This window comes from Cyprinus carpio, chromosome A17 (assembly GCF_018340385.1).
Source record: "Cyprinus carpio isolate SPL01 chromosome A17, ASM1834038v1, whole genome shotgun sequence".
Classification (NCBI taxonomy): Eukaryota; Metazoa; Chordata; class Actinopteri; order Cypriniformes; family Cyprinidae; genus Cyprinus; species Cyprinus carpio.
Window position 1 is genome coordinate 2,430,401 of NC_056588.1, and position 72,089 is coordinate 2,502,489.

Below are 72,089 nucleotides of genomic sequence, written 5' to 3' on the forward strand. Positions count from 1 at the left end.
TTTTTCTACATGATAGATAAGTAAAATAAAGTTGAAATGCACAATTGTTTATAACAATGAATACAATGGAAACGTTGATGGAAAACGTATCTTTAAATATCAGATTATATCATTGATTTATATAATCAGAGAATTTATCTGGTAAAAAAAATGAGCAAAATGAGTAAAATGAGTAAAATTAACATAATGTATTTTAATAATCATCGTTGTACTTTTTTAACTTAATGTTACTGATTGTTTTCATACCATATAAATGCTCTGGTTATGTAAATAAATTATATAACAGAAATTGTACTGACAAAAGTGTATAGCAATTTAAAAAATATGCACAAAAAAGGCATTTTCACTAGTGCACCCTAATTTTTGGACCACACTGAAAGAAGACATGCTCAAAACCTTTTCTTGATTTAAATATCACTGCTCTTTTCTCTCCACCAGGTACGTCAGATCTCAGTCCGTTCTCGGCCGACCCGCGGCAGTTTGAACGTCAATTTCCCGGTCTGTCCTCCCTCACAGATACCCGCTTCCCCAGTCCCAGAATGCACTATCCCGCAACCTTCACATACACCCCTACGCCGGTCACCTCGGGCATGTCTCTGGGCATGTCCAGCACCACCCACTACCACACCTACCTGCCTCCGCCGTACCCCGGATCCACCCAGAACCAAAGCGGGGCCCTCCAGACCAGCACAGCACGCCGTACCTCCTACTACGAGCCTCATCCGGGGTCGTACCAGTTCTCAATGGTGCCGGGCGGAGATTCGATCCCCCTCCAGGATGCTTGCCGCCTTGCACTAGCGCATCCACCGGCAGCACCCTCATCAACCCCAACCTGCCCAATCAGACGGACGGAGGCGATGCGGACGGCAGCCACAGCAGCTCGCCAACCGTTCTCAACTCCAGCGGCAGGATGGACGAGTCCGTTTGGAGGCCATATTGAGACGGTCTGGTCGAACGAGACCTCAACGCAGCACTGTTAGCCTTAAAGACAGAGTGCGAGAGATAGTTGCATGAAAGAATCATCGGATTTGAAGCACAAACTCATTGGTACTCCTTGGTACTAAGGTACAATATTGAATGGTTGCAGTGTATTTTTATGACTACACTGACGTTTTTTTATTCTATAAAACAGATGACCCTTACAGGGAATGATTTACGGCATTAAGGTGCTTTCACATTAGCAATATTTCAGCGAAATTTCACATAGCAACTGTAAATGTGAACGCACCTTTACTCTAATTCATCTGACATTCCACTTCATCAGTGATATAACATTGAATTCAAAGGAATAGTTCAGCCAGAAATTAAAATATACTCGCGTTCATGTCGTTCCAAACCCGTATGACTTTCTTTCTTCTGCAGAACACATAAGGAGACGTTTAGCACAATGTTGATGCTGCACATTTGAATACAACGAAAGCATACTGTCACTGTCAAGCTCTGAAATCCTCTTTAAGATGGATCCTTAAACCACAAAAAGCACCAAAAAGTGGTCCATATGACTTGTGCGCTAGGTCTTCTTAAGCCATTCAATAGCTTTGTATAATAAACAGACCTATATTTAAGAGTAAATGATGCCAGAAAGTTCATTTTTTTTTGATGTATTATACCTTTTGTTGTTGTTTAGTAATTTTTTTTTGATATGGGTGTGTTTTCACTATTTTGGCGGAGTATTTTTTTATTATATCTGTGTATTTTTTCATTTCTTAACACTGAAAGCAATTGTTTTTTTATTTATGCGTGCTGGAAGTCAGCTATTTTCTGGCTAATTCCCTCTGATTATTTTAATTTATGTATGAAATGGTAGCAAACGGTACTGATTCGAGAAGCAATAGAAGCCATATACACTTTAAATTATGCAATGTGTTTAGAGGGACAAAATTTAAGATGTTTGAATATTATTTTTTGGGACATCTATTAATAACTTAATGAAATATTTACTCATTTTGTAATTTAATTGTTTTGTTATTATTATTGTTATTGTAAAGCAACCAAAAAGAAACTCAAATGATATGTAAGCAATGAAGGAAGGATATTTCATTGTAAGACTATATCCACAATTATGGATTCTTCTCAGAATAAAATCTCAATCTGAAGCATTCAGAAATGAGTAAATCTGAGTAAGTAACATCTTTAACACAAACAATCAATAAAATGTACAAAGATATGTTACGAGAGGTGACGTGCTGCACTCTCCACTTGTTTGACTTTGGTATCCAATGCTTATCTAGTTAATTTATTTTAGATAAATGTTTTATTTAATGTTTTTCGGTGACTACAAGAACGACCAAACTCTTGCAGCAGTGGCCTAAATCTTTGCATCTCCAGATACAGACATAATCAAATCTCACGCATGCACTTGCAATAATAAAACAACCAGTTTCCGTCTCTTGTGCAGATATAAAATCATTATGATCATCAGCCTTCTGTTCGATAACTGGATGGTTAACTGCACTTTGTAGGTTAGTTAAACACTATGCAAACAATCAAACTCAGAAATGTCTCTTTGCTGTGTGCTAATGTTCTTGAGGTACAATATATATTCAAGTACTTTGATATTCCTGGCATGTTAGACAACAGAATATTTGGCAATCTTTGCTGCAAGACATTTTACAAGCAAACATTATACTGAACAGACAATCAAATTGAGCCTAAATTACACAGTGGATGTTTACCAGAAAAGTTCATCATCTCTATTTCTAGAATTTATTTATTGGTCAACAAACCATATTGAGTTGGGATGAAATTATCACTGGCAGGGAACTCCTGCCAAATATTTTGAAACAGTTATATTTGTAATAATGCAATTTTCTTTAAACTTTGTAGTGTGGTCTTTGAAGAATAACGTATATGTTTCTGGATTCAACAACAAGTGGTACTTGACAGAATGTTTGTCCAAATGTAAGTTAATAGGCTGCTGGCAGCGCCCTTCTAAAACAAATGTCACTTGTCTTTTTATTTCTATTTTTGTGTAGAACAAAGCACTTCTTTTTTAAAGGGATGTAAAACAAAAAAGCCTAAATGCCAGATACAAAGTCACCTTTATTTATTCCGGGTTATATTTTACTCAAGAAGTTACATTTGCATGAAGAAAATTAAGAAATTTTGTATTTTAATGCATTAAATGAAATAAATTAGCATCAATTAAATTCAGTCCAATGGCATATAAATACTTTTTAATAAATAAAAATAAGCATTTTTTTTTTATTCCTTACAAAGTGATTAATAATTCTGAAAATGATTGCAATGCAAAAAGTCTTAAACGTGGTTCTAAACTTCATGCAAAATGTGCATGTGATAAGATTTAACCTGAACATGCTCTTTTTTTGGATATTCACCTAAAAACTAGCAATCTGAACTGCATCTTTATTTGTGGTCAAAGTTCATGGCAGATTGTGTTTCATACAGATCTGCAGAAACAACTAAACTGAGTGTTTGTTACCCCTCTAATTTCTTCTGTACAGTATTAAACTCCATTTCTTCGAGTACATAAACAACACTTACACTGCTGTTCTTAACTGCCCCACTATTTGATCTAGCCTTTTCTTTTACCGTGGTGTCTTCTGGTAGTGAGGAGAGCGTTTATGTTTACAGAATGTTTACTAAAAGCTGCAAGCAGGTAACTGCAAATGTAAAGAACCTCTGCACTGTTAACTTTGTATGAATCCGTGTTTAATTGCTTCAATATGCCTGATAACACGAGAACAACATTGGTCTGTCTTAATCAAACATGTCACAGGGCCAAATATTTATATGCTTTTGGGCTTTGGACTGTGTTTTTCATTGACCCTTTTTTATGTAGTACCCTTGCAAGAGTCAGTTTTATGGGTCAGTAGCAGAGATTCTATACATTAAAAAAAAAAAGCATTGAGATTTCATTTGCATACAGTACGTTCTGTCATTATCACAGACATACAGAGAGTTTTGGGCTTCTCCTTGAATATCTATTTGCAAATTTCATTTACATTGCCAGTACGCAAGGTCAAATTAACACATGAAGAAAACCAAATGCTGCGCTCCATTATTGTTGTTTCTGTACTTTTAACTAAAGTGTTTTGTGTTTGAAACCCTGGAAACCCTGGTATAGAAATATGCATCATTTTGATTCATCACAATGCTTGGTTTGTAAACGATGGGAGAATCTCATGTGTCGAGCATTACTTCCTTGCACATACTGTACAGATGTTTCAGTTTCGACAATCTTTCGTCTTGTTTCATCCATAAAGTTTGTGAAACTTAGACCTGTTTGTATGGGACTAACAATCCAGTAAAAATTTGTGAGATTTTTGAGCGTTTCTGATGATTGTATCATTTGTCTTTGAGAATAAAAATGGCTTTTTGTTATAACTCACCGCTTTCCTTTTGTTTGTTTGTTTTTCATTTCATTAATGAGGAAGATATGATGATGAGGTTGTGCGTATATGTCATAATAAGCAGTTTGATAAACACAAATGTGCAGTTTGCTAGAGAAACTTAATGCATGAATTTAGAAGGAATAGAACAAATTAGTTTTGATTATTTTCTTAAAAACAATCAGAACTGTGTAAAAAAGTTTTATAAAAACATGAATTTGTCCTATTCTAGAAACATTATGCATAAAAGTGTTAATGATATAAGCCATATATTATACAAGTGTACAAAAGTTATAACTGTAAATTTACTTTCCCTTTTCTACTTTCACTGCTGTTTCACTGAACTCTAGTCTAATTGAAATTAGCTGAATTAAAATGAAGTGAACCAAACTGAATTTACCTGAACATAGCTATTAACATATAAATAAATAAATCAATTTGGACTATATGAATAAATCCATAGCACAAAAAATATCTATCTATCCATCCATCTCTGAGGAATGCTGATTTTCTGAACTGAATTGACACTAAACTGAACTGAACCACGAGACCCCCTTCGAGCAAGGTACATGTTTGTACCTAGAACCTAATAGGAACAAAAGAGTACCTTTTGAAAAGGTACCACCACAGTGACAGCTTTTGTACCTTTATTTCGGAGAGTGTAATAGTTAAATGAACCGTCGGATGAAACGGATGGGTTAATGCTGTGAGCTGTTACTAAACCTGCACTGAGGGTCTTTAAACGGCCCTATCAATAAACACAAACATCCATAAGTTCAGCTTGGATCAAACTGAACTGAACAATGTCATCAGTATTTTAATGAACTGAATTGGCACTAAATTGAACTGAACTGAACTGAGCCGAACTGAAGTAAACTGAGCTGAATTTAACTGAACTGGACCATGCACACAGTATTTTATTGAACTGAATTGACAGTAAAATTAAACGCAACTAAGCCGAACTAAAGTGAACTGAAGTGAATTTAACTGAACAGAACAAAATTGAACTTCACATAGCTGAACTGACTGGAAATGAAAACATGAAACATCTGCTACATTTCAAAATGACATTTGCCAGCAGCTCTGTTAAACTAAATTGATCTAAACTGAACTAAACTGAATTATAATGAACAGAACTAAAGCTGTGCTGCTGCTGTCTGTCTGCCTTTTATGAGTTTGCACTTCTTAATCTTTCAAAAGAATGAAAGATATAGCTGTTCTGCATTTTACATTACACTTCCCCGTCATACACGCTGAAAATAAATAGGGCTTTCTGAGCAGCTCTGATGAAAATCTGAGATAGAGAGCTTTTCAGTGTGGTTTACAATGTGCAACAGTTCTTTAACTTGAAGAGCATAGCGATGTTTAAACTTCCTCGAGTCAGTTTATTGAACGGGCCTTATCTGTGCATATCTTGCCAGAATATGTAGGCTCAAATCTCCATGAGGTTTTATATGATTTCCTGTCACTTTTCCCGACTATATTCTGAATTTCCACCGAAGACTTTCATAACATACACTTCAAGACTGACAAATGCTCCATTATGCAGCATGTGATGATTAATCGCTGTTAATGTGTCAGATGAAACGGATCGGTTAATGCTGTGAGCTGTTCAAACACATTGCCAACTGTTTGTGTCTAAACCTGCACTGAGGGTCTTTTAAACGGTCCTATCAATGAACGCAAACATCCATAAGTTCAGCTTGGATCAATGTTTGGTTTGGCTCACCTCAGCCAGGAAACGACTCAATGGGCTTATTTAGCGCTACTTAGAGCGAGTTCAACACTATTACATTGTTTTAAGACAAAACATGTGTGTTTCCTTTTGAAAATTGTCCTCTTTATCAAGACTAATTGATAAAAGTTCTCAGATTCTGTTTTCATTCGTTGGTCGGCACGTTGCCGGACGGTTTTAAGTGAAAATAAACAAGTACGATGAGAGAGAAGGAACTAATGATGGTCTTTCCGTATCAAACAGAAACACTGAGACGATCTAAGAATTAGGAACATCATCTCTGGCCTTTTTACGACAAAACTCAGAGCGATTACTGATAAATAGATCTTATGATTTCTTGTTGCCGTGCTTGTTTTTTCTGACATGTTGGTGTTTTATCTTTTACTTGGATGTTATAAGTTGGAATGAGTAAATATAGCTGGATAAAACAAAAACTGTGTCTGTCTTCATTTCAGGCTGCAAAGTGACAAAATGTGGTTATTTTAAAGGGTTGATTCTTTTCTATACCCACTGTATTTGATATTTATTTTATGTCATAATTCATTGCATGAATGAAAAAAACTCAATAACTATCTACTTACTTTTTTATATTTACTTAATTTAAAATAGAATAAAATGTAATAACAAAAAAATAAAATAGTTATTTTCTTGATTATTGTTACTTTTTGTTTACTAAAAATCTTATAAATACTACTATTTACTATAAATCTTAAAATAAATCAAAGTCTTTGGCAAAAAAAAAAAAATATGAATGAAAGAATGAATGAATCTGCATTTCAATTTAGGTAGGCGTAAACTTTTAACTTTGTTCATTGAAGACTATAACAAACCTGTTAAAATTAATTTTTATTTTTAATTTGGATAATTTATTTTTTAGTTGGTTTTAATGTTTTTATTTTTTTTATTTAATTTGATTAATTTTTATTTTTTTTTTTTTTTTTTTATTAATTTTGTGAGTGCAAGAGCTGAACAGAAGTCTTTTCTCTGAACACCTCAGTGTGTTTCTTTGAGGGACACTGATTTACGCATCACTTCCTATCGTTGTCTCCGGGTGAAATAGGAGGCTTCTGGTTTCACAGCGTGTTGTGAGGGTCAGTCATTTCTCACACAGTTAAGCCCCTGATTGCTCCAAATCACTTCACAAGCAATCAAATCTGCATAGTGCTGTCCCCAACCCCTTTAACAGGGTGAAACCTGCGGGACATCTGAAAATAGAGACCCTTAGTGTCCCACAGCTGTCTGAAGGTTGCAGACGGGCTTGTCGGTCCTGATGATTTATGCTGGCAGCGCTCGTGAAGTATTTGCTGCTGCTGGGAGGTTTCCGGAAACAAATGATGTGTGAAGCTCACGGGAGTATGGAGGCGGCGGGACGCAATCCTTAAACACCTCCAGCACTCCGGCAGTAAATGGGACACTTTTCAAGAGGGGTGTGGAAGTAATGCATAGAGGTGTTATCTAAAGCTGATCGCACCTGTAAGCTCACAAATCATCCTCTGCTCAAAAAAAAGTGACTAAAGTTGTCAAGAAGGACATGCTCCTGGATCAGCGTTGTTTGTCCTTGTTTAACAATTAACCACATAACTCTAACCCAAAATGATTTTATCAGAGAAAAAATTGAGTAATACATGATGGAGTGTCAGGAGTATATAGCACACATACACTTTCATGCAGTCAAAGGTTTGGAATAATTAAGATTTTCTAATGCTCTTCTGCTCACCAAGGCTGCATTTGTTTGATTGAATTTACAGTAAAACAGTAATATTGTTTAATATTAATATATTACTATCACCATTTAATATTAATAGTAATATTGTTTAATAATAATAATATTGTGATGATTTAAAAGTATTTTTTTTCTAACTTAATATATTTATGAAGTGTAACAACCATGCTAATTTTTTTTAACAGCTAAATATTTTTGTGGAAATTATAATTTTTTTTCAGGATTCAAAAGAACAGAATTAATGTTTTTACTGTCACTTTTGATCAACTTAATGCATCTAATTTTTTGTATTAATTTATTTGCCCAAACTTCATCCTTTTTTTTAAAATCTTACTTTGCCCAAACATTTTGTTAAGGATCAAATCAGCATATTAAAATGATTAAGAAGGATCATGTGACACTGAAGACTGGAGTAATGATGCTGAAAATTCATGAAAAGAAAATAAATTTTATTTTACAATAACAGAAAACAGTTATTTTAAACAGTAATATATTTTCACAATATGACTGATTTTACTGTACTTTTTTCATCAAATAAATGCAGCACAAATATTTTTGAGAGCAGAAGAAAGAAGTATGTGTGTGTGTGTGGAGCAGTGTGTTTTGTAGGTGTGGAAAGTTTGTTGGATCAGGTTTGTAGGATTTTTTTTTTTTTTTTTGAAATTTGGAAAGGCGTGTGTGAATGAATGTAAGACCTCAAATGCATCATCACCTCATTCCCTGTCCTGCTTCAAGGTCAGGTTTGTGCCGAACCCTGGGCAAATTGTAAGAAACACTGCCCTCCTGTGGGCAAACTTTGCAACTACGTCATTAAACCCAAGCTGGTGCTGCAACAAAAACACAAAATAAACATTAATGAATACAAATGAAACCTCCTCTTAGAATCAGTTTCACAGCATGTTGCAGCATTATAATTATGAGCTACTAAAAAAAATTACCTAAAACATGCTTGAACACAATAGGCCTATAGAAGCTTGATAAAACTGGATGTTGATATACATTTGCAAGAAAAAAAAGTGTCTTTTTGTTGGTCACCCCACACTATATGTTGATGGAAACAATGGTTACACCGTGGTAAACTTGGTATTCTTTCTATAGCTAAGGATAAGAAAAAAGTATCTTTTTGTTGGTCACGGAGATATGAGAGCAGGGAGCCAAAGATCAGTCATTCAGTCTCCATTAATACTATTAAGAGTCAGAGACGGTGAGCAGCAGCCTTTAGAAACCATGAAAAAGCGATTTTCTGATGCACAAGCAGAAATCTTAAACTGAGTCTGATTATGAACGTCTCTAATCACAATCACTACGTTGCTTTCTAAGTCAGTGATTTGGAGAATAGAGTCAATTTTTCATGTCACGTGTAGTTTGTTGAGTGTAGAGCATCTAAACAGCCAACTGGGGGGGGTGAAGACACACATTAGATCCAATATCTTAACTATTCCTCTGAAGAAGTCAGCAAAAGACAAAGATCTCAATATGAACTTTGCTTAATTCTGCCAAAAACAAATCTAGCCAATTTATAAAGCAACAGGTTTATGACAAAATTACATTTCCTATCAGAATTTGATGTGTGTGTTTGTTTGTTTGTGTGTCTGTGTGTGTGTTTGTTTGTGTGTTTGTTTGTGTGTGTGTATATATATACACTGCCACTGGTATTGACTAATGTTTGATATCATGACCACACTAAACGTAAGGACATGCATCGACGCTTTCATCATTATTTTGCAGCCCTGTATGACATGCGCTCTAGTTTCAGAAGAAGGACGTGTGAAACAGCAGTGAGGGCAGTTCTGACACCTCGCTGGAAGCCTAAACAAACACACGTGTGTGAGAGTGACACTGTTCCACCCAATCACTCTCACCCTCTCTATCTTCCCAGCATGCAGCGGGGCCTGACACCGCTGGAACCCTGCACACAGAGCAGGACGGCTCATATAACGACCGCAGAAGATTCATTCCACGCTCTGAGAGTGATACGGTGACAGTAGGTAGCAGCTGCTTATATTGACTGAAGATTTGTTTTCACAGATCTTTGGAGATTTGACCATGTCGAGGTGTTAAGATGACATCACAAGCTTTTTGATAAAACATTTGGTTTTACATATAAAATCAGATACATAGTTCAACCATAAAATAATAGTCATCACATAATCACTCACATGTTGATCCAAACCCATGATTTTTTTTTTTTTTTTTTTTTTTTTTTTTTTTTTTTTTTTTTTTTTTTTTTTTTTTACTGCTTTTCCATAAAAAATGAAAGCATATGGTGACTGGAGTTTATCAAGCTCCAAAAAGGACATGAAAAGCATCATGTTTTTATAGTTAATTTAGTTTGTGATTCTACATGGTTTTTTACCTCATGTTTTTGTACTTTTTTTAATGTATAATATTTCATATTCCATTCATTCATTTGAAATATAGCACACAAATGGTATAAACAACTGTTAGCTTTTTTTTTTTTTTTGCCTTTTTGAAGTTTGATAGCCCCTGTTCACTATATGCTTTTAGTTTTAGTGTTAAACAAAAATAACACTATAACAAGTGTTATCTTTGTGTCATTGTGAGTTTTTATTATTTAAAATTAGATTTATATATATATTTCCACTTTTCTCCACTTTCATTTAATTCTACTTAAATTTCGTTGTCATTTTGTTACATTTTTGTCATTTTTTTAAGTTTTTTATTTTTTTAAATATAGTTTTTCATTATTTTGTTTATTTCAATTTTACTTTATTTTAGTACATCAAGATACATTAGATGAAAATTAGAAATGTCGCCATGGCAAAGGAATGTCAGTTTACATATTATTATTAACATACTATATTATTTCAGTTAACATTTTGATTCAAATAACAATTTTTTTTTATGCTTTTAGTTTTTTTTTTTTTTTAAACTATAATAACCCTGATACAGACAATAGAGGCTCTTTTCTTCTCAAAATAATCTCCTTTTGAGTTCCTAGAAAGTCATATGTTTGGCTCGACACGAGGGTGAGTAAATGTTGATGAGTAAATCTGAATTTTAGAGTGAACTATTCCTTTAGGCTTTTCCCTGAAACAAAAGGAAAAACACATTATTTGATATTGTGATGCAGAACGCTAAGATGGACAGATGGGGAACACATGAAAGCCATAACATACATGTACAGCGAGATGGAAATTTTAAGTAGATAATAAAAGAGTGTATCCCGAAATAAAAGGAGGGATTTTGGATGTGGAAAATAAAACATTCCTACCAAAGGAAACAATACCAAATGCCATTTCGTACACTCTCAGCATGAAGACTTTTAATTTTCCAGCATAAAATGTGAAACCTCTTGGATCTCTTCATGAGGTGCAGACAGACAGCACTGAAGTCTAAATCAAGATCTGACTGATGCATACCCACAATTACCCTGGCGTTTGAAACAGGGGCGAACTTCAACATTTGGTATCATTTAGAGCCCAGGCGATGTCACTGATGCACAACCGATCCACAGACACAAATCCAGCAAGATCTCAAAGGATATTACTGCGCAGCAATGCTTGAATCCAACTCTTTGCGTTAACCTATAATTATAAGACTCCAGCAAATGCTTGTTTTGATAAAACGGTCGGAGTGAACTACAGGTTGCCTTGACTTTACTGCCTTGAAATCCTCTGATGTTGGTGATCCGAGCCGAGTTGTGGAGGAATCGCATGCCTTTTGCGTGGTGCTTTGGCAGTGTCCGCGGAGTGGGCTCTGCTTTAGATTACCTTTGGGTTTTGAGCTATGAAAATGCAATTGCTACTTCAGCATAAGTTAAATCAGGTGAAGTCAGAGGCTACCACTGCTTTGACACCCTTCAAGAAAGGTAGAAGCATTCAGGAAAAGACTCATTTTCTCACACGTAATTGCCAGTTTCAAGATATATAATGTGGTTTTTTCCAGTACTGTGATGGTATCATTATTGCTTTCTTCCATCCAAACAGTGTTACCAGTTTCTGTCAAAATAAAAGACACTCTAGTTATTGTAAATAATGTAAAATCATTTTTAAAATGTATTTTTACATTTCCTGAAGAAATTATGAGTGCAAAACTTACCTCTATGATGCCAAAGCATCTGCCAGGGCTTTGCAATGCAGTAGCAATGATGTTCTGAGTGGTTTTCAGCACTTTGCAATGCGGTTGCTTACTGGCCCAAGGCAAAAAAAAAAAAAAAAAAAAACACCTTAGAGTCTCAATGGAGCTATTTCATGCGTTTTTACAAATCAGGCATCTATCTAGACCTGGACCAAGTGTAAATGCCCTCCAAGGTGCAATACAAGATGCAACTCAGTCAAGCTTACTGTTAGTGCATATGGTTGTTTAGGCCACATATGTAAAATGTACTCCTCCCAAATGGAAATACATTAAAATGCAGACATTTGGAAGCCCTGTAATCTACATAAGCGAGCAATTATGAATTAGATATATAGATGAAGCAACTGCAAAACTCCAACATTCATACATAACAGCTACATTTTTTTTTTTTTTCAAAACAGTGCAACACTTTGATCAGTCAGGTCTTGATCATGCACAATGATTAGCATCATCACAGAAGTAATTTTTTATATCTGTATATAGCCAAGTGTAGATGGAATAAGGATACCTCGTTGAATGAAATCCGATCAACTGGGTTACATGAAGTGAATAAGTGAAAATAAATCCATATTCTGATCACTCCATCAATGCACAATGGGAAAACAACACAGATTTTTCAGTAAATTATGCCTGCATGGAGATTCCTCACTGTTTGGAGAAAAAAGAAGAGCGTGCTGGAGAAGGATTTCCATCTGAAGACGGATGACTGTGTGTTTGGTGAGTTGATGTGTGGGGTGTGATTTGTTTTTGGTGAGTTGTATTTCTTTAGGATGGGTGCAAGACTTTCTGAAACAATCAAGGAGCGAGCCAAGTGCTTGTTTGACCGGCCCTTTGCCCCACTGCCCAAATAAAGATTGCAGATATAAATGCAGATGGTTTGAGTTTAGAGTGAAAGAAATGTGTTGGCCGGCTCAGAGATGATGAAAGGGCTTCCTCAGCAGGAAGTAGGGTAATTAAAACCCATGAGGCCGAGCAGCCCTGAGCTACTGGAGGAAAACCTCTCCTGTTTCGGCCTGATCTCCATGCTCGTGTGATACTGAAGCAATATTATTCAGCTGCCAGCTAAACTTGACATACAGACATCACATGTGCTGGAAATCAGAGGGAACGACAGCTTTTTTTCACACAAATTTGACAGTTTGATAGATGGTGACCATTTGTTTTTTTTTTGTGAAATATTATCTTAAGTGTCTCATATTGTATCCAGTTGTTGGTGGTGCTGCAACTCAGCAGATGTTCGGTAATAACCATCCCATACGGGCCAGCCTCTGGGGCAGTCCTGGCCTCCTGGCAGTTGTGTGTTCACGGTGTGTGTGTTCACTTGGACGGGTTAAATGCAGAGCACAAATTCTGAGTATGGGACACCATACTCCATACACCATACATCAGAGCTTTGCTGAGGGATGAGTCGAATGTCTGTGGTAATCGAGATGAGTTTTTTCAGCTTGAAATTTGTCTCGCAGTATGACACGTGATTGAAGACAAAAGAAACATCACAAGCTTTATGAAAAAATATATTTTATTAATAATAGACAATTAATATTGTTGTTCAGTTCAAATATATTAACATTCCAGACAGGGCTTGAGATACCTGAGACCTAAACATGTGCCTATTTTGTGTGATGGCTTAGAAACAATAATTATATCTAAATATTATGTATATATTTTTGTGTCAGTAAACAGTAGTCAACGTTTGAAGTCAAAAAAGTTCATCAAAGTTCATCAAACGCATTTTGGTTTTAGGTTTTAGGACAACTTTGATGAAAGGTTTTGATCCACAATGTATATCAGCTGCAGAACGAGGCTAATTTAAATAGCTCAGCTTTATTATTTTCTCCACTAGGTGGGGCTGTGTGCCTAAATAGAATTCTTCTCAAGCCAATTCTAAAGAAATTACATTCTTTCATGCTCTCCTTTTTTTTTTTTTTTCTCTCTCTCTCTCTCTCTCTCTCTCTCCTGTGGAGATTTACACACATTAACCATAATACTAAGGTTAAATACCATACTCTTAAATAAAACACAAAATTATATCACTGTTTCACAAGCTAGCAAAAATAATTTATACAATGCAAAATTTGAAAGGTTTATGCAACATGAGTTGGACTTTACATGAAGAGAATCATCATCCAACCCTGAAAATTGATAGAGAAACAGTGGCACAGACCGTCACAGATAGCGACACTAATAGAGGAGTTTATGTCACTTACAGACAGTAAACATAATGGCAATAGTAGCCTATGGGAAGTACACACAAGCGTGACAGGAGAATTACAGGACCAAGTCAATGTCCTGAAGGCAAATTCTGCTCAATAACTGCTGAAGGAAAAATTCAGAAGGAGACATTCTTTCACAAAGAGAAAGGTCACCACTTTAGCAGTTTTGCATATGATTATTAAAGTCACTGATTAGAGCGAGTTCATTTGCCCAGCCGCTTGGCCACGTCCTGATAGGCCAGTTCAATCTCTCTGTCTGCCGCACAGGTGTTGGTGAATTCATCCCGGGCGTAAGCGTTCTGCAGGTACCTCCAAACTCCACTGAACTCTGATGGGATCTCGAAGTTACGGTATTTCTTAGAAACCACCTGAATGTGGGAAGAAAAAAATAATCAAATGAGACACTGCTAGTTTAAGATCCAAACAAATCATCCTATAAGGATTTTAATAAATGTCAAGTTGGGGCAAGTTGTCACATGTATTTTATATGTTGCAATGCATCAATTGCAAATTGCTATTCATGAAACAGCAACAATGTAAAAGCCATTGTGACCTTCATTTTTGTAGTGCTTTATACAATAAAGATCGTTTCATAACAGATACTGCAATTTGTAAGATATTTGCATGTTACTTTTAAATTTTTTACTGTTTCCTGAATTGTTTTACCGTTTTAATTTATCCATTAATTAGGCTTTAATACATTTTAAATGAAGATATGATGTGGTAAATGACTTTTTCTTTTACTTTAGGTAGTATTTCATATTTCGGAAAAGGTATTATTCTCAAATCGATGTCAATAAACTGCAGGATCCCATTGTGGCAACTAACCCCATATGTTAGGTGTGACAACATGACCTGCTGTTTTTTTCCTGCTCAAAAATGGTGGGAATGTTCAAAAGACTTTAAAGTGTGTATCTGTGCAGAAACTGATTTTATAAAGTAAACCCACCCTGAGAAACATTCACTGCAATAAAAAGGAACATTTCAGCAATGAAAAAGCAATATTTTTGGAACTTTTCAGCAATTAACACTGTTTTATTTTGCACTAAATGATCAATTACAGCAGATCTCCCAGCGGTACGTCACCTTCACTACGTGCAGTTTAGGGAGGAGGTTGCAGTCTGCGAGCGTTAATTCATTGCCGTCCAAGTACTTGCGGTCGGAGCATTTCTCCTCCCCCGTACTATCGGCATCAATCTCGTCCGGCAGAGGGGAGTTCAGGAAGTTGTCCAGTTTCTTCAGAGCTTTCAGTAGCCCCTTCTCCAGACCTGCACAGCCAAAAGTTTGATATGTGCTTGTGCTGAATGTTTTTATTTGAAGAAATACAGTGGCTTTAATTCAAGACAATCCCTGTAAAGGCTTAGCGGAATGTGATGAGCTCTGGATAACATGTGGCTCCATATTTCGCCGTTGACAGCGGAGCATCCATAAAGAGCTGTAGATATTCCTTGAACCTGTCTAATAAGTCATGAAGCAGACACTAAACTCACTTGCGTTGGCTCCTGGATTTGTGTTCTTGATGTAGGCTGAGAACTTTGCAAAGATGTCATTTCCCGCCGTGTTGGACTCCTTGTTCTTCGCAGCCAGTTTTGGATACCTTTGGACGTAAATGAAAAATAATGCTGTTTACATTACATAAACAATTTATCCATCTGTGAACATCCTGTCAACCTACTTTGGAGGCGCTAGCATCTCTTCCAAGAATTCCTCGATTTTGTTAACGTCTGTTCGCACTTCGCCATTGAAGGTAAGGAATGGTGGAGGAGTACCAGGAGCCAGATTATGAAGATCAGCTGGTTTCTAAAGAAATATGGAAAGATTTCGATTTTTAATGCACGTTCACATCTGATTTTGATCATTACATAAACACAGGCAATGAAAATGCTTGATAAACACAGATTTCTTTGCTGTGTTTATGTATTTCTCATTGAAACAGGACTTTTGGGTGGGACATATCTATCTAAAGCTAACAGACATTAACTAAAAGCCACAACATTTTCTAACAGCAACTCTCTTGCCCAAAGCAGATTTTTAAATACAATTTCATTACCTTTTCAGGTCGACAGTGGTGACGTTGAACACGACTCCCTTCAGCCACAAGATCATAAAAAGCCTTTGAGAAAAAGGACAGTTTCCGATACTTTCTCCATCACTGCCAGCCTGAGGAACACAAACTGATAAATCAGTATACCAGACTCAATGCATCACATCATAGAAGTACATTTACATTTATGCATTTAGCAGAAGCTTTTATCCAAAGCCACTTACAGTGCATTCAGGTTATACATTTTTTTTTATCAGAATGTGTGTTCATTGGGGATTGAACCCACAAGCTTTTGTGTTGCTAACACAATGCTCTACCACTGAGCCACAGGAACATTACTATGATATCACCAGACACCAGACAACATCTTGAAAATGCGAAAATGAATTAACTGTATCAGCAATGTAAAAATTCATGCAATGAATTATGACCTAAAGTGTATATAATACACATTTTATTTCATTTTTGCATTTTTATGTATAAAAATTTATTCATTTTTATACATAAAAAATGTATAAGAAAATGTTTAATTTAGTGCAGGCAAGATGTTTTGCAAGATAAATTAAAAATGTATCATTAGGCCAAATGTGAGATTATTATACCCCTGAAAGACATTCACCATTCAGTGCATGATTTGCAATCTCTTTAATACAATAGTACACAAAACAAAGAACCAATAGGGATTTAGTGCCAAATTTCCATATCTGAAATTAAGCAATCAAGCTATCCAATAGCATCCTTGACTGGGCCAGAAACCTGAGCCAGATATCAGATTCGCGCTTGAGCTGAATTATGCATGGAAATTCCATTACCTGCCCCATTAGCCCACAGCAAAGGGGTTTGGGGTCATACTGTACCGGTCAACACAACTATGAGTTAGTCATCATCCTCGCCACCGAACATTAATGTGTTTAGCACTTAACTATGTTGGGATAAAATGCATAGAGGTTGGTTTTCAAAGGGTTAATGCTTGATTGGCTCAGACCGAATGTCTGAATTATTGCTTATGTTACACCTTAAGACGTTTGACATACTAAATCCACATTCCCATGGGATAAAGTATTTTCAGAGCAAGGACTAAATATGATTTTATTATTTAAATTAGTTATTTAGGTTAAACAGATGTTCACAGCATGTGATTTATGACTCTCTGTGCACTGGATTTCTGAGTTTTGTCCATGCAGAACTGAAAATAAAGGTTCTTTGTCGAAATCTGTGGTTCCACAAAGAACCTTTAACATGCATAGAACCTTTCCACTGCACTAAAAGTTCCTTATAGTGTAAAAAGATGGTTAAAATATTCTTTACACTTAGAAAAATGGTTTACTGAAAAGTTTACTGAGGAACCCAAACTAGCTCTTCTATGGCATTTACTTTGAAACATAATTTTTTTTGTCCTCTTCTGTAGAGGACAAAAGAAGATATTTTGAAGAATGTTGTTAAGTAAACAGTTGACGGTAACATTCTTCAAAATATCTTCTTTTGTGTTCAACAGAAGAAAGAAACTCATACAAGTTTGAGTAAATGAATCATACACAGCATGCAAAATTTAATACTAAAAGTTATGGGCTGTCAAATCACTAAATCTAATTTTAAGCAAATCAGATGAGGTCATATAATAGTGAACAAGAAGAACACTATTTTTCAACCCCTGTCACTAATTTACTGTCACTATTAGCTCTATTAATAACTTAATGATGCTACTGTATGTGCAAGAAATACAGTGTCTGTCCTTCTGTGATTATGACAGTTCTTTGATTTATAAAGGTTTTATATTGTCTTTATCAACATTTCACCCTCATTCTTTCACCAGTTTCAGCTGTTAACGTTATCTAAACATCACCACATCTAAAAACCCCAATGCAAATGAACCACAGAAAGCAGCAGAAGAAATTAGACACTTGAACACAGAGGAATTAGAGCATGAGGTGTTGATCGAAAGGAAGAAATAATTCAAGAGCAACCCAAAGTTTCTGCTTTAAAAGTGTCCCGGGCCCATCTTAACCTCAAACCAAACTGCTAGAACTGTCAGAAAGCTTTTCAAAGTAATACCAACACTGATCCCTGACTGTTGATTAAATGTGCAACATGCAAACACAGCCATTGAGTTTAGACCCGCAGGCCATTAAAGCTTATCGTCATGCTTACCTTCACGAAAAGCTCGATATCAGGGTCTTTGTCCTCCTCATTTGAGGTCATATCGCTTAAACTCACTCAAATTCAGAAGCTGATGGAGAATTATGAATTTGTAACCTTTTCCTTGGATGTTGGAGTCTTTTATGTGTCCGGCCGGCGGGGTGTTGTGAGGGTCTCTGCGCTGTAACAGGTCGGTGGAGGTGCGGTGCTTGTTTTGATTTGGCCCCTGTGGTCAGCTGTCAGTGAGAGCCGCTCTGACTGTCACAGGAGGGCCAAAAATAGCCTCCGCGTAGCGCAGGAGCAAAAGGGAGGAGTTCAGTGTCAACTACACCAGCTCAGTGTCGCTCGGGTCCTTTATAGAAACGTGATGAATCATATTTCACTCCTTCCTGTCAAAACCTGAGTCACGAATCACTGACCTCTCACAGCACTGGTGCGAAAATCCAAACTGGGTTTAGTAGTTATACAAAAATATTATTTTCCTTACTAACCTCACCATTTTTTCTCATTACCTTCGAATCAGATCAGAAGCACACAGATGTGGCGTACAGTAAGTAACACATTTAATGGGGTCACTGTCTCTCAGGCCCCAGTTCATAATCAGCTGGTGGTTCAGTTTGGGAGGGTTATGGGTAAACTATTCCGGTAAGTTCTCTCTAAATATAGAGCTGTAGACTCCCTGAACACTCACTTACACATGATTACTGACCTCAGGACTGTACAGTAACAGTCACACACTAAACCGTTGCTCTGTATTGAACAACAGCTAAGCAGGTAAGTATTTGTGGTACGTCACATTAGATTAAGCACACTGAAAAGATGTAATAAGATTTATTTATACACAAACATTCAAAAGTTTAGGGTCATTAAATGTATTTATTTATTTTTTTATTTTAAAGGAAATTAACACTTTTATTTAGCAAGGATGCATTATCTCAATCAAAAGTGACCGTAAATATTTTTTTTTTAATTATTTCAAATAAACACGACCATATAAGTCCATTATATGTATTTTTAAACGAAATTAATGCTTTTATTTAGCAAACTTAAATTTAAACTGAATTAAATTGACAATAAAATCTTTTTGGAAATTCTATTTTAAATGAATGTTTGACTTTATACTCATTAAAAAACCCTAACAGAAAAAAAAAAAAATGAATAATGGTTTTATCAAAAATATTATGTGCCACAACTGTTTTCAACATTGATAATGATAAGAAATTATAATATTTAAGAATTGATAATAAGCAAATTTGAATGATTTTTGAAGGAGCATGTGACAGTCACTGAAGACTGGAGTAATGATGCTGAAAATTCAACTTTGACCACAGCAATAAATTACATTTTAAAATATATCCAAATAGAAAACAGACATTTTGAATTGTAATCATATCTGACAATATCACGTCTTTTTTTTTAATTAAGTAAAATTAATGCAGCCTGAGTGAGCAGATATGAACATACACTATCAGCCAAGAGTCAATTTCTCCTAAATTAAAATCAATTATATACATAAAAAAAGAACCTTTACATATCATATTTCTCACTTGTTCTATAGAATGAGAGATGACTTAATAAAAGTCACAACTGAGTGTCCTCACAACAGTGTCATGATATATATTAGTATGATGTTGTTGTTCTGCTTGTTTTTTATAACAAAGTGAGACCTCTAGTGGCCAAAAGACACACAAAAAACACACATAAACTGTAAATATCTGAAAAAGATATTTTATTTCAGAGTGACAAAAGGTTCCATAGAGTTATTGCTTTGCATAGTTTCATGAAGATTCAAAAAGCTGTGAACATACGAGCACGAACATTTAATAGCCAAATACTGCACAAGACAGGGTGATTTCCTGTGCTTCAGTAACTAAAGATTGATGCGAAATAATATTGACCACTGCTAAACGTTCAGACAACACTGCAAGAAATACTTATAGAATGACAAGTAATGGCTAAAAAGTCAAAAAAGAAAACATTTTACACAGCTTTTCAAATGTCATTTCTCATAAACAGTCAAAAAAAAAAAACCACAGCATTACAAGTCAAAAACACTTATTTCCTAATAAAATTAGCAATATCATTTTAAAAAAGAACAACTGCTATTAAATAAAAAAATAAAATCCCTGTTATACAAACATTTTAAAGCATGAATAAAAATTCCTCGTCAAAATCAGTAACATTTTCCTTTCCCCCAAATCTGAAGCTACAGATTACAAAAGCTTTACAGTGCATTCACACATACAACAATCTCTGAGAAATATTCAACACTCCGAATCGTTCAACTACACAAGAAACATTCAGGTAAAAGCCCTCATAAACCCTAAACCCTAGAAATATTCCTCAGTAGGGGTTCAAGAAGAAATGTGAGATTTAGCATTTCTTTAGTTGCGTTTGATCTAAATAAACCTTTTCTGAAAAGACCAAGCAACCTCTTAAAAAAAGAAATAAATATTCATATTTAACTGGCTGTGTATTCTCTGGCGGTGAAAGCAGATAAAACATGTGACTTAATAAATAAAGTTTCACTACAGGCAAACTCAGTACGGGCATTTTCAAGTAACCTCAGTATCCTGTTTCTTCACTGAAAAGAAGCTTGTAATAATTGTTATTGCTTATGTTCTGCATTTCCCAAAAGCATTGCTAGCCTAAGTAGAAACCATTGTCATCAATGCATTTTTAGGATCTACTTAGACTTACGATGATTTTGGGAAATGCACAGCAGTTTAAGAGCATGAAGCATGGCATACATCAGTAACCTGACTGATAACATACAGTATGCATAGATATAAAGCAATATTTATATGCATATGATAATGCTAAAAAGCATTACTGGAAGTAGCACGATTTTATCACTTGGAAATCTGTGTTAAATGTACTGACAGCATGCTTGTGCGTGTGAGATTTTTCAGGAAATGATCTAACACAATCAAAATATTTCTAGCCTTTTTTTTTTTTTGGAGTATTGTTGTTGTCCAGGGTATGGAAACTTATTTCTGCCACAAAAATACAAATTGCGAATTTCTTACAATTCTGACTTTTTTCATTGCAATTCTGATATAAACTCTTAATAGCAAAATATTAACTCGGAATTTGAAGAAAAGTCTGAATTGTGAGATATAAACTCAAAATTGTGAGATAAAAGTCAAAACTGCCCTTTTTTATTTTATTTTTTTATCTGTGACAGAAACAAGCTTGATTTTTTCCTCGCAATTACGAGTTTATAACTTGCAACTCTGACTTTTTTTTTTTCACAAAATTAGTTTATATGTCACAATTCTGAGTTTGAGTTATCTTGCAGTTCTGAGGACGAAAAACTTAATTACAAGACATAAAGTTACAATAAACTTTATTTTGAATTTTCCTCAGAATTGTGAGTTTTTATCTTGCTATTTTAAGTTTATATCTGGCAATTCTGAGGGGGAAAAACAGCTGAGAGATTGAAAAATTGAGCTGAAAGTTGCGATTACCCTTTTTTATTCTTTATTACGTGGTGATAACAAGCTTGAATATTTCCTCATAATGATGAGCTTATAACTTGCAGTTCTGACTTTTTTTTTTCAAAATTACAAGTTTATATCACAATTCTAAGTTTATATCTTGTAGTTCTGGGGAAATGAATCGGAACTGCGAGATATAAAGTCAGAATTGTGAGATAAAAAGTAGAAAATACCTTTATTCCTTTATTCCACTGCAAAAAGATGCTTGACCCTTTTTCATCAGAATTGCAAGTTCACATGTTCCAGTTCTCAGTTTACATCTCACAACTCTGAGGAAATCAGATATAAAGTCAGAATTGTGAAATATATGTAAAAATCAAAAAACTAAAAAAACTTTGCAGTTACCTTTTTTATGTTTATTCTGTGGCAGAAATAAGCTTCCATATCAGGAAAAGGAATAGGAAACGATTTTGTGTTTCAGGGGTTTTTAGGGTGGAAATGAATGTTATGTAATTTGTTATTTGGGGATAGTTGTTTTAGTTTTTATGTTTTTTTATACATAACAGAATATATTTTGAAGAATGCTGGAAGCCAAACAAATGCCGGTATCCATTGACTTCCACAGTGATTTTTTTCCAAGTCAATGGGAACCAGCAACTGTTTGGTCACCGACATTCTTCAAAACGTTTTCTTTAGTGCTCAGCAGGAGAAAGCAACCTGAGAGTGATTATGAAAATTTTTCAACCTGAACGCTTATGAAGTATTTCTATCTCAGCAGCTGCTGATAATGTTGAGGACATGTTTTGTCATGTTGTTTAGTACTAACGATGATTCATCATTATTAATTTTTCCCTTACAGTTTCAATGTGATTGTCATCTCTGCACCATTTCAGCATTTAAAGGAATCACTGAGATGAACTATTCCTTTAACACGTGCTTGTATGGAGTCAGATCTCTCCATCCAAGACAGAACCAGCGTCTAATAACTCGCTTCATTCCAGCAGCGGCTCGTCATCATCATCCTCCTCTAACTCCAAGCGGGCGAACGGACGTGAAGACGACACATCTCTGTTCTTCATCAGCTTGAACAGACAGGTGAAGATGGTCAGGATGATCAGAACCCCGATGACGAGGCCCACCGCTAGCGCTAGCTCCCCGCACTGCTCGTTAACTAGCGCACAGCGCACGTGAGCGAAGCTGCCGTTGTTGGGCATCGGAGGGACGCCCATGAGGTGGCACATGAGCGGGTAGAGATCCACACTGTTAAAGCTCGACATCTTGTAGCCTTTGCGAAACGCGGGCCCATGGGCGGCCAGGAAGGGGTGCATGCTGGGAAACGTGTTGTCATAGCCATGATCGCCCACTGCATAAAACAAGAAAACAATATGCATTTTGCAAATACCATTAAAAAATTAAATTTAACAGGAATTTCAAATAGTAAATCTTTCAAGAGGACGAATGTGAAAGAACACTTACGGCGCGGGAGTTTGCCATTTTTGACAATCGTCCAGCCTTCGTCTGCCACCAGAAGGAGTGGCTGAATCCTTCCGTTGTTTTTATAGTGCAGCCGATCGGGAACGTCGTCCTTCAGGTACACCTTCATGTGACGGTGACAACTGGACAGGTTTTTGTATACAGTCGAATTACCTGTGAATGAAATTAAAAAAGAAATATGATGAAACATGCCTATTAGCAGGCCCAGACGGAATCTGTGGACTGATTTTGGAAGGAAAACCGTGGGATTCTGAGGAACGGATATAAACGAGGTAAAATGCATTGAATTTAGCTGAGACTAATAATGACAGACCAGCACCGTAGACCAATATCTACAGCCTTGTCTGTGGACTGTGCATTAATCCAAAACATTTTTTAAATAATGTGTAAAATAAGAGTTAATTTAAATTTAGTATTAATGTTATATAATGTTTATTAAATCTATGTTATACTTAAAACTGATTAAATATTATTTAATGTAATGTTTTAATATGATATCAGTGTTACTTTAGTATCACTGATATACTATTAAAGTTACTATATTAACCTGCTGATTTATATTTTGTTTTCACTTTGATTTTAGTTCAAGTTTTAGTAATTTAGTTTTTTTTTTGTCATTTTGTGAATCATTTGTATGAAAGTTTTTGTTTTCTAATAAAGTATGTTTTTATTTATTTTATTTATTAATCGTTTAGTTTAGTTAGTTTTATTAATAGTTTTAGTTTATTTTTTTTAGATTATTTAGTTTATTTATCTGATTTTATTTCAGTTAGTGTTTATTTAATTGAAATTTTATTGCAAGTAACATTTTCTTGTGGTTTTAGTGAACTATAATAACCCTTTTAACGCATATAATATTAAACTAAAATAAATATTTAACACAAATTAATAATTATAATTATATATATATATATATATATATGTGTGTGTGTGTGACCCTGGAGCACAAAAGCAGTCTTAAGTCTCTGGGATATATTTGTAGCAATAGCCAAAAATACATTGTATGGGTCAAAATTATAGATTTATTTATGCCAAAAATCATTAGGATATTAATTAAAGATCTTGTTCCATGAAGACATTTTATAAATTTTCTACCGTAAATATATCAAAACTTAATTTTTGATTAGTAATATGCATTGCTAAGAACTTCATTTGGACAACTTTAAAAGTGATTTTCTCAATATTTAGATTTTTTTGCACCCTCAGATTACAGAGTTTCAAATAGTTGTATCTCAGACAAATAACAAACCGTCATAACAAAGCATACATCAATGGAAAGATTATTTATTCAGCTTTCAGATGATGTATAAATCTCAATTTTGAAAAATTGACACTTAAGACTGGTTTTGTGCTCCAGGGTCTCACACACACACACACACACACACACACACACATATATATATATAAAATTTTAGATCAGCCTTTAAAAACCCTTTATAGCAACCTGAACAGTAATCTGGATACCAGGGAAAATTTTTTTTATAAATAAATACACCACAAAATCACAGTTCACTGTGGGAGACAACTTTCTTTATAAATATAAATACATACCTTCCAGTGGGATTATGGCAGCCACAGGAGTGAGATCCACCACCCTATAGCTGCCTGGCCTGATGCAGTCGTCCAGCTTAATAAGACGCTCTTGAGAACACTGGGCCATGCCGTGATCACTAGTGATGATGACGTTTACTTTCCCCCATAATCCCGTTTTGTTGAGCTGCTCCATCAGGAAGCCAACATGACCATCCACTTCCTTTAAAACCCTGCTCATCTCTGTGGTGTTATCCGGGCCGTACATGTGTCCGCTCCGGTCGGGCTCTTCCCAATACAGAGCGGCAAACTTCACAGACTTGTCCGTGGTCATCCACTGTGTGAGGTTTCCCAGCCTCTCTTGGAAAGTCACCTTGGGGTCGTACTTGAATTGGTATTTTAACGTGTGGTTTTGAATATTGACATCGGTTCCTGGCCACATTGCGGCGGCTGCCTTGTATCCAGACTCCTCCACGGACACCCAAATCGGAGTGGCTTCGTTCCACCAGAAAGGGTCGCTGTCATTCTGAATGGAGAATGTCTTTTTCGACACCGGGTCGTACATAATACTGGCCAGTATCCCGTGGCTCTCCGCGTACAGCCCAGTGACGAGACTGTAATGATTGGGAAAGGTTTTCGTCGTGAACACATTGGTCAGCTCACGCACAAGAACGCCATCGGAGAAGAACCTCTCGAGATTGGGAAAAGAGTATTTGTTTAGGTAGTCTGCACGAAAACCATCAAACGACACCAGGAGGAGAGGAGGCGCATCATTCCCAGAGCCCAGTCCTGTTTGGTTTCCGGTCGGCACAGACAGGGTTAATCCACTACAGGCGACGAGCACGTACAGATAACCGCTGACCCGCATCCTGAGGAGCACTTGGGGCACTCACTTTCTTCACTGTGAATATATGAAAGCAGTTTATAACAGACACAACACCGCTTGTTCAAGTCCCATAATCAAAAGAATTTTTCCCCACAAGTCATCAATTTCCTCATTCATACTTCATACAATCATACTTAACTTGTGACCTTTACCAACCTACCCCGAACTTTACTGACCACATATACTGAATGTACAACTTTCTTTAAAAACGTACTTTATTTCATCTAATTGCCAAATGGATATATAAAAAAACAACTAATAAAAATTACTAAATTACTATTCTTTAACTTCTTTCAATACTAATTGCACATAATGTTGCATTGTACATAGCATACAAAGATAATGTGTTCATTTTTAATTAAATTTTTTTATTATTATAATGAACTTTTATTTTTTCCCATCTGATTCACTGATTAATCGATTATCAAAATAATCATTAGTAAAGATAATTGTTGTATTATGATAAAGGCTGTGGCGAAATATTAGTTATTAAAGAACATATTTCATAATTTTAATTCAGAGTCAAGTTTATTTTTATTTTTATACATTCAAAGTTAATTGAAGGGTAACATACTGTCGTGTTAAAGTCTATTGATTACGTGATCTATATTAAACACTTCTTGAAGGTCAGTGCCATAATCAGATCTTTATTCCTGGACAAATGATTTAAAAAAGTTTTCTTTCTTCTTTCTTTCTTTAAAACGTACTTTATTTCATCTAGTTGCCAAATGGATATATATATATATATATATATATATATATATATAAAACAACTAATAAAAATTACTAAATTAACTAAATTTACTATTCTTTAACTTTTTTCAATACTAATTGCACATAATGTTTCATTGTACATAGCCTACAAAGATAATTCAGTTTTGTGTTCATTTTTAATTAATTTTTTTTATTATTATAATGAACAACTTTTATTTTTTCCCATCTGATTCACTGATTAATCGATTATCAAAATAATCACTAAAGCTAAATGTTGTATTATGATAAAGGCTGTGGCGAAATATTAGTTATTAAAGAACTTATTTAATAATTTTAATTCAGAGTCAAGTTTATTTTTATTTTTATACATTCAAAGTTAATTGAAGGTTAGCATACTGTCGTGTTAAAGTCTATTGATCACGTGATCTATATTAAACACTTCTTGAAGGTCGGTGCCATAATCAGATCTTTATTCCTGGACAAATTATTCAAAAAAGTTTAACTTTTCACAATTTTAAGCAATCAAATGCTTTCGATTGCAGAATCACACTTATATATTTCTGAACCCATGACCAGGAACTTCAGCTGTTAGTCAATACTGGACAGTCCAGAAGATGTTTCACCTAACAAATGTCCACTTTCCCTTACTTTAACTTATAAAAAATATAAATGACATATAACTATGAATATCAATATTTATAATAAGTAAAACGACTGTGTGAAATATGTGTTTTGTGTAACAAGGAAGTGATACAGGAAGCACCTGAGGACAAAACGTCCTTCTAAATCCAATACTGAAAGTGAACAGGTGCAAAACATATTGAATCACATTCAGTGGAGCTGATCAATAATCAATACAGAGCGGATTAAAACCCATTTATAATACAACACAATTCTATAACGACAAATAGGCGTATCGGAGACAGAACTGTTCACAATAAACTACAAAAACCGCAACCCTGAAAGAAAAAAACCTGACAGTCTCACACTATAGTTTTAGTCTATGGTCTCTTTTTTATTTTTGTTGATTTGTTTGGTGTTGTTTTTGATTATTATATGTGGTGTTTGGCGGGTTTGGCCGAACTTGGGAGTTTCAGAAAAAGCCGAAACATGAACGTACCTTTCTGCTCGGGACGTCGGAAAGCGTATATTTTAACTGCAATCGCATTAAACTCTTCGGTGATGTCGATCCGATATATAAAGTCAAATATGTTCTGGGTTTGATGTAAGGAACTTGCGCTTCCTCAAACACGATACATGAGTGACGTCACAGAATGACTGACAGCTGCAGCAGCCAATGAAAGCGAGGGAAGTCCCACCGCAGGTGCCCCTCGCTGATCTACAATAATAATTTTTGTACAATTAAATAATAATAATGATGTGAAAATAATACGGACATTTTTTCATTAACTGTTCCCAACTCAATCCGAGCAGTTGAGTTCAAGAAACTGCTAAAAACGCATTTCTTCCGTCTTCATTTGACCCTCTAACTTTAGCACTCTATATTCTAATTCTTAAAAAAACAAAAACAACAACACTCGACCCTCTAACACTTGTGCTGATTTTTCTACAATTTTGTGATGCTTTAGTTTTCACACACTCGTTAAATAAAATAAAACGTCTTCTCGTATGTAAATGTTTCATGTGTGCGTTTGACGCGGAAAGTTCGGAAAGAACGAGTGACGCGATGGAATCCCGGCGTCGACCAATCAGAGCGCTCTTATTATAATGAGCGGAGCGCGACGCGTCTTTCGACCAATGAACGACCTCGTTTACGCGACGCGGAACGGGCGCGTTTTTTCGCAGTAGACGGGGTTTGTGCTGTCTATGGGTTTGTGTCTAAATGCGATTTGGTGAAGGAAGTGTTGCTATTCAAACATTTCTCTCTATAACAACATATAGAGGGATCTCTACATAGTATTCACCAGCGCTGTCACTGAAATGCAGTTCATAATTTGCACGTTTTCTCGGCTGTATTTGTAGAAATGACGTCAAAGCTGATTTCGTCTAAGAAAATACGAGTATTAGTTTTTAGAGATATCTGTGCATTAATTAAGGCTGTTGAGTGACCTTAATGGATATCTGTGCATTAATTAACATGAAAATAAACAACACACAAACAGGTCAGTTGCAGGTTAGTTATTCTCTCCACCTGGTTAAGATCAAGGAACCAGTCAGAGAGTAAGAAAATATCACTGCCACACTATATACCTTATAAACTCTGTATTCATGTATGTATTTTAATATATATATATAGGTTTTTTGGGGGGGGGATGAATTGTGCACTAGACATGTTCTTGACAGTTTTCGACAATTTCCTCTTATAATATATATAGCTATATATATAGATATATATATATATATATATATTATATATATCATATATATATATATTTATATATCATAGCTATATATATGGATGAATTGTGCACTAGACATGTTCTTGACAGTTTTCACGATATTTCCTCTTCTAAATGGTTTAGACATCATCACAAAGGTCTCATTTAGTCATTCTTCCTGAGGGACAGCATCCTGTTGCTCAGTGTAATGGCGACTTTTCCATGAATCAGGGCATTGCAGAAAATTGAGCAGCGGGAAACTTTTTGTGACCACTTCATCCATTACATTTTCCACGGTAGACTCTCTGTTTAGTTAGCCAACATTTTCTTAGTTTGGTTCTCCAAGCATTTTTCCTGAATTTTTTTTTTAATATAGCGAGTTGCATTTCTTCACAAAACTCACACAGTCTGAAAGTCTGTCACTAGCGGTTTCTCCTTTTTAAAGGAATAGTTCACCCAAAAATTAAACTTTTCTGAAAACTGACTCACCTTCATCACCTTCTAAGATGTACAGGGGTTTGTTTAACATCTTGTGAATTGAAAAGCTGCATGTTTGTAAGAAACAAATCCATCAAGACTTTTTAACTTCAAACAGATAGCTAATAGATAAGTCCATAATCCATAATATTGCTTTCTCTAGTGGAAAAAGTATCTCAATCAGGAGAAAAATACGCACCTTTTATAGTGAAAACAGTTCAAATCTTTTTTTTTTTGGATTATGAACACGGATTTTGGCCAGATACACATTAATGATGGATGTGTTTCTTACACAAACACAAGATGATAATTTATGGACTGGACTGGTGTGGATTACTTGTGGATTATTGTGATGTTTTTATCAGCTGTTTGGACTCTCATTCTGAAGGCACCCATTCACTGCAGAGGATCCATTGCTGAGCAAGTGATGCAATGCTACATTTCTCCAAATCTGATGAAGAAACAAACTCATCTACATCTTGGATGATCTGAGGATAAGTGCATTTATAGAAATTTTTTGTCCAAACTATCCCTTTAAGGACCAGGACAGAACTTACGTGATGCTATGATAAGATATAATAAAATATATTATGATATGAAAATAAGAAAAGCTCATGGTCATATATATAGGACTTATGCATTTGAAGGAACACTGCAGCTTGTCAGAATTCTTAAAAGAATGTTAATAGCAAATTTCATAATCCTAATCTGGAACCAATTCAAAATTGGCTATTAAGTGATACTGTCATGTTAGAGGTATATGGGCATGTCCTGACTGTCATGAATTGATTGCATGATATGTTGCACAAATCACCTTTGCAAAAAGCAGACACATTTTATATTTATATATATATATATATTAAATATATATGTTGCCAAGACAACATTTCTCATTTTAATTTTAAGTACTAAAACAACTACAAACTAAATAAATTAAACTTCATAAAACTCTAAAGACATTATTAAAGACATGTTAAACAAGACAAAACACATGCAGCAAAATAAGAAACAGAAAATGTAAAAATAAAATCTAATTAATAAAATATCAACAAACTATAAAAGTATCTTAATGATGCTAAAGTAACACTGTGTCCAGTGCAACTAAAACACAGGGCATGTTTGTAAGCAAGATTCTTGATGTCAGTTTTTCTCTGATATGTTATTTACACAAGGATAGCAGACTTGTCATTTCACATAGAGTCAACGACTGAGACAGAACTAAAATCTTCTTACAATTACAAGGAAGTGCTTGCTAGAAAAGAAGACTAACTAGCAAAACAAGTGTTGCTCCCTTCCAGAACTAGACAGGTATGTTTTCTTTTACAAGACGATTTGTATTTTATATTATTATAGCACATCAAAACATAGGCTACAGTAGATTTCAGTATTTGATTACTGCATAGTTTGATGTTATTTTGTTTCTTTTATATTTTCAGCATGCCTCATTATTTCAACAGTCATAAAACTGGAACATTGTCTGCAGAAGAAACTGCACAAAGAAGGTCAACAACCCTGACAGCAAAAAAAAAAGAAAAAAGAAAAAAGAAAAGAAAAGAAAAATGTATGGTTTTTATATCTTCAGGAATGAATCATCACTAATGTGTGTGATATAAAGGTCTCTAATACAAAAGATAATTGCAGGGTTGCATCCACTTGTTTCTCAAAACAATATGATGTTGTGGCTGCCGTTATAATATTATGATATAAAAATCTGCTTTGTTGTCATTGTGTGGGTAAAATGCATATGTAAACAATTATATATAATGAACTACATAAACCATTATAATATTCTTATATACGATAAAAATATATTATTTATTTTTATGATATACAATTTTATTTTATTTTTTAATATTTTCAGAATTTTTTATATTATATTTATAGATACTGTATTACCATAATGGACAAACAAAGCCGATTGTATTATTTTAGTATCCTTATACTATATATAGATAGTATATTATATATATATATATACTAGATGCGATCTAAAAAATACAGTTGTAAAACCAAAATCAATGCGGCAAGATTTTGATTTATATAAATTTAAAAAATCCTTTTATTATTATTGTTGCATTATTATAGCAGTTTAATAAATTATAAGAATAATAATATAGTAAAATATTTATTTATTTCATTTGTTCACATTTAGTTAGACACAATTTACCAATTTATTTTGTTGAGATTTGTTATTTCAGTGGCCATTTACTTTGTTACACCAATTGTTTACTGAACCAATAAAATATGGCAAATTTCAAGAAATTATTATTATTAGTTAATTTTATTCTATATTTTAATCATTATTTATTGTGGATCAGGCATTTTGTTTTAGATATTGACCATTTTTAACAAAACAGTTCAGTGAACGAATCACTGATTCATAGACATTTGACGGCTCATTCTGGTGTAACAATGTAAAGCGCCACTGAAAGAACAAATCAGAAAGAAAAAAAAAATGTGGTGAATTGTATGAAAAAATTCACAGTCATGAATTAAAAATCCACACCACTAGTTTTAAGCAACTTGAAATGTCAACCTGTTTTCTGAATAATGGCAGATTTTGTCTGAAGAGAAGGCTGGAAACCTGTTTGGAAACAATTATTTGTTTTACATCTCCATTTACTGCCACGAGTGCTGCAGAAATGCCACACAATAAAATGCATTATATATACAGGATATTCATTTTTTAGCAATGGTTTACCTTCTTTATTCCCTTCTGTCTCAGGCAGAGATGCATTTGCAGGACCAGTGGCTCGCGCGTCAGTGACATTAACAACCTGAGAATCATGCAGACGCTGAACGACGCCACGTTTGAACTGGAGGAGCGAGACAACTTTCTTATTTCTTAACAATCATCTGTACTATATAATTTGTGATTGATATTATACAGTATGAAACAAAAGTGAAAAAACGTCAATTTTAAATGTTCTAAACAGTTTTGTGATTTATTTCTTTAATTTAATTGTTATCTTCCGAATCTTTATCTAATAGGCCTCTTATCAGCTGTTCTTTATTCCCATCTATCTTTTATCTCATATGAACTGAATATTTGTTTCATACAACTGAACTTCCCTAGAGTCTGTAAAAAAACAAACAATAACGGATTATTTTGTAGAAGAAATTTACTGAGCAAATATAGATTTTTTTTTGGTTAATTTTAATTAAATTCTATTTACTTTTCAGTGTGAACATTTCTAACAAGAAATAAGTAAATATTGGATAGCAAATATTTTATTTTATTTTTGCAGTGTGAAACTACCTTCTGCATTTTCTACTGCAGATCCTTTCAGCTCTTGCTGAAGTATTAGGATGATTAAAACCTTTCTAGCATGTCTGTTATCATATTCTATCAGTGGAAAAACACCATAACTATTTTTAACAAAAGTGCTGCCAACAGTTCAAACCGGTTCTCACAAAGATAAACACGGTTTAGCTCTTTTCTGTTACTGTTTTACTGTTTTTGTTTTGTTTTTGGGTGCGTGGGGAGTTAAGTTAACGGTAGGTAAGGGACAGAAATATTTTTTTTAATTAATTATAATACTGGTATTTATAAAAGTGGCGTTTGCTAAGATGAGCATCATTGTTGTGATCAAACTTGTAGATTTAAACTAATTAAATGCATCCTTCAGCATTTTTGTTTCAGACATATATGCTTTGACAATAATGCTGCATATGATATTTCATGACAGTACGCAGCACATATCAGATCCTCTCACAGATATACTGTTTCTCATTGTGCAATTTCTGTTGTTTGCAATGCCACATTTTCACAGGCTGCTATTGTTATGAAAGAGGTGTGTTTCCATCATTATTCTGCAAACCTCTCCCTCTTTGTACTATTTAACCTGTTTGTTCAGTCACCAGAGGGTAAGGCCAATAGCAAAGGCTTTTGCCGACTTTTAAGACACTGACAGAGATTGTAACTCAAGCCGCTCATGATGCAAGTGCCGTGGAACTTCAGATTCGGGATAGTGATTCTCGGAGACTCGGCCGTAGGGAAGTCGTCTCTTCTGCATCGCTTCACTGAAGGAACGTTTGATGAATCCCGTCAGTCTCCGCTGGGAATTGATTTCAAGGTGCACAACATGAACTTTGACCCTGATGTTGTGATCAAACTGCTTCTGTGGGACACTGCAGGCCAGGAGAGATTTAGGTGAGTGTTTGTCAGTGAAACCCAGCAGATCATATACTGTACATGAGTTTACACTGATGTTATTTTTGAAATTGACATTTTGAAAGTTTATGCGAATTCAAAACCTGAAGATTATAAATTATAGAAGTGGGACAACAGACTATAGATGAATTATTATAAGGGAGGCCAGGGCTGATTTTTAAAATCCTAATATAAGGCTTAAATTTGGAAGAGTTTTGTAAATTTTATCATCCTAACTTCAATTTCAGTATCGGCATTTTTGGGTACACAATTAAGCATATAGATAAGACAAGAGTCATTAGGTTTGAAATCAAAGGCTGAACTGCTCTCTGGACAAAGGTCATGTTCATAAATGGCAGGTCGGGGCAAGTTGTCACACATTTTAAATGCTGTCATTTTAGTTATTCAACTTTTTTATTGGCCAAAATTCGTCTGATGATCTTTTACGTTTTATTTCACTAATTTAAATATTATATTATATATTTCACCATTTTAAATACTCTGCCGTTCAAGAGTTTGGGATCAGTAAGACTTGTAATGTTTTTTTAAAGAAGTCTCTTCTGCTCATCAAGGCTGCATTTATTTGCTCAAAAATACAGAAAAAAAAAAAAACAGTAATCTTGCAAAATGTTATTACAATATAAAATAATGGTTTATACAAACCCAATTCCAAAAAAGTTGGGACACTGTACAAATTGTGAGTAAAAAAGGAATGGACTAATTTACAAATCTCATAAACTTATATTTTATTCACAATAGAATATAGATAATATATCAAATGTTAAATGTGAGACATTTTGAAATGTCATGCCAAATATTGGCTCATTTTGGATTTCATGAGAGCTACACATTCCAAAAAAGTTGGGACAGGTAGCAATAAGAGGTCAGAAAAGTTAAATGTACATATAAGGAACAGCTGGAGGACCAATTTGCAACTTATTAGGTCGATTGGCAACATGATTGGGTATAAAAAGAGCCTCTCAGAGTGGCAGTGTCTCTCAGAAGTCAAGATGGGCAGAGGATCACCAATTCCCTCAATGCTGCAGCAAAAAATAGTGAAGCAATATCAGAAAGGAGTTTCTCCGAGGAAAAAAGAGTTTGAAGTTATCATCATCTACAGTGCATAATATGATCCAAAGATTCAGAGAATCTGGAACAATCTCTGTGCGTAAGGGTCAAGGCTGGAAAACCATACTGGATGCGCGTGATCTTCGGGCCCTTAGACGGCACTGCATCACATACAGGAATGCTACTGTAATGGAAATTACAACATGGGCTCAGGAATACTTCCAGAAAACATTGTCGGTGAACACACAATCCACCGTGCCATTTGCCGTTGCCGGCTAAAACTCTATAGGTCAAAAAAGAAGCCATATCTAAACATGATCCAGAAACGCAGGCGTTTTCTCAGGCCAAGGCTCATTTAAAATGGACTGTGGCAAAGTGGAAAACTGTTCTGTGGTCTGGCGAATCAAAATTTGAAGTTCTTTTTGAAAACTGGGACGCCATGTCATCCGGACTAAAGAGGACAAGGACAACCTAAGTTGTTACCAGCGCTCAGTTCAGAAGCCTGCATCTCTGATGGTATGGGGTTGCATGAGTGCGTGTGGCATGGGCAGCTCACACATCTGGAAAGGCACCATCAATGCTGAAAGGCATATCCAAGTTCTAGAACAACATATGCTCCCATCCAGACGTCATCTCTTTCAGGGAAGACCTTGCATTTTCCAACATGACAATGCCAGACCACGTACTGCATCAATTACAACATCATGGCTGAGTAGAAGAAGGATCCGGATACTGAAATGGCCAGCCTGCACTCCAGATCTTTCACCATAGAAAACATTTGATGCATCATAAAGAGGAAGATGCGACAAAGAAGACCTAAGACAGTTGAGCAACTAGAAGCCTGTATTAGACAAGAATGGGACAACATTCCTGTTCCTAAACTTGAGCAACTTGTCTCCTCAGTCCCCAGACGTTTGCAGACTGTAATAAAAAGAAGAGGGGATGCCACACAGTGGTAAACATGGCCTTGTCCCAGCTTTTTTGAGATGTGTTGATGCCATGAAATTTAAAATCAAGTTATTTTTTCCTTAAAATTATACATTTTCTCAGTTTAAACATTTGAAATGTCATCTATGTTGTATTCTGAATAAAATATTGAAATTTGAAACTTCCACATCATTGCATTCTGTTTTTATTCACAATTTGTACAGTGTCCCAACTTTTTTGGAATCGGGTTTGTATTTTAATATCCTTTAAAAAATAATTTATTTCTGTGATGCAAAGCTGAATTTAAATCAGTCATCTCTACAGTATAAAGTATCACAGGATCATGTGTGACACTGAAGACTGGAGTAATGATGCTTAAAATTCAGCTGCGCATCATATTAGATTTGAATGTATATTAAAATAGAAAAACGTTATTTTACATCATAATATTTCACAATATTAAATTTTTTCCTGTATTTTTGATCAAATAAATGCAGCCTTTATGAGCATAAGAAACTCCTGCAAAAAATCATAAAAAATCATTCTCATCCCAAACTTTTGACCGGTAGTGTATATATTTCACTATTTTGAAAAATAATATAAATAGTTTTTTTTTTTTTTTTTTTTTTTAATTAAAAGAAATTAAAAACCATCTGTTGCCAATGCAGATCTTTATAGCTCTTGCTGAAGTATCATTTTAGGAATTAAAACTTTTGTAACATGTCTGTTATCATATTTTATCAGAGCAAAATCACCATTCAGTACTTTGTAATTGTCAAGACTTTAAAATTTGTTTCAATGCAGAAATAAATAATAAAACAAAAAATAAGAATGATATTTATTGATTTATTTTAAATAAACCCACCCTAAAATATTCAGTGGAGTTGCTCAGTTCCTTTTTTCTGCAGGTCCATATGTAAGTCTTATATGAGGAACTCTGTGGGCTGCATCCTGATGTTTGACGTCTCACAGCGACAGACGTTTGACCGTGTGAGCAGCTGGCAGCAGGAAGTCCTGGACTATGTGAAACCGAACCCGATGTTCTTTGTGCTTGTGGGTCACAAATGTGATCTGGCCGTGGGCCGACAGGTCAGGAAGAGTGAAGGAGACGCTCTGGCTAAAAAACTCAACATGCTGGCTTATCTTGAGGTGTCTACAAAAGAGAACATTAACGTCAGCGAGGCGTTTGAGACCTTGACCAGAGGCATATATAACCTCTTCCAGCAAGGCAAAATACCCACCCGAGATGACTGGCAGGGGTTAACGGTTGGGGCCACCATTAAAAAAGAGCCACCTGTGACCAAAAAGTCTGCCTGCTGCAACTGCGGATGATTTACTGTGAGATTCAGGCTCAGACAAACCTTCCTGGACAAAGTATTGTATTGAAAATGATATTTACTACAGTATTTTACATGCATACTAAAACATGAACCCTTTAAGTTTTTGTGTATGTCTGTAACATGCCACAAGTCCTTTTCTCTCCATATGTTATTCTCTCTGTGACACAGAAAGAGGAAATGGCAATTACAAACCTGTTCAGAGGAACCAAAACTAACTTCATGCAAATGTTTATAGTATTGTGGCTTTGCTGACTAACTGACATTATCAACAATGTTTACAGCTGTCATTTGGACAGGAAAAAAAATGCTCAGGAAAAACCTGCACATTTGTAAAAATGCATGTATTAAAGATTATTTGTTTAATAATGATGGCCTTTCACAAGTCTTGTTTCTATAGAAACAGGTCTCAAATAATACAGCACCATCTAGAGGCCTTGATAAGCAACTTCCAGTGGAAATAGTTTCATTTTATACAGAACAACTGATTATTATTCAGACAGTGACAATACTTTTATGGCAGTAGATCTGATTTTTAACTGCAATAAAATCATCTGAAATGGTTCACATTAAGCACAATAACTTGTATAAATTTGTATTTTATGAGCACTATTGAGCACTTTCCCGCTTTACCACCTCATTTTTAACTTAACTTAAGCTTCCGGTTTTATACACTTATTTTAAGCAGTACAAAACAGCTCGTTATGCTGTTTAACATTGCAAACAAGTATTTCTTAACCTTATTACCCTGTCTTTAACTCTGATAGATTTAGTGTTAATGAAACTGAAACGGCGTTAAATAAATGTAAATTTAATGATGGTTTCGCTTGCATTTAAACTGCATTGCCAACGTCTGTTTTAGACTAGATTTCATACTATGAGTTCAGGTAATAATTAATTGCTCAAGTAGCAGATGAAGTAAAAATGGGTCTACATGTGGGAAAATGAATCATTTACAAAGTTTTCATTTCAGTCACATTTTATTGTATTAAAATGACAAAGATACAAAATTTAAGCATTTGTCCATGTGTAAATTTGTATCTTGTTCATCTGTGGAATCTGTACAATACATATAATCTTTGTATTATTTTCATAACAAAACTTTAGATGTTGCATAAAATTTCAAACAAAAGAACAGAGACAAAGATATTTGAACTTATAACGGCATGTATCTAAAATGAAAAAAAAGAAAAAAATCTGGCACATTCCCTAAATCCCTTAACACAGTGTAAAAAATTAATAAAATCTGAATCTGTACTCTATGTATCTGTATGCAAGTAAAATAAAACACATGAACTGTGCTGCTATTTACCCTGATCTGCCCTGTACACGCGGTGTGTAGCGGCCGGCTGATGTTAGTCCATTAAAATACAGTTTGAGGTTAAGACTGAGATGTAGCAATATTGCAAAACAAAAAAAAAAACAGTTATCTTTCAACCCTATTTCTTTTTCAGAATCACAGTTGAAAACAGTAAATAAAGAAATGACGTTGATTTTTTGCTGGTGATTATTGAAGAGCAGCCTCATGAGATCAGATACTTTCACCGTATGAGACGAAAAGGAGTCGAGACCACAGAAAACCATTCACAATCTGACGTGATAAAACTAAAAATCCTCTGAATTACAAAGACACCAGACAAAATAAGAAGAGAAATCACTAAAATAACAAAAAAAAAAATATATATATATATATATATATATATATATATACCCGAATCTTCAGAATACCTTTAATGCTGATAAATCAACAACTATGGCACACCCATGCAAAATTACACAGATAATTTTAGTTCTTCTTATATCCTTTTTGGGCTTCTAATTATTATTATTTTTTTTTTTAAATATAAAATCGTAAAAGCTACTGAAACACAGACGATTTTTCATATCAAAGATACAGCCAAATCGAAACAGTCAGATATCTAAAGAATAATATACATTTTCAGATTCCGTACATGTTTAGACAACACGTCACACAAAATTAAAGAATAAAAGTATACCTAGATTTCTTGAATCCATTTTAACATTCAAATAAACGCAATAACATTAATACAATCCATAGATCCGATCAAAAATAAACTATAATCAATTTGACAAGTAAATAAACAGCCTTGTCTCTAAAAACATAAACTACCAAACCATTCAAACACATACTTTAGAATATAAACCCTGACCAGACAACTAACTGCTAAACTACCTTTCAAGTAAGAGAATATCCTTAAAACACATTTATGGGTAAATACAATCATCCCTTACTGAGAAATCAAATGTGGTTGTACATCTGTATGTAGGTACTTTTGCTTGGGGTCGCCCTGCACATGGTAATAAATAAATAAGTAAGGGTCTGTCACTATTTATATTTGGTCTCACAGAGGTGATAAATGGTCTGTCCTTAGTAAGTATTTATAATTTCAGTGGTGAGAAATATATAAACAAACTGGAAATTATGCACAAAAAACCCACAAACATTACATTTTCATGTTTCATGTTCAAAACAAGTTCTACTGCCTGCATCAGAAAATCATTAGAAAATGGGAACGTTCTGGCATGTTTCTCTCTATGTTATGAACTGTAACGTTAACAGAACGTTCATTCAACGTTATGTGGTCTTTAATGACGTCCTCAAAATGTTATTTATGGAACAGTATTCTGAAACATTTTAATTGGATATTTTAAACGGTCTAGAGAACATTTAAAATTAACATTTCCATAATGTTTGCAAAACAATAAAATAGAACGCTCTTCTTAATGTTGTCTTTAACGTTCACATAACCAAGAAAAACTTTTTTTTAAACATTTACAAAACTGGATGCTTTAAATGCTCAGAGAACATTCAGGAATACAGTTTTCATAAATTAATTTTTGTTGGGTATCATTTACAGTAATGCACTTACAATGGAAGTCTATAAGATGAGGCATTGCACTGGAATAAACATAAATCAAAGCCACAATATCTGCAAAAACTGCTCAATAACCTTGTCTGTGCAAAGCTATAATCAACATTTCATTTTATGACCACGTGAAGCTAGTAAACCCAGTAACTTTTACATTGCATTATGATGATTAAGATTTTACAGCTTAAATTAAACACATTATTGGTGCAAAAGAAATTTGTCATATTTCTGTTTTTAAACACTACACTGACTTCTATTGTAAATGTACTGTTGTTTTTACAAATGTAGAGATGAGTTTAAATCATGTTCTGCCGTAATTGACAACATGCCTCACATCCTTTCTATACAGTTTAACTCGTTTTGAACCTGAAATTTGTTATATTTGACAGAATATGTAACTTAAAGAAATAGTTCACCAAAAAATGAAAATCAACTGACAATTTACTCACCCTCAGTATAGTCAAGATGTAGATGAGTTTGTTTCTTCATCAGATTTGGAGAAATGTAGCATTGCATCAGTGTCTCAGCAATGGATGCTCTGCAGTGAATGGGTGCCGCCAGAATGAGAGTCCAAACAGCTGATAAAAACATCACAATAATCCACAAGTTTCTCCAGTGAAAAAGTCATCTCGTCTAAATCAAGAGAGAAATCTACACTGTTTACAAGTGAAAATTGTTCAAAACAGCTCTAAACAAATATATGTGGGACACAACAGGAGATGGATTTTTCAATGTTATTATTGTGGATTATGGACTTGTATTTGGGCCAGAAACACCTTAATGATGGATTTGTTTCTTAAAAATACACAGCTTCTTACTTCGCAAGACTTTAACTGATGTACTGGAGTGGTGTGGATTATTGTGATGTTTTATCAGCTGTCTGGACTCTCATTCTGACGGCACCCATTCACTGCAGAGCAAGTGATACAATGCTACATTTCTCCAAATCTGATTCAAATTCATCTACATCTTGGATGGCTTAAAGGTGAACACATTTTCAGCAAATTAATTTTACATGTGAACTATTCCTTCAATTAATTATTGATCCAAAAGCATTTAATAGTAAAATACAAATAAAAAAGCAACAAACAAAAAACAAACACAGATTTATCGAGTAACATTCCCTGCATGTTTAACCAGCCGGTTTGGAGTTCAGATGTGCTTCACTTTCAGTACAGACTGATACATAAACACACAAAACATTCAATTTCACATTCCACAAGGATGCATATAGCAAAAGCTAGGATTCATTTAAACATACAACACAGATGTCTTTTACACTAGACAATTCAGACTCCTGCTTGGAACGACTACATTGTGCGAGTTATACACGTTGCATGAAATAAAAGTCGTCTATATTACATTATGATGTACAGTATGTTGAGATTTTACTCAAGAAAACTAGTAAAACGACAATCCACTTCTCACCAAAGAACCTGAATCATCATTTGAGGCCATAGAGCTAAAACACTTTATATTCAATATCCAAACATAACCTGTAGTTCTGCTTGACATTGTTTAGATTTTACAAATACAACTTATTCTTTATGCAAATCCCAACCATGAAATTGCAATGTTCATGCACTACATTATATCACACTCCTGTTTGTCGAGGGCAATTAACCATTTAAAAAAACTAAATAAATATATAAATAAACATTCATCAAGAGGATTTTCAACACAATCCAAGAATTGCAACATGAATTTATAGTCATGCAGGTCGCCTGCTGTATTTCCAACCCGTCGTTATTTTAATGCTTTTTTGTTTTGTTTTGTCCCACCTAACAATTCTTGTTCAATTCTATACTTTGAAGTGAATCCATTTCATGACAAACATAATATTCAGTTTCCATTATACACTCAAATCCTACTTTGAGACATGAGCAAACATAAAAAGTTTATCATAAACGAAATATTCACAACATACAAATAAGAGAGGTTCCTTTAGACTATCAGTATTGGTAAAATATATTGTTTTTCAGCTTATATATGTACCTTATATATAATATTTATATTATATTGTATAACAAGTTTCTATTTTTATGTGAATAAATCATATGTGGGATAAAAATAAAAGTAACATTCCTTCTCAAAGCAACTTCAGTATTCGTACTGTTTGGATACCAAAGAATACACCCGTGTTTGACAGGATAAGAAATCTGTAGAAATATTACAACAAAGGTAATTTTATAATCTGAAAGGGTATTTTTGAAACAACTTTGGTTTGCCAAAAGATGTGATAGCTGGTCTTTATAACACTATACGAGGAGTTTCACATCTGCATTAATGTTCAAACTTATACTGAAGCTGAATATATAAATGACAGCTTAGCTTGCATTGCATTTTACACAGAATAGTTTCACTGTACAAGAATATGACTCGGGTAATAAGGAAAAAATATATGTAAATATAAAGCTTAATTAATCTAATAAAACTTTAGATTGTGTGTTCTTCTAAACGGTTACTGTTCAACCAGTCGTGCTAATAAACCCATAAAAAGCAATTTTTCAAATGCTCTTGGCATCACTGCCCAGCATATTTTCTAAACAAAATGAACATAAACCAGAACTATACTCCAAACTTAAAGAGATAAAACCTTTAAAATCGCCTGCAAAGCCATTTTTTCATGCTTTGACTAAAAAGAACCACAGATTCTTTTAAAATAAATCAAAGTTAAATCAGAGTAAATCAAACTTCAAATATTTTTTGAAATTGCATAGTCTGGAATTGAGGAACTGCGTTTTGATTGTTGAATTTGTATTCATTTACCGGTGTTTTGTCCATTTGAGCACTGAACCTGTTCTTTTCACAATCCTGCTTGAACATAAAGTAACGTATTTACACACTGTTTACCATTTCAGTAAAACATATTTATGTGAAACATTCAAATTCACAACGAAAAAAGGGTCAAATACAACCATTTCAATAAAAATGTTCTTACAATGAGTTGAAAAACCAGTTGTTTTTAACCAGAAAAAAAAATCTCATCCTCTAATATTTCAGTGTCAAGGAGAGTTCAAAACAAAAAATAAATAAAACCATATTTTGACACCTATTCTAACTGCTAATGTAGCATTACAGGGTTACACTGTAATGTCTTTATCATCATATTCATCAAGCAGTTCTCACCGAATCACAAAAACAAAACAATACAGATAAAAACATTTTTCGTCTGTACATAACAACAGAAACATACTTCTACTGTACATTATATACAAGACATTTCTGTTCTGTAATTTTTTTGGGATGAACAGTCTGATACATCGATCAGTACAAGGTAAGGCTTTACAAGAACAAATCTATACATTTAAAACTTAATATACAAAATATGGTTCAGTTTTAGCACCTTGAAGATCCTGTTCTCATCACTGGTGAAGCAGTACTGGACATCACATACAGAAATCAACTTGAGCCCTTTGCAACACAACGTCATAATGGGCTATAAATATGTTTATTCTGTCATTTTTAATAAGGCCGATATCTAGTATTGCTTCACCGCCGTCTGTGGAGCGTCTATTCCAATGCAGTCACATAACCATGCCAACTTTGGAATGTTTACATCATCGTTCTGTCGTGTTGCTATGTTACATGTGTTTATGTACAGTTCCATTTACTGCATTGGCACATTTGAAAGAAAAGAAAATAGAAATATACTGGCATTGTTGTTTGCTGAACTGGTTGCCTTGGCGGTTAGAAGCACCGACGTTATAAGGCACCAAAGGGTAAAATAAATGGGTGAAAAATGGAATAATGGTAAATGAAAATTCCTATCGACATCACATCCTAATGATGACATCATAAATAATGCCATCTTTAAAATGTCTGAAAATCAAGCGCAGTCTTAAAAATAAAGCTTCCAAAATGGGTAGCTGAATGCTTCATTATTCTGTATAAAGTATAATAATAAATGCATAATTATAACATACACTTATATTAATGACTGAGTGCTGCAATATTTTCTAATACTGTCCATATCAAGGAAGCCCTTGCATTCTCTGACAGTAGCTGATGAACATTTCAGTTTGACATATTCAAGTCTGTCAGAGGAAAAATAAAATGCCTGAGAAAACAAAAAAATATTTTTGACTTCATCATATCAAGTACTGTCTAATAGGACAACAGTAATGTTTGAGGTGTTTTCAGCATGGTTATATTTCATAATACAGTCCTCAGCAGTGAACGCTTGTTTCTAGACCTTATACTCAACAAGCTGAATGCATTTGAATGCTCACTGCCTGGTCAGAAAGAGAACTAATCACAGTGTATTAGTGGCTGGAGGAGGTCAATAGGTGCCTAATATTTACAGCACAGATGTGCGTGAGTGAAGATGCACCGGCGGACATAGTACGGCACATCTGGCAGGCATCAAAAACATAAAAAAAACATTAAAAAACAACCAACAACAACACACTTTGGCAAAACTCAAAATGATAGCATGGAAAGATGCAGGTTTCTCCAGCAAACAACAGTGATCCAGAATGCAGTGGATGAGTGAAATCAAAGCAAAACATGCACAGAAATCACACACACAGCCTTGAAATGAACACTGTCCTCAGGATGACCTACAGATTTATATAGCATTACTATAGATTTGTATTTGCAGGGAAATCTAAAAAATGAATATCTGCACCAGAATACACCTGAGCCACATGTTAATGTGAGGGAAGGGCTAGCAGCAACCAGGGAGGAAGCCGAGTCGAGAGACCCAGCGTTAAAGAGCAATTTTAGGTGAAACACGTTCCAATTGGTGATTTATCTTAAGCTCTTTTTCCAACCTGGCAAGAACCCTTTTCACCTGCTGGATGCACCGTATGGCATATGTTTGTTGGGATCAAAGCAGGCACAATGGAGTCAAGGACATATGTGATCCTCTCTATGTGGTGCACCAAGCCAGCGCTGCTTCAGGTTCACTCTTATCTGGAAACTCAAAATGGCAATGAATTCATGTGAAAAGCAAGGGCCATGACACTGGAGACAATTCAAAGTTAAAGGTGCACCAAGTCATTTTTTGTTTGTTTCACTGACCAATGAAGCCAAAAAAACTTGTACTGATACAATGTTTTATTGTAATTTAAATATTGGATTGAAATATGAAATATTGCTCAAATCATGCTACCTTCTAAGAACTTCTTTTTTGCCGAATTCAAAGGCAAAATTACATGCATCCCAACCAATAATGCACTGCAATGCATTAAAGTTGGCAAATGCTGATTGAAAATATATTTAACATTTATTTATAGTTACATTTATATATATATATATATATATATATATATATATCATATATATATAGATAGAATAGAGAGAGAGAGAGAGAGAGAGAGAGGGTAAGAGAGGAGAGAGAGAGAGAGAGAGAGAGAGAGAGAGAGAGAGAGAGGAAGAGAGGAGAGGAGGAGAGAGAGCGTTTTAACTACTTAGACTATTTTACCCATTGTTTGTGGGAGCTCTTTATATTTATATTTAAAGTAGATACTTTAAAGAGTACATTTTACAAGAAAATAATATTTAAATCTTTCTACTTCAAATTTTTTGCATTTATTTGTGAAATTTACTTGCATATGTTTGAGTGAAAATAGTTACTAAAATATTTTGACATCTCATGCATTTTGAGAAGGAAGTGCTTTTTTATGTGCATCATTTTAAACACTTTTCAGAATATAGTTATTTGTTTAGGGGTAAAAATCTTTACAGTTAAAAAAAAAATAAATAAATACTTGGTGCACTTTTAATAAACCCACAGTTTTCACATGGCAAAATAATCAGAGTAGCACCAAAAAAACAAACTGCATGCTTAGATAGCAAGAAATAAATGCTTCACTATAAGCACCAATCAGCAAGGAGGACGACCTTGACAGTGGCTGGATGCACCAATAGCAGAGAGAGACTTTTACAGTAGAGGATGTGATTTGGCTTTGTTTCGCGCTGCAGGTGGCAGCAAGCCCTGTGTGTTGAGGCAATTATCATCCTCTTCTCAGACGATCGCAAAATCCTCCTATGGTGAGACTCTGCCAAGGTTACTTGTGTAAATACACTCAGGTATATTCAGGCAAAGATAACTTCAAATGCCATTAGCTTAGCATCTTGTTGCACCTTAGAATAAAATAAACGTTAAAAAACTGACGATTAAGTCATTGCACATAGGAAAAATATGTGGGCCAGGGTTCCTCAGAGAACCGCAGCCACATTTCTGCACCTCACAAGTTTATTACTTGGAATTTTGGATGACGAGACCAGACAAACAGATGAGAGTAGTAACCGGATACACACTATGCAGTCTAAATGCTCGAAAAAAAAGAGTTGAAATAATGGAGAGGACCAGTCATACAACGCCACCCTTGCCGAGGGTTTTCTGTGCTTATTTCTGATGAGATAAAACATGGGCTATGTTCACACCGCAGCTGAATCTGGACTAAATCTGACTTGTTTTCCACTCACATGTGTGAACCAATCAAGTTCGACATTCGTCCATAATTGCTCACTTTCACACTTGGTCAGTGGAATGATGTTAAACCTGGTAAATACTAATAAATATATCATTTCTAAAAATGCAAGTTATAAAAAAAAATTCTATCATTTAAAATTACATACTTCTCAAATTTGTAATAATAAAACTGAATTATAAACTATTATATTAAGTTAGAATTATAATAAATAGAAATAAATATATAATACATCATTTAAGGAGCTGAAAATTAGAATGAGGGATTTTGGCTTGCGGTGTGAACAAAGCCACGAAACAAAAGCATCCTAAAAACTGAGCGAAAATAATAATAATATTAATAAATCAATTCAATGTGCTATTCTCTTTACAAAACTGTTCCTTCAGAACCACGCATCAGCTGTGTGCTTTTATTATTCAATTATTAATATAAATTCCCACTAAACAGACCCAACATGATTCTCAGTGCAATATTAACCATACTTATTGTGCAAAGGGTTTAATGGATTTGAACTGTGCTATACAGAGTCAATGAGGTATTTCTTTAATAACCAAAGAATACAATAATCAAGACACTTTAACAAACTAAATATAGATTTTAAGGCAAACAGACAATGAATGCCACTTGGATTTTGGCCGACAGGTGGATTCTCGCCTGCAGAGGTCAGTGTAAAGAGATCCGGTACAGCGATTAATTCACTAGAGGTCGCCAAATAACTCTACTGTAGTTTACTAGTAGAACTTCCTATTTAAAAAACTACAACTCTTACTGAAAATAAGTGACTTTTGATTGCATTGTCAATGCAAATCACAAATGGAAAATCTAGGTTAAAGCAGGTGTTTCTTGAATGTAAACCACAACTTGAACATATCAATCAACACAAGTGTGAAAACAAGCTCTGAAATATCAGATCAGCTAGTATAGATTAATAAAAAAGATGTTAAGAACTCAAGGCGGTGTTGATGTGGTCAACCAATCTCCATTTTTCCAATGTAATGGTTTCTACCGGCTGTAAACACTATGACGTATACATATCCCTTCATGGGGACACATTTTTAAATGGATATTGTAAAAAAGAGACAGTATATACATACAAAATATATACACATCTTTTGGAGGTTTTTGATGTAAAAGAAAAATGTGCAATGCTTGATGCTTACACTCTTTTACAAACAAATACGCATTTATACGCAAACCAAAATGGCATGCATTTTGCGGAACGTGGCAGATCTGAAACTAAATGTGGACGTCAGACATCACAGGGACGACTCGTACTGCTGGAGCTCGTATAGCAGCGGTCCGTCCCTGTACCTGATCCCGACAGTGGCGGGCGTGATGAACTGCAGGATGTTTATCGTCCTTCGCAAGCGCCTGTCCACAAAGTGCGCGTCCCAGGCTGGGTAGCGTTTCCTGGGCATGTCGATCTTGATCAGAGGTCCCTCCGGCCGGTAGCGGCCCAAGGGAGTGGTGGGCTCGGTGCGAGCGCACCTGAAACACGGGCAGACAGGGTGTCTGCCAGGGGCGTCGTCCTGCTGACCAAAGGCCCCCATGGAAGCCCGGGAGGGAGTAGGTTGGGACGCTCGTGGCCCAGGGGTGGGCGCCATGGGCTCAGCCTCCGGGGGAAACGGAAGTCCCCAAAGAAGCTCAGCACAACAGGAGCTAGCTAGCACCCTTATTTTAGGTCCCATCGGATGAAGGAACCCGTAGTAGATGCCCATGAAAACCACCCCGGAGGCGAAGGTTAAGTAAACCCCGCAGAGCACCAGCACTGCATAGGAGTCAGTGGTGACTGGGTCTCTGTAGCGTACCACAGGCAAGTTAGCACCGTATTGCTCGGCAAGCACCACGAAGTAGTAGATCACCATGCGGTAACCGGGTTCGGCCCTCCTTCACGTTGAACCAGCAGAAGATGTAGACGATGCCCACCACCATGTTGAAGAGCACCTCTTCCCATTTGGACATGCAAAAATCCGTGCCACCGTGCACGATCCAGAACGCCATGGCGCACCAGTGCACGACCACGAAGATGCCGAAGTAGGATGTGGAAGATGGTGAAGCGAAGAGTGCGAAGGAGAGCACCCGTGAGGATATTGTGAAAAGCCTCCAGAAGATGTGGATCAGTGCGCCTCTGTAGCTCATGCTCTTTTTTGTCATCTCTGGAGTCACGCAGGAGCTTGTTGGTATGAAGCCAGGACCCAGGCCAGCGAGAGTAGAGAGGCAACGGAGGAGACACCTGTGGAGGTGTTCATGATGAGAGACATTCTTCAGTTTACTTATCATAGGCCAGTGGTTCTCTCAACATTCCTGGAGACCCCCCCACCCCCCACCTAACACTGCACATTGTGCATGTCTCACTAATCAAAAAACCTGATTAAGTTCATCAGCTAGTATTAGTAGAAACTCCTAGACCTGCAATGGATGTACCAGACAAAGGAGACATGCAAAATGTGCGGTGTGGGGGGGCTCCAGGAATGTGGTTGAGAACCACTGTAATATCCACCTGATAAGATATGTATTCAGTGACCCCATCACAAGTGGTCAGCCAAGACACATTACCGTTTACACCTGGTATTAACATGCTTTTTAAATGCGTCTTCTATGACTACTTGTGTTCGAGAATTTCATCTAGACCAGGAGTCTCCAACCTTTCCTGGAGATCTACCTTCCTGTAGACTTTCAGTTCCAACCCTACTGCCAACCAACCCCTGCCTCTAATTTTCAAGTAACCTTGAACACCTTCATTACCTGGTTCATGTGTGTTTGATCGGGTTGAAGGGGAATCAACTTGAGTGAACTTATTGCTTTAACAACATACATTTTAAATCACAAGCATCACAAAAATGTTCTGAATATTGACCAGAAATGTTTTGAAAAAATACTGCAGATGCAAAAATACTCTTCAAGTGATGTCTTTCACTTAAATCACATTGAACAGAGTGCTGCAGGGAAGAGACCATGTTTGTAGGCCAGCACACAAGTTAGCATCACCCTGGTTTCCTTTTATCCAAAAGCCAATGAAAAAATTGGCTTTTTTCACTGCAGAAAATAAGCTCTGTGACCAACAAAAGTTTGCGATTCATACATGTTTTGTTCATCAAAAAAAAATATGAACACAACTTTTATGAATGTTGAAGCCTAAATACAAAAACTAAACTTAGCTTGCATGACAGTCGCATGACTTCAACGTCAACACAACAAGTGTCCGACAACTCTTTCAATCATTATTTAAAATCTAAATGTTGAAAAGATTAAGGTAGTTATACTTTGGCAAAAGTGCATGAATTTGCCTTCTTGGCAAAGGGCATCTCAGGGAACCGCACTCCAGTGGGTTTGAGTCTTACCTATCAGATACAGTAGGTCCTTCAAAGTATCTTGGAGGGGTGGTGAGGTGTCCAGGTTGTAACATCTAGCTACAGGGGTGCCTCAGGGCTCAGTTCTTAGACCATTTCTCTTCTCTGTGTACATGGTATCACTAGGTTCTGTCATTCAGAAACATGGCTTTTCACATCACTGCTATGCTGATGACACTCAACTCTACCTCTTATTCCATCCTGAGTGATCCGACGATAGCTGCTCACATTTCAGCTTGCCTAACAGACATTTCTTGCTGGATGAAAGACCATCACCTTTAACTCAACCTTGCCAAGACAGAACTGCTTGTGGTTTCAGCCAACACATCACTTTTCATCACAATGGTTCTCCATCCAGCTAGGTGCATCACCAAAACACCTTCCAGGACAGCCAGGAACCTTGGAGTTGTGACTGATGAATCAGCTGAAGATTTGCCTTATAAAAAACATTAAGAAGCTCTTGTTCTGTCCAGTCTGGACTATTGTAATACTGGCAGGTTTTTCCAGCCAGTTCTTTCAAATCTCTTCAACCCACTAATCCAGACTAACTGCCGGCTACAAAATTAGTCTTTAATGAGTCGAAAAGAGTGCATGTCACACATCTGTTCATCAATTTGCACCGGTTACCAATATTAGTTGCATAAAATTCAAGGCATTGATGTTTGTCTACAAAAACAACCACTGGCTCTGCATCCTTTACCTAAATTCCACTACTTCAGACTTATTTGCCCTCTAAAAGCTTTCTGCATAGTGAACGGTGGCGCATTATAGTGCCATCCCAAACAAGCACAAACATCACTTTCCTGGGACCTTTACCTTAAACTGTTCCCTGCTGCGTGAAACGACCTGCTCAATCCAAGCAGCTGAGTCTTTAGCCATCTTAAAGAAATGGCTAAAGACTCATCTCTTCCATCAACACTTAACCCTCTAACACTAGCAATATTATACCTGTTTTCTTTTCATTTATTCAAAAAAAAAAAAAACCTTGCACTTCTCTATTTCTATTCTATCTACTTGTTTTCTTTTTATTTTTAAAAATATAACCCTCTAACACTAGCACTCTCGATTCCATTTCTATTCTGTCTACTTATTCCTTTTTATTTCTTAAACAAATTGACCTCAAACACTAGCACTCTCTATTCTTTTTCTATTCTATTTACTTGTTTTGTTTTTATTTATTTTATATGTGCACTGTGTTAGACTAACGGGCCACTTGTCACAGCATTCACATATTGTGGCGGCTCTTTTGTTGGTTGATTGCTTCTATTGTCCTCATTTGAAAGTTGATTTGGATAAAAACCATCTGCTAAATGACTAAATGTAATGTAAATGTGTAAAACACAACGAGGCTGTGAAAGCGGACTAGTGAGTAGATGAGATTACCTCATAATGTCCCCAAAAACCACTGTAGTCCCCTTCTGTAGACGTCTATGTGACATAGAGGGATCTGTTTAGCTAGCATTTATCATGCATTCTTAAAGTTTACAATTGCAAGCTCAAAACTGTAGTTGACGGGAACTAACTCCACTAATGGTACGGTTCACACTTACACTGCAAGCGTCTCGGCCCGGGTTCTTCTGGATCATTATACAGAGTTGTAGCACCCATTGGGGGGCACTCTCTAGAAACGTCTCCAGCAGCCTGGAGCATGTTGACGTCAGCAATACTCGTACATCATCGCCCAGTAGAAGCGCCCCGCCTGTGTTCCGTCTGCCGTCGACTCTGGATGCCCAGGTACATTGTAAGGAATATACCTGTTCAGAGATCGAAAGATTGCACAGCTAATAAAACACATGCATCTCTGGACAAAATTAGTAATTTTTCTTGTAAACAGAATCAGTTTTTTTGCATATGAAAAAAAAATATGCAGGTGGTCCTTTTTTTAGTTCAATCTTGTGGATCCCATGCTACACAGAAATCAGAGAAACACCACAACATATGCACAAAACGATCTGTCATCAATAAATAGCATTATTTGCACACAATTTTAAATGTTCTCTCGGATGTTCTGCCTATTCACAACAAAGAAATTCCCCTCACACATCTTATTTATAAGACCGTGGGTGAATGTACTCTTTGATAATAATAATAAAAAATAAACAAATAAAAATACATTTCCAATTATACTTGCAGAAAGCACACTACTTTGTGCCTCAAAATTACACTAAAAGGTAAATGAATCAGCCTAAATTTTAGAGATAGTAGAGAATCCATTTCTTAAAGCACAAACATAAAATAAAATGTTAAAAGTTGTAATTAAAAATAGTCACAATGTGAAAATGAAAATATTTCATGCAATTAGAAAACTGAAAATATTTTGTTTTAAATACAGTTTTATTTATCTTAGGTTCTCTTGTATCTTATGTTTTATTTTTTGTAATGTATTTTGTGGAAAGTCATATTTATGTTATAATACTGTTTGCCATTTGCAATGGTTATTAACTATTTTTTATAGTTCGAGTTTTTAGTGAATTACATTAACTACTTAAGGCTTTTTTTTTTAAGGATTTTTTTTTTTTTAATTAATAGAGAATAATTCATGAGATTTCAATTATAATTTGTATATTAATATTAATATTTATATTTTGACCACTGAACTAGGAAATCTCTGGTTTCTATTTCAGAAATCTGGTCACCTTACTTTTTCAGGTCAGCATTTAATGCAGGGTTAAGGTCCCAATAAATCTACATTACAGTATATGTGGTGTTCGCATCCAAGAACTAGCAATAATTTAGGGATATTTTTCTCCAACTGCACACTTGGCATCACCATCTGACTTCCCATCAATGCATTTTACCAGAGATGGACACAGTTACAAAGCATCAAGGGTCCTCAAAAATACGGTATTTTGGAAATAAATAAATAAATACAGCCTGACGTAGCTATTTATTTAAATTGTGCAATTAATTTGAAGCGATCGCAGTTGGCCATCAGTTTTCACAGGCTGCTTGAAACACAGCAACTCTGGACGTGAGTGTGAATTATTTAGGGCTATAAAATGAGCCTCGAGCACATGGCAGCAGGAGTTTTCCCATCAAGGGACTTATTACATCAGTGTTCCTCAATCCTGATCCTGGAGGACCTGAATACCACACACCTATTTTAGGACAAATATTTAGGCAATATTCAATTGCACACTATACAGGTGACAAGAAGGCATTGCCGCCTGCTCCAGTGATTTTTTTTTTTTTGGCAGTGATATTTTGAATAGCTTTGACCACTACCTGCCAAATAATTATACCATTTTTATATTTTATTTCAAGAAAGATTGCCATCAAATATGCCCATCACATCTTGCATCTCAGCGATTTCACAGTTTCCCCATATTAACACTGCATTTATTTACAGTCACTGTAGGACGTTTCTGCACTAAAATGATTAATGCCCAATAGTGACTGTAATTGCAAACAAACAGACAACCTCTTTGTGCTGATACATAGCCAGTAGATACTGCACTGCCTGAACCGGGGATAACCTCTGCCGATCCGGCAAGGCTTCAGGAATGAGTCCTAACACCAGACAGAAAGAGTTTATATCTCAGATCTCTCTAATAGTACCGCACAGGAAGCACTCAGTGAGCGGCATTTTATCTTGCTTTATGTTTCCAGCTGAATGAGTCACCATACGCAGCTGTGCCACCTGATATCGACCCCGAGATGGGGATGGGAATGGGGGCCAGGTTACAGTACATGTTGGGTTTCATACCACCAAGCTGGTTCCCAGTGTTAGTCAATACCCCCTTAAAAGCATGGAGTGCCATGTACTAAAATCACTCTGTTTGAAAGTCGGCATCAATTTAGCCCACAAATTCGAAAGGAAGGAAAAGATCGGATGTACTGTGACCATATAGTTTAAATGTTTTAGTAGCATATGCCACAACAAGGCTGGCTGTATTTATTTGATAAAAAAAAAATCCACCAGCATAACACATTGTGAAACACTTTTACAAATTCAAATAACTGTTTTTCTATCTGAATATATTGGTAAAACGTAATTTATTCCTGTGATCAAAGTTGAATTTTCAGCATCATTACTCCAGTCCTTCAGTGTCGCATGATCTTCAGAAATCATTCTAATATACTGATTTGCTGCTCAGAAATAATTTCTTATTATTTATCAATGTTGAAAACAGCGTAACATTTTTGAAGATTTTTTGAAAGATTTTTATATGGAGTAGAAATATTTTAAAGTTTCTAAAACATTCTAAATGTTTTTTTTTGTGGTTTTATGATAGATTTTTTTTTTGTATTATTATAAAAGTAAATATACCGATTTGATGCTCAATCATTTTTCTGAATATAAAGAACCTTAAGATGAATTCATTATAATAAAGAAACACTAGGAAAACTGTGAAAGAGCAAGAGCTCCTAGAAAAGAGAGAAATTATAGATGTGTGTCTATATTAATGCAAACCTATATTGATCTAAAATCTCTCAGTCTCTTGTGAAGCCCACGCAACAAAACTATGAATGCAAAAAACACACTCAGCACATTGGGTTCATATAAAACAATAGACTTTTCCAAAGTCTAAATACAGACAAACAGAATTACAGCGATTTGCCCTCTCCATCATAAAACTGTGACATCTCGAGATGAAAGATTCGCACCGCCTGTCAATACTGGACGTTTTGTCCTGCTAATCCTTCCTGGGAATACTATGAAAAAGGATTTCCACTGTTTCATATCACCCAACACCAACATATGGAGAGAGCCAAAGGGAAAATGATCAGGGAACATTATGATTGCATGTGATATGCCCATTTCTTTTCTTCTCTTTCGTCTCACTTTGCAGAGCGCCACGTAAATTTTTGAAGTAAAACAAGTTGTTTAGAGGTGGCGCGGTTGAAAAAGGACAGATGCTTTTGCTTTTAATAGGAACAGAAAAGAAAATCCGGAAAATAAAGAGACGAGAGGTAAGACTTACAATCATCTCGCTCTGTTCCAGACGCCCTTTCTTTCTTTTTCCTCTCCTGTGAGCGAGGTAGTTGAGCGAGTAAACCTCCCTGTCCCAAACCAAACTGCTTCTGTCTAGATCACCAGCCCATCAGGAAAACTAAAGCGAAACAAACAGAACATAATGGAGTCATGAAATGAGTGTGGGGTGAAGGGGAGAGAAACGAACTCCAACACAATTATGGGATCGAGGAAGACATCAAATGAAAATGGCCTGAAATGACTCCAAACAAGGCAGAAAATGAAAATGGAAACTTGTAAAGCAGCAGAGGGACGGAAGAGAATTTCTGAACCTGAATGCTATAGCGCTAGATGTAAACTGACCCATAAATTCGAAACAAACTCCTATTCTAGTTATACAAATATTATACACACTCTCTCACACACACACACACACACACACACACACAACACACACACACACACACACACCACACACACACACAAACAGTTAGTCATTAATCACATAACAACCCCCTATAGGGTGATATGAGATGTATTACCATAACTGTACATTATCCCTCACACATTTATCAACACCACAATATGAAAATGATATCAAAATCATACTACAGCCAAGAAAAAGAGCTAAAGCAAACACTGGTGAGGAGGGTCAGAAATCATGCAAAAAACTACCACTGAAAGAGACAAAACAGCCCCAGAGACTTTATGTAAAATGCACACACAAAAATGCTTTTCTAGCCCTAGCTACATATTTTGCATAAAATATCAGATAGGAAAACACTCTAAACACTGTGACAACTGCAAAACAACAAAAATACATTCAAATGCATGGTGACAGATTTCAGCAGAGACCTGCCTAAGTCCCACAAGACCACCCAAATCGAAAATGCTTTTTTAAATGTATTCCAGCAGACAGTTTCTTCTGTGTTATGATATGCTATACGTTTAATTAAAGATCATTTTGTTGTTTGGTATTAATTTTTATTTTGTCTCTTAGTTCTAAAACAGTACGTTGCAGTCCAAATCTTAAAATAATATAATACGTTTTGAATCAAATTTCCGTGATGTACTGTGTGCTGGCATTTTTCCCCATGCAGAGACAAGGTGTCTCTAAATGTCAGGGAATAACCTTCATGCGCCTTTTTCCAAAACGCCCAAGTGCATGCCCCAGAAAATGCACTTAAACTATAGAACTGCAACTTATAGTTTTGTCTCTGCACATTAAACACCGTAGACATACAGAAAAGTATTTTAACACTGGAAACAAACATTTAAACCTTGGATGCCTTCCAGAGCATTATTTTAAAGGAAAAATTTTTGCTGTTCTTTGCTGAAGGAACTCACCTTCAGGCAATCAAAAAAATGTTAGATGAGTTTGTTTCTTCAGTGAATGGGTTACTGTTTTCACTTTGTAGATTTTTCCTTCTATTCTTTTTAAGAGGGAATCAGACAAAGCAAACTTTTTCACTTGAAAAAAGCAATATTATGGCATAGTTGTACTTTTTGTGAGAAGCCACAGTTGGACGTTAACGACCACGCCATTGATGGATTTCCCTTTTCTTACAAACCATGCAGCTTTTTTGCTTCTCAAGACATTCACTGATGGACTGGACGTCCTCGATGGTGTGGATTACTTGTGGATTATTGTGTGATTGTTTTTTATCAGCTAAGTTGTGGACTCTCATTCTGACGGCACGCCATTCACGCCGAGCATCCATTGTTGACGCAAGTGATGTGATGGCTACATCTTCTCCAAATCGTGATGAAAAAAACAAACTCTTTATACATCTTGGATAGCCCCTGATGGTGAATACCCTGTTCATAACATTTTTTTATTTTTGGGGTGAACTATTCCTTTAAGATATACATGTCTACATGTAAAATTGTCCAGATTTTTTGTGAAACAAGACAATTTTCACGTTTGCTCCTTCATTTGACCCCTAGATGAATCATTCAGGTGCGTATATTCTAGCAAGTGCATCATGACTAAGAGAAATAACCTGCTGAGACACTGCAAACTCTCTCTCTTTCTCTTCTGGAGAGCTGTTACTGAAACTCCCGCAGGGAGGATAGATTCATTTCACAGGCTTTATGCTTTTACCCTGAAAATTGCACAGATGGTGCCTGCAATCAATAATTGAACACAACTTTAACACTGAGGTGTTGAGGCGACACTCAGGTTCTCGCAGCAGATCTTTTATAAGGAAATATCATGGTTTAGTTCATAAAAGTTTAACAGTTTGAACAAACTGTTTTGAGCAAGTGCAGCCATACAATCTGAGGAAAACAGACTTGTTAGACCGTCGTTTTTCAGCTAGTTGAGACTGTTTTTCTTAGCATTTAGTAAAGGGGCTCAATACATAAAAACATCTAAAGGGTCAGTAAATCATTGATGTCACCATGACATTTTGCACACAAAGAAACGCAGCATATATTAGATTATATGAAAAGAAAATGCATGATATGACCTCTGTCAAAAGGACCAGTAGATTCTCAAAAAGTAAAGTACTGGTTTAGTCTCGCTAATGTCGGATCCCTGAGAGTTTATTCCATATCCAGCAAATCCCATTTTCCTATTTTTGCTGGATATTCCCTATTCTGTTATGGATATTTTTTGGTCGGCACACCAGCAGGATGAATTCAACAATCAATAATCCTTTACGAACCACTCATACATGCAAGAAGCTAAACACTATAAGCTTGTCAATCTCTCTCTGAAAGTCCCATAAATCTAATTCCCCGATAAAAAGCCAAATAAAATTTTAGGTTCGGCCGTTATCTACAGGGTTAGATGGATGGAGGGAGAGATTAGGATAGGTCTCAAGTAGATGTAAGAGCTACTCCGGTTTTAAATGCGAAACACATTATTAATTCAGAAATATCCCTGGGGCATGTTGACCATTTCAAACTGAATTGCTACATTCATACCAGATTTATATTATAATGGTTTTTATTTTTTCTAACATAGATAGCTAGACCAGATGAGACAGACAGACAGACAGATAGACATATAGATAGAATAGATAGAATAGACACTCTATGAGTAGATAGAGATAGATAGATAGATAGATAGATAGATCGGAAAGATAGATAGATAGAACCAATAGATAGATAGAATAGATAGATTAGAAACTACATTCTTCTTTTTTGCGTTATCTTTCTTTTAAATTTATTTTACATTTTAATAATTTGTATTGTTTTGGGCTATTTTTTTAAATAATTTTTTAAATAGCTTTTTAAAAACCAGTCTAAACATTAGTTTTTGTATATTCATTTTTAGTCTAGTTTAGTACCCCTAATTAAACTAAATTAAAATGAGAAAATGTTTGCCGTGGCACAAAGTCTGAATTTTATATTTAATTGCTGTGTTTAGGTTTATATTTCAAGTACACAAATTTTTTTTTTTATGTGGTTTTTAACGTTTTCGTTTTTGTTACACTATAAATAAAAATCACGATGCCATACCTTTATATGCTGAAATATAACAAGTAACAGATGTCATATAAATAAACTGGATTTAAATGGGAAATCAAATAGTTTAAAGAAACGTTCCAGGGTAAATGAAATAAATGGTTAACATAAAATGAAGAAACTGAAATAAAAATAAAGATAAAATATATATAAGCATTCTCAGTTAGTTTTTTGTTTTTTTTTTACCGAAAAATAAACAATATTTATTGATTAGTTTTGTAACGGTCTTTTGCCCCCCCCCCCTAAAAAAAAATAACTTAAAAACTATAGAGACATAGGAAAATAATAAAAATGACAACAAAAAACCACAACAAAAGTACAAAAACTTTTCAATTAAAAGAAACATTGGGAAAACATCAAAATAAAACTGAGAATTATTACAAAAATCGACAATAGTATATCGGACACTAAAAAACATTAATCTGATAGTAAAACGATCTGTCATATTGTGAAAAAAAAAAAAAAACGCATTCATATCTTCTTCGGATTGTTTCTTACTCTAGCGGTTCTAATAAGAAGCGCATTGTAGAACTATAAAAACAAAATACGAAAGTGGGTGTGTGGGCACGGTGCAGGTATGGCTTATTGTCCATGACTGTAACCAGGTATGCAGAAGAATTTTAACATCAAACCCTATATACCATCAACTGCAAGGCTCCACTGATGACAACTTGGTACTGGAGACGCTTCTGTTGGTTATTTTCTCATGTGCATTACGACAGAATAGAGCTCAAGCAAAATGAAATAAACAATGTACAATTGATCAATGAACATCAAACAAGGGGTACGTTGCATGAAGGGGTGGACGGAGAAAACATGGAAGCATCATCTTGTTGAGGGAGCCGTTGTCGCAGTGATTGTGGTAGAGCAGACTGCGTCTGTCTCGTCCACAGAAACCGCTCGTGCTGTGTTAGAAGTGGAGGCAGTCGAAACCTCAGGTGATGGGGGTACACTGAAGGTGTGAGCACTGGCGGTCTGAAGTTGTTGAGTGAAAGTGCACTGAACAGATACAGGCGAATTCAGGTCAGGTGTGTCAGTTGCCAACATATACAGCCACCATCTCAGCTTCTGGACCGAGAGCTAGTGCCTGCCTAAGGACACACAGACCCAGAGCTCACCCACTTCAATAGGAGGACGAAAGTGTCCAGAGGTTTAATAACAGATCCTAGAATGCAGATTAGGTGTCGTTTTGGTTTCTTGCGATTGGTGGATGACTTAGGAGGTTGACTAGCAGTAGGTGGTTTCTTACGGGTCCTGTATTCACTGCTCAGGTCTTTGCCTATTGTCGTATATAATACAGCGTCAGCTTTTTCGCTTCAATGTCAGTCTGTGGGATTTCCACCCGATTGTTATTTTACACAGCAAAGATCTCCATATCTAGCTAAAATATCAGAGGAAAAATTACTTAAAGAGTTGCCGTGACGGCGTCCGTTTTTCTTGAAAAACGTTATCAAAAAATAGAGGTATGTATTTTCCTGAAAACAAGAACAAAATCTGCCAATAAGGTGCAGCTAATAGTGTTAAAATTTAAATACCTAAAAAATTTTGGTCCTCTTTGAAGAAGTTTATTGGTTTTGCCTGGGGCTTTTTTTTTGTTCAGAAAAGAAGAACTTAATAATTTTTACCTCAATGAAATGTCTCGGTGATTTTAATATTGTTTAGATATAATGTACAGGACAACAAGTACAAAGTTAGAAAACCTTTGTTTGGCAGTGCAAGTTTGGTAGGTTGAGGTAGGGTGTCAAATCATTACCTAGCAAATAGATTGAATGATCGAAAGGACAAAGAAGCAAAAAAACTTTTGGAGCGAGAGGTGTACAAGAACATAGCCAGGAGCAATGTGCTGTTTACTCGGTCAAAACAGGAAGGCACACATATTCAAGGGCTCGAGGTGCAGGGTTGAGGTTGAGTGTTGTGTAAGGAGTGTGGGGAATGTAACTACATTTTAAGGGTTGAGGGAAAAGGGTTCACAAACTGTTGCGGCGCAAGGCACCACAAAGTAAGGGGGCGATCTGAAACAACCCAAAACGCGAGGGACACGGCGTTACACATGATAGGGTTGGGGGGGGTGGGGTGGGGGCGGGGGGTTAATTTGGGGGGTGTAACCAGGGAAAAAAACTCCTAAAACTCCGTCGTGTGGAAATAAAACGCTCTTTTACAGCAAATAGTCAGGCGCAATGATATGGGGGCCGCCAAAAAACACACATGCACGCTGCGTCGCTGTCGCGCGCGCTCAGACAATTAAGCCTGACATATGTAAAAATTGCGTAATTTACCATAGGTAGTATGGATGAATAGTCAAGGTAAAAATGTAAAATAGCAGACTGGTGAATAACACTGCCAAAACTAACAAGCCACCCATCTTGCAATGATTAATAATCATTTCCTGTTGTTTCGTATATCTATCTAAGTACGTATGTTAACTTTAGGGGGTCCCCAACTGTAGGTGGAAACGATCAGCAACGTCCAGTAACCAGAAGAACCAACTTGACATGCTCTGGCATGGGTAAACACTAAATGCATGGAAGGGCTGAAAGGATTCTCACGCTGTTGGGAAACCAGAGTCAAGTGGGTCTTACACTCTGAACAAAACCCCCCCACATCGCCCTCATCAGTGTTAGATCTCTGCCAAGGGAAGAATATGTGCATCCAGACAGAGAGGGTGAGTGCTGCGCTGCCGCGCCGACTGGGAACGAATCTCTGCCTGAGCCGTCAGCTTCTGGTCACCCCTGAGCGTACAGATGATCTTAACTGGCGTTGACAGTCAACTTATTGTCTCTTCAGGCCTGGCCGAATGACTACATCTTCCTGTCGCCCCGCTGATGAAGCGCAAACATCAAAACAAGCGATTCTTAATATCACTGGAAACTCTCAGGAAACAGGTTACTGTACTGTAGGAGCTGACACAGGCCGTTTGTTACATTTTCACAGAACGGAGCACACAATTGGATTACTACTTGGAAAATGTTTGTAATCTGATCACGGGATTGTTTGACCTGATAAATTCATGCCGCCTATCCTTCATTTCAATTCTAAGTGTGTTTCTATGAAAAATCTATTTCAAACGAATGTTCCACTTCACCCATTACGACAGCTAACTTCAGATGGAGTTATACTGTACCATTTTTCAACTGAGCCTAAAAACTATGGCAGTAAATAACGCAAAAGGGAAATTCGATGAATTACACAAAAATCACGGCAAACAACCTGTTTGTGCCACATTTCACAAAAAATTAAGAAGAAAAAACCAAACACACACCACACCCAGACACACACACACACACACACACACACACACACACACACACATCACACACACTACACACACATCTATGATGTTAGTTTATATATACTATATATATATATAGATAGTTGTTGTTGTTGTTGTTATTATTAATTTAGTGACAATTCAAGAACAAATGTAACCCCAAGGAAACTCCCCACAATAATTTACTGGGCATTATTTTAATGCAGAAAAAAACAAGACATTTCTAACATTACAATTTTAGGAATTTTATAAACTTGCTAAAATCCTAAATCTCCTTCTAAAACATTAAATACAAGTCGAAGTAAAGAAGATTATTATTAGTATTAACAACATTCTGTCAGTTAAGCAAATTTTACTCCTCAAAAATCCCACAAATAATTTACTATATTTAGTGTGTGTCTCTGTTATAAATATTATACTATAGGGATATACTATATAATATAGTATATAATATATATATTTATATATTAGTAAAATGTAAGAATCTTAATCATTCTAATTTTTTTATTTTTATACATTGTGTAATGGAAATTACTCCCATATTGGAGTAACAAAAAAAACATAAAGATTATATAAATATCAAACTGCAAAAACAACATATGTACTTACTAAAATAGTTTCTCTCACGTTGAGAGACATCAATTACTCCTCACCGAACAGTCATGCTTTTCAATCAGCATGAAATATGAGCTATATGAACGCTTGAAATTATGGACAAACATCACTGAAGAAAAGAAAGACTGAATGTGGAGAGCCACATTTCCTAAAAGATACAAGCCCAAGCTGGATGCAGCAGAAACCAACCCAAACAGACTGAGGTCTGTTTTCCTCTTGCAGAGGTCATTCCAGTAAATTATGTACCCGCTCTAATCGATATTTCACACTCTCACGCCTGCATTGGCGCCCGTCATTCGTGCTGCAAAGGAACGTGTGTTTGTGTGCATCGGTTACACAGATGGCGTTTATCAGGACAGTGAACCACGCCACTTTAAAGCAAGAGAAAGAAAATCTATCAGTGTTTTGCAACTGTATGCTAGACTGCTTGGCTTGACTGAAAGAAGAAAAGCAATTTTATATGAGTTCCATCTGCATGCACTCGCATGTTCATGTGTGCTATGTTCAATTGTGCAATTCATCTGGAGGTTACGAAAAGAAAGCACTATCATGTGCATTTCATCCTAATGTGACAGTCCGCATCTTACCCTCCACACGGTGCCCACTCTGAAGGATGAAATGCACGCCACGCTCTGCAGATCCAAAGGTATATCACAGCAGGTGAACACCTGTCCTGCCGTCGATGCTGCTCCTTGCGAGCTCAGAGCTGTTTACGTAGATTTTGCGCTGAGCCCCTCCAGGGGGGGGGGGGGGGCTGCCCCGAGACCACAGCCCGTGTAATCCTGGACGAAACACCTGAAGCTAAGAAATAGCGACCCGCACCTACGGCACCAGCACGACGAACAGCGGGGAGCCCGAACCACAGATAGTCCCGTTTGTGAGTAGTCGTCCAAAGGCCAGCCACTAGTCCGTGCCGATCTGTCCCAGAAGAAGACGTCAGCAGAGCGAGGACGATCCAGAGGCAGTCAAGCCACATGCCTCTCTTCCCGCCTTCTGCTGCTGATGCCTGCGGCCGCTTTCGCCATCCTCCAGCATTCCCTGTCCGCCCACAGCGACTGCAGACACGCGCTCCTGCACGCCCATAGCACGACGACGAGTTGTCCAGTGGCATATGTGTATAGCCGCGCTGTCCAGCGCATCCTCGTCCGCCGACCGCCTCGTCCGTTTTTGCGCTGGCCGAAACCGGTAACGACCCCCATGCCATCGGATTTTGCTGCCATCTTGCTCTCTGAAACGCTTCCACCCCCCCCCCCCACCTTCCGTGTTCCGGTGATCGGCACTTCCGTTTATACCGGTAATGGGCGTGAGTCAATGCTACTTAAAATTCATTGTAGGGCTCGTCAATAATTTACCATTAAAGTCTTGACACATCCTGTATTATGACATTTTCCACGTTATCGACAATAATAGTCCTGAAAATATCATAGTCGCTGGTAGTGACAAATATATACACACATGTACAATATACTGTACAATATAAGTTTACTATAGAAGTATATTTTGTATATTAAAAATTATTAAAAAGTATTTTGTGTGTGTGTTGTGTGTGTGTGTGTTGTGGTGTGTGTGTGTGTGTGTGTGTGTGTTGTGTGTGTGTGTGTGTGTAGGAAGAGTAGAGACAGAGAGAGAGATAATATAATGAATAAGTAAAAAATATGAATTTTATGAATATTTTTTTTTGACAAAACAAACACACAAACAAGTAATTAAATTGACAAACAAATACAACCATTATTGTCCAGGAAAAAAAAACATGCACTTTTATTTGCACACATTTAATAAACATTTAATATTTCATGTTTGTTTTTTTTTGAAAGCCAATTTTCTGCACACAATGGTTTCTTTTTTTAAATAAATACATAAATATAAATGTTTCCACCATTATTATCCGGGGAAAAAATCTTCCTTTCATTGAACACTGAATACACTGAAGGTGGGTTTCATTCTGAAAGTCAGTTTCTGCACACAAAACCTTTTTGACTACAAATAAATACATTTCACAATGATTAAATGTTTAATAATATTTATTTAAAAAATATTTGTAAAATATCAATTAAATAAAATAAATTAAAATTTCCACCATTATTGTCAAAAGAAAAGACATACAGTTTAACACGTTGACTTTTTATGACAATGGAAATCTGAAATTGTTATTGGGTTTCTGCAAAAGTTAAACAGTAACATTTAGGAAACACAAAGAAATCATCTAATTTCTATATATTTATTTGAAAACAGATGCAGGCATACATATTTTGAGTCACCATATTTTAGAGTTCCTGTGCATTTTATTATTACTACTATTCTGTTTAAAACGCATTGTATGGCTCAATTCATAATTAAACCAGTTATGTTAAAAGCAAAACACTGAAAAAGAAGCCTCCTTGAAACACTATCTATGAGCTCCATAAAATCCATTGCAGTTGCTTCCAGCACATGGGGAACTTTTCCTAGATTAGCAGAGCACAAGCAAAAACCCTCTGCCACAGGAATATGACAAAAGCCCCCGTCTTTATCAGTTCCGTTCCCAGTGGAGAGAGTCCAAATCTTCAAACAGAGACTGTGCCACATCTGACAGAGATTACTGTGGGCGACTTAACCGCTCTGGGCTAATTAAAACTGTCATGATCAAACCAGAGGAGTAGTGGAAACCTCATTTTTCAGTAACAGGGAAAAAAATGCTAAAAAGTGCCGGGTTGAAGCATGGACTGTTTAACCCTCTGATGCAGGGGTGTCAAGCTCAATTTCCTGGAGGGACAGAGCCCTGCATGAGTTCTCTACATTTTTAAAAAAAAATGATGGAAACTTCTATTCGGAATATTCAACTATCTTTGAACTGGATACCTAGACTATAGAGTGCATGAATGGGTTATTAATTTTTATTTGGTTAGTGCATATTGTTACAGTTCTTCAAAAACTGAAATGCCCAAATTATCTTTTTGAGGTCTGGAGCTTTCTAATGTTAAATGTAACGGTTTTTGTATTAGAAAAACCCTTACTAAGAAGTTTAGTTGTCGTCCTAAAGCATTTTATAAGTGGAAATTAAATGACCCTTTTTTCTCTACTATTAAAATATGGTCCGGTATTAACAAGTTTCTGTTGCCTAACAAGATGAAAGAACTTCATTATAAAATTCTTCATATTTACTATCCTTGTAATTCTTTACTCTCTAAATTTAAGTTGGAAGTTTCTTTACAATGCCCATTCTGTAATTCTAATTTGGAAACAATATCACACTTATTTTTTGAATGTGATCATGCAAAGGATTTTTGGAAAGAAATATCTTGGCTTGTTTTCTCAGCTTACAAAAAACTTTTTAGTTTTGAAATAATGAATGTTTTTGATTTGGGAATCAGGATCAAAGGAGCTGGATGATGTGTTAAAACTGTAAAAAAAAAAAGTGATAAGTGATGTGACATACAGCCAAGCATGGTGACCCAATACTCGGAATTCGTGCCTCTGCATTAACCCATCCAAAGTGCACACACACACAGCAGTGAACACACAACCAGAGGAGTGGGCAGCCATTTATGCTGCGGCGCCCAGGGAGCAGCCTGGAGGTTCAGTGCCTTGCTCAAGGGCACCCCAGTCGGTGGTATTGAAGGTGGAGAGAGTGCTGTTTATTCACTCCCCCCCACCTACAATTCCTGCTGGCCCGAGACTTGAACTTGCAACCCTTGGGTTGCAAGTCCAACACTCTAACCGTTAGGCCATGAGAAAGCTGCTAAAACAACCGTACTGGTGGAAAAAATAATGACTTTGATTTGAAAGGCAACCTCCTAATTATTCTTTAATTAGTTAGTAATTATTACTATTATTATTATTATTATTATTTTAGGTACTAAATGTGTTTTGTATTTTGGTTGTGTATTCATTTTATTGATTTGCATCAATCTGATTCACAAAGTTTTTTGATTTTTTAATATATATATATATATATATATATATATATATATATGTATGTGTGTGTGTGTGTGTGTGTTGTGTGTGTGTTGTGTGTGTGTGTTTGTGTGTATGTGTGTGTGTGTGTGTATCCCCCTGTGAATGTTAAAAAAAATACTTTTTTTGTATTTTTCATCTTTTTTTATTTAATTTTTTTTTAATATAAAACAATAAACAATATTGTTTTTAAAGCAACTGTAATGTAGTTTTTGTATTTATTTTGCAACTTTGGAGCCCCTACAGTTAAGTGAGTGGAATTCACTGCCGTAAATATACCACAGTCATCAGTGGAGGAGAAGCTTCACCACACCGAATGAACTACTTGACAGCATTTTGGCAATCGTTTTCCATTAAGCATTCGTTTTTGGATCTGTTTTTCAGAGTTTTTTATACCGACACAAATTCTGCTTTATAAGAGAAGTCACAGTTTTGTGACAGGCTGGATTCAGACCAACCATCTCTGACTGTGCATTTGTTGCTGCCGCAAAGCGATCCAGCCTTTTCATAGAATTTCGTACCCATTCAACAAACATCCAGAAAAGATGTTTGTAAAGAAGCAGAAGCCTTTCGCTCCATTAGAAGTCTGTGTACCATTAGAATGATTTTGAAACTGATATTTCACGATTTAAAAAAAAAAAAAAAAAAACATACATACATACATAGGCCTACATTGCTTTAAAAATATTCTGATTAAAATTTCTTTACTAGCATTAAATTAAATAATGAATTTAAAAGAGATTTGCATTTGTAATTAGTTCCAGTTCATTCATCACATTGGAAATGAAAGATCAAGTCAAACGCATTGCATTGTAGGATATACTGTGCTGTCTGGGTGTGTAACACTAGTGGACATCATGCACTAGGCTATTTTATTTCAAATGTTTTGCACAAAGGAATAAATGAATGTAAAATGAGAAAAAGGTTAGAGGAAAAAAATGAGAGACAAAAAACAGTTCAGACAAGTGCAGCGTTCTGCCTGAACGCAAAAACAAACCCCATTTACACAAAATATGATTTGAAAAGCGCATATGCTTCCCTGTTCAGAAGAGTGACTGTTCTCTGCAGCGTGTTTGAACCAAACAGAACAGCTACTAAATGCAAAAGCACAAAGGCATGAAATTTTTATGAAAGCTAATGTTGTGACTGTAGGGGCAGTGAATACTACAAGTCAGATAATTGCCTGCAGATCCCTTGAGTTCAAGGCTGCTTTCAAGTGCTGCTTACATTGAAGCAGACAATAAATGTATATTTCTTGCATGACTGCTGCACACAAATGCTCATGCCGTAAAAGATACACCATTGATTTAGTATTCGCAAGACAAATGACAAATGACATAAGACTGGAATCACTGATTCTTGAGAGGTGGACAAAACATTAATAACATTAATATTTGTTAAATATGTTGTTTAATAATTTACTATTTTATTACAAATAATTTTATCAGCCTAACAGTTCACATTTAAAGTTCACATTTAAAATGAATGAGAAATTATGATTAAATGCATAGTCTTATTATATATAATATATATCATATGCATTATTTCCTAATTTAATATAAATATATTTTAAATTATTTGTTAAACATATTATTTCATAATTTACAGTTTTATTACAAAATATTTTATCAACGTTAACAATTTGTTGTGTTTTTGGTGTGCTGTTTTAAATCTGCCATTAGTTTTTTAGAAAATTGCAAGATATTCACTTTTAAAATTCATTAAGAAATTGGACAACAAAACCAGTAATAAGGGTCAGTTTTTCAAAATTGAGATTTATACATCATATAACCAGTCATAAGAGATTATTTTTTTGGTTGATTGATTTGTTGGTTTCTGTTGATATTTGTCTGAGATACAACTATTTGAAAATCTGGAATCTAAGGGTGCAAAAAAAAATAAAATATTGAGAAAAATGACCTTTAAAGTTGTGCAGATGAGGTTCTTAGCAATGCATATTACTAATCAAAAATTATGCTTTTAATATATTTACAGTAGGAAATTTATAAAATATCTTCATGGAACATGATCTTTACTTAATATCCTAATGATTTTTGGCATTTTGACCCATGCAATGCATTTTTGGCTATTGCTACAAATATACCCCAGCAACTTAAGACTGCTTTTGTGGTCCAGGGTCACACACACACACACACTCACACACATATACAGAAACACACACACACACACACATATATGTATGTATATATACATATATAATATATATATATATATATAATATATATATATATATATATATATATATATAGATATATATATATATATATATATATATATATATATATAAATTGTAATGATAATTTCTTCATTTATGCCCCTCATTTATATAAATATATTGTAAATATATATTATTTAATATCAGTGTAAGATGGTTCATGTTTGGTGAGGTTTTTGTTTTAAGGATGTTACTCTTTTGCAAGTGAGAGAGGAAAGAACGAGGAATATGACTCACGAAAATTCCCGCAAGCCCATTTGGATGCTAAATGTCATGTAGGTGTGGGAAAAGTCCTTTGGAGACAAGCTCTACGAGTCTTCCAGTATGTCACGGTGACACACAGTCCATGTTCATGAGTTCACTGAGTTCAACATTTTATATAAATAACCCCTTTAATGAGAATAGATGTCCAGATTCTAGTACTTCTGCTAGTTACTTACAAGACAAACAGAGGAAATTCCCACTGGGTCCTTGTGAAAGACATGGCATTGATTCACTTTAGAGTAGACTAAATAAATGGTCTGAGCACAACAGCTTCTCTGAGTCTTCTGTGTGATGAGAGGCAAAATACTATCATCAATCATTCATTAAGAAGATTATTTGCGTTCATTATTGCTCTGGTTTACATTATAATGCTATAATGTTAAAATAATTAAAATAACCACCCTTAAAATAATCATATTTTATTGCTTTGCATCCTGAAATGAAGATGGACAGTTTTTGTTTTATCCAGCTGTATTTACTCATTGCAACTTATAACATCCAAGTGAAAGATAAAACATCAACATGGGTGGCAAAGCACTGTCAAAAGATCTCGGGGATAAAGTTGTGGACAGGCGAGTCAGTGAAAGGCTTTATCAATGCCTAGAAGCACAGTGAAGTCTATTATTAAGACGTCAAATGGGTGATGAAAGACCAGGAGGAAACTGGTCATAGAGGCGACCAAGAGGCCGACAGCAACTCTGAAGCAGCTGCAGGAATTTATGACAAAGAGTGGGCAATGTGCATGTGTCAACAATATCACAAATTCTCCACAAATGTGGCTTGTATGGGAGGGTTGCAAGAAAAAAGCCTCAAGAAAGGCCACATGCAGTCACGACTGAGCTTTGCGAAAAAGCACCTCAAAGATTCTGAGGTAGATGAGAGTAAAATGTAATTATTTGGCCTCAACACCAAATGATATGTCTTATAGCACTTGTCAGGACGGAAGGAAACGGGGATGCAATCCAAAAAAAAAAAAAAACACCATCAAATTTAACTGAACTTAAGAGTGTAGATGTGCAGAGTTAGACAACTCCCAACAGACTAAAGGCTGTAATTAAAGCAAAAGGTGGTTCAAAAAAATCCTGACACAAGGGAGGGATCCTTTTCCAACTCCAGTTTTTTTTTTTTTTTTTTTTTTTTTTTGATATGTCGGTGTTATATTTTTAATTTGGATGTTATAAATTGCACTGAGTAAATACAGCTGGATGAAACAAAAACTATGTCTTAATTTCAGGCTGCAAAGAAACTAAATGTGGTCCATCTCTTTCTTTAATCTTAAAATTACATTTGAGTGTGGCTTTAAACGCTCGAGGCCCGTGTAATAATAAAACGAAGACAATTTACTAATGTAATCAATGTTTTCAATTTAAAGTGGGCGGTCTCGAGTGGACTGACCAATCACAGCAGACAGCGACTCTCCGACAGACCTGTAGCTGATGCAGCACTGATGCATCTTCAACTCCTATGTAGTTGCATAAGTAATATACTGTAAGAGCATACTGTACCTCTTTTTTCCCCTTTTATCCTAGACATTTGGGCGGTGAGTAAATCAGTATTATTTTATCTATGTTGTCATCATTTGACAGAACATGAATGACGTGAGATCCTGCAGGAACGTGTTTCATTGTAACAGCGCGTGTATCCGGAGCCTTTGATATTCCCGCCGAACTGACACATTGTATCAGACTGAGAATCAGAAGCGATACATATCTAGCAATCAAAAGTGAAATCATCACTGGCTGCGTGGTGTTACAGCGAAGGCTGTTTGCAGGTACTGGTGTGTATGGCTAAATGAATCAGTGTGATGAGGCACTTTTACTGCACACTGCGTTAGTTTAGTGCTGTAAGGAGAAACGCTACACTTGATTTAATTAATAATAATCGGGAAGTGAAGAAAAGAAGAAGAATCTGTCGGGGATTTTAAATAATTTCCAGGTGAGGATCTTGCTTTGACAGCCACTGACAATCACGCCGCAGCTAACCACAAAACTATCTGCGCTACCAACCAGTGTGTTTATGATTATGATTAAGGATTAACTTTTTGGCAGCGCCGCTCTTACGTTAAAAATGGGTGGATTATGATGTTATTTATTCATCTCTTTATGTTGGCAGTTGTAGAAGATGTCCTGTGTGAGAGCTGTGAGAGGTCTGGCACCCGTCTGTCCGCGCCAGTTTTCACTCAGTGTCCTTCTCTGAATCTGATCATCCCGGAGTTCTCATTACCGGTATGAGAGCAGGAGACTAGAGATTGTTTTTGTGATGCACCGTATATTGTGTAATCCTATTTTTAAAGATTGTCTTTTAGATAAAGCTTTGAGGCCTAAATGGATGTTATATAAAATTTAGATGACACGTTTCCCTGGTTACCACATTTCTTGAAGCATGAAATGTAGTCTCCATGGCAACAACACATCACTGATGATGAGAATTAATAATATTTTCTGTCTGTTTTTCACAACGAGGACCCCGCCCCCTGTGACATTTCAGCCAACCAGATGTCACCATGTGAAAGTGTAATCTAAACAGAATCTAGGGTTGTCAAAGTAACATCTGTCAGGTTATTAGGATATTTTATGGCACAGCATTCTAAAAAAACATATATATTTATTATTTCACTTTTCATACAGGAAGCAGTTGGAAAATAATATGTACTTCTATCTGAACAGGAAACTGCAGCTCATGTTTACACAAGTGGTGCGTATCAATATATTCACTATGGTGGGCAGCATCACTGAAACTGAAACACTTAGTCATATTTCTTCTCATGTAGACATGTAGAGTTTATATATGAAGAGTTATGACTAAAATGTTTCATTTTCAAAGAGTTTATTAATAATATAGATTGATCTATATTAAGAATTTAAATCTATTTAGAATATTATAGGTCTCTAAAAATGTGAATATTGAAATAAAATATATAATAAAATAAATTATAAAAATAATTAAGAATGTTTATAATATAGAAATATTGATATGCCTCTTTCAGTATTTTAAATTTATTGATTTATATTTTAATTTTTTTTAATTATTTGTATTGATTTTTGGCTCTTAAAATCTCTTAAAATACATATTAACGTATGTGTATGTTAATTACTATTTAACATTTAGTATATATATAATAAAATTACAAAAATAAATAAAAATGCTTAAAATATATACAAATATTTATATGACTTATTATTTGAATTTTTTTATTATTTAAATACATTGTCATTTAATTGTAAATGTTTATTTATTATATTCAATTGTGGTGTGACATTTTAGTCACAATTCTCCAAAAATGTTGTATGTACATGTATATATGAAACTATGTACATGAGTTTAATATTATAGTGTTAAGAATATATTGTTCTATATTTAAAATTTGTATGTATTTTACTTTAGAATATTTTTATACTAATATATGCAAATAAACACACACAATACAAATGTTAATGTTAATAATTGGTAAGAATATTATTATTTTTAATTGTATTTATTTATTCATTTAATTTATATTGAATTGGACTAATTTAAGCTTCTCCTTAGGTCCCTTTATATATTCGGACATTTTGGACTACAAGAACTTGCGTGAGATTGTTGTAAACAACCGCATCTCCTGGTTGATTCACTACAGCGTCCTACTGAGTGCAGTCGGAGAGGCCAGTGTGGCCCTCGCTCGTGACGTCAACATCACTGGTTAGTCACCAAGGTCAGGCATTTTCGTTCACTTTTCAGTGGTAAGGTACACTGATGTTTCTTTTCTTGTTTCCTCATCTTTAGGGTTGCACAATGTTCTTGACATCGCCGCAGAACATGGGCTCCGTTCTTCATCCCCAGCACTATTGGTGCCTTTGGCCCCACGTCCCCTCATGACCCCATCCCCGATCTGTGCATCCAACGACTGACAAACCATTTACAGAGTGTCCAAGGTTCATGCTGAGCTAATGGGAGAAGTCAGTACACTTCTGAGAGAACACCTGCAAATCCTGAACTTTGTTGGGATTTTAGTTTTAGCATTATATTAAATGAAAACAAATGAGAGTATCAGC

General features: G+C 35.6%; 3 protein-coding genes and 3 pseudogenes across 3 annotated transcripts; 3 read left to right on the forward strand and 3 right to left on the reverse strand.

The window, feature by feature from the left end:
• Positions 1 to 326: 326 nt before the first annotated feature.
• On the forward strand, positions 327 to 1,582 carry LOC122148126 (annotated as a pseudogene).
• Positions 1,583 to 13,881: 12,299 nt separating this feature from the next.
• clic5a (chloride intracellular channel 5a) lies at positions 13,882 to 18,629 on the reverse strand. The gene is made up of 6 exons (XM_019121019.2): positions 18,317 to 18,629; positions 16,175 to 16,284; positions 15,800 to 15,925; positions 15,615 to 15,721; positions 15,211 to 15,392; positions 13,882 to 14,492 (listed from the first exon to the last, which is right to left on the reverse strand). Exons 1-6 carry the CDS (start codon positions 18,365 to 18,367, stop codon positions 14,328 to 14,330), a joined length of 741 nt encoding a protein of 246 aa, XP_018976564.1. The 5' UTR covers positions 18,368 to 18,629; the 3' UTR covers positions 13,882 to 14,327.
• A 3,653-nt stretch (positions 18,630 to 22,282) lies between these two features.
• Positions 22,283 to 27,679, reverse strand: LOC122148127 (bis(5'-adenosyl)-triphosphatase enpp4-like). The gene is made up of 4 exons (XM_042773495.1): positions 27,489 to 27,679; positions 24,790 to 25,669; positions 23,221 to 23,391; positions 22,283 to 23,107 (listed from the first exon to the last, which is right to left on the reverse strand). The coding sequence occupies exons 2-4, from the start codon at positions 25,634 to 25,636 to the stop codon at positions 22,737 to 22,739; spliced, it is 1,389 nt and encodes a 462-aa protein (XP_042629429.1). The 5' UTR covers positions 25,637 to 25,669; positions 27,489 to 27,679; the 3' UTR covers positions 22,283 to 22,736.
• A 5,064-nt stretch (positions 27,680 to 32,743) lies between these two features.
• LOC109107855 (ras-related protein Rab-39B) lies at positions 32,744 to 37,873 on the forward strand. Its single transcript, XM_019121018.2, has 2 exons — positions 32,744 to 33,337; positions 36,241 to 37,873. Exons 1-2 carry the CDS (start codon positions 33,120 to 33,122, stop codon positions 36,662 to 36,664), a joined length of 642 nt encoding a protein of 213 aa, XP_018976563.1. The 5' UTR covers positions 32,744 to 33,119; the 3' UTR covers positions 36,665 to 37,873.
• An 8,172-nt stretch (positions 37,874 to 46,045) lies between these two features.
• On the reverse strand, positions 46,046 to 62,842 carry LOC122148100 (annotated as a pseudogene).
• Positions 62,843 to 71,338: 8,496 nt separating this feature from the next.
• Positions 71,339 to 72,089, forward strand: part of LOC122148101 — a 1,122-nt pseudogene continuing 371 nt past the window's right edge.

Bases quoted from the DNA above. Each gene is read 5' to 3' on its own strand.
- LOC109107855 (XM_019121018.2), top strand. From the start codon at position 33,120: ATGATGCAAGTGCCGTGGAACTTCAGATTCGGGATAGTGATTCTCGGA. The intron at 33,338-36,240 runs GTGAGTGTTTGT...TTTTTTCTGCAG, and splicing joins GCAGGCCAGGAGAGATTTAG to GTCCATATGTAAGTCTTATA.
- LOC122148127 (XM_042773495.1), bottom strand. From the start codon at position 25,636: ATGCGGGTCAGCGGTTATCTGTACGTGCTCGTCGCCTGTAGTGGATTA. The intron at 23,392-24,789 runs GTATGTATTTAT...TTTCATTCACAG, and splicing joins TGCCATAATCCCACTGGAAG to GTAATTCGACTGTATACAAA. The intron at 23,108-23,220 runs GTAAGTGTTCTT...TGTTTTATGCAG, and splicing joins AAATGGCAAACTCCCGCGCC to TGGGCGATCATGGCTATGAC.
- clic5a (XM_019121019.2), bottom strand. From the start codon at position 18,367: ATGACCTCAAATGAGGAGGACAAAGACCCTGATATCGAGCTTTTCGTG. The intron at 15,926-16,174 runs GTAATGAAATTG...CATATTTCTTTA, and splicing joins ACCACTGTCGACCTGAAAAG to GAAACCAGCTGATCTTCATA. The intron at 14,493-15,210 runs GTGACGTACCGC...TCCCACATTCAG, and splicing joins CTAAACTGCACGTAGTGAAG to GTGGTTTCTAAGAAATACCG.